We start from the raw sequence: 69,321 nt of genomic DNA, 5'->3' as shown, positions 1-69,321 counted from the left end.
CTCTCTCTCTCTCTCTCTCTCTCTCTCTCTCTCTCTCTTTCTCTCTCTATTTGTCGCTGCGCGGCGTAGAAAAAGTTAATGTCAATCGATGGAAAGTACATCGTTACGCGACGATTATTCCGCCAGCGGAATCGCCATCGTGAACAAGCGCGAAATGTTTTGCTTTTTCGAAGCGTCGTGATTTTTTGATTAGGTATGCCATTGTATTACAGTTCCTCGACGAAATGGAAGATGAGGATTTCTACATCTGGGAAACCGCCGCCTGTTTACAGTGTGCCGCGGCCGACAAAAAGCACCGTGACTCGATGCTGCGAAGAGAAATCAGGCGACAGATCGATCGACGGGTGGTAAAGCCACGCCGTCTCGGTGAAGACGCGGTCTTCTTAATCTCACTTGCGCCCCGCTGTTTCTAAGTTTGTTTATTATTTTTGTCAGCCGCGTTGTGTCGTTGCCAAAGCCGGATCTTGTTCCGTCGCGAAATTCATTTGACGCGAAAAAGCGTGCTAATTTATCTTGTTGCGCGTAAACGGATAACGTTCGTGACCGCGACGATTTTTTTCTTTCTTTCTTTTTTTTTTGGAGCAGCCGCGCCTAATTGGATCACCCACGTTTCGCGGAATCGTCCGTTGCCCTAAAAAGTCGCCTGCGTCGTAGGAGGTCCTCCCGAGAATAGATTTATTAATTTCATGGAATTGTTTTTCATGGATCCCCGCGATTGCATGTGAGAATCGCACGGTTTGATCAAGCGGAACCCCCACAGGCCGTACCGAATCTCGGTTTCCCGTTCTCTAAGTCGGCCGGTCTTTCACTAGAATCTACTCCAACTCTAGCATCTAAAATATTACAACATCTAAATCCGCAGAAATAGACAATCGTCAAAGAAGAAAAACCTGATACAATTGATGTAATTAATAAAACAATGATCGATCTTTTAATTTCCACAACGAAATAACTTTCACGAAGAAATTAAGTTGCAGAGGACCGTTGTCATTCGCGATTTCCGGGTACGGAGGCCATCTTCGCATCTACGGAGAGAGCGCGCATTGTGTGTGAGACAAAATATAAGAAAAGAACCGGCGAGAAACGCCAAATCGGTGCACCGCGAGCGGCGAGGTCAGGAGACTGCCCGTCCGGGTTGAATGGCAGCATTTAAAACGGCTTAAAGTCAGCGCGGACGTAATCGGTCCTGTCGATCTTCGGCGCCCCACGCTCGCCATAATCCCCCAAGCGCGAGATGAACACGTTGGGATCTCATTCAGCGGGGCCTGCTCGACGACGCGGCCGGTGTTTCTCGACGATCCGGAGAGGATCTCTGCGCGTCGGCACTGATCATTGTGCTCCACGCGATATGGACCCATGCCCATAATAGACCCACGTCGCTTCCATCGTTGGCGTTGTCCGGTGCCGATACGAGAATAAAGACTGTCCGTCGATCGGTCTGCTCTGGTTTTCTCTTCTCACCTCCCCTCCCCCCGATCGGTGAGACGAGTACCCTCTTCGTCGCCCTGCGATCTCGAGTCTCTCATTGTGGATCGGTGATCGTGGATCGATGATCGTGGATCGCGGTACTGGAGCGCGGTGCGGAGCGAAGCGTACCGATACATTGTACTGTTCACGATATACGTGGGACCTTGTGTTTCCTCGTCATCCCATTGCCAGTCGACGTGAATCCCATGTCCGTGCGCCAGATAAGATCGTGATCGATGGTACGTGCGATCGATATTTCGCCCTCGCGTCTCCGCTTGGACGCCTTTCTTTGTGCGTCGGAAAAATTGGGCGTTACTCGGGCGAGATCTTACGTAACTACCTCGCGATCAGAAACCGCTCGGAAAGTCAGTTTATGTGGCAATAGTAAGTGCCTTATAGTGATCCATATGGGTAATGAGAAGCAGAATGGACGAAAGTGTTGCCATTCTGCAAAAAGCGAGCGTTCGCACAAAAATTAAGGTCGCCTCTACGATCGTAATCGCTGTCGTAACGCAGCAAGGGCCGGCACCCTAGACGCAAGAGAGAAACGCATAAGAAGTCGCCGCCGTACAGGATGTCGGGATAATACACATTATAGTCCAGTCGTCATTACGTGCAAGTCCACCGTCCTGCGATACGTGCGCAACGCGAGCCGGAAGGACGACTCCCGCGTGTCTGCTTTTCTTGCATGAATGAAATGTAATTTAAGCTTACTCAAGCACCCGTATTTTCATTCATCCCGCATTAAGGTACGCTTTCTTGCGAGTCTCTATGCAAGGCAGAGAGTCTCATCCGCGGCGAACGTCGTCGATTAGAAGTCGCGTCGACCACGATTTTTTTCAGCCGACTCTCGTTTTCGCTTTGTTCGCCTTTATTCGGGAACATCTGGTGGACAATCGCGAAGCTGAACCGCTGTCGCGAATCGTTGCAGAAGATTTGAATCGTTTCTCAGGTGGAAAGCGACTCGGCAACCTTTAATTTGACGCGACGCGTCAAGGTAACGGCAGGGGTAGGGAAGAGAACGAGGCACACGGAAAGGGGCAAGAAGGGGGTAAAAATCGGTGAGGAGGAATCATGGCTGGATGCACTCCCTCCCTGTGTTCACGCACTTTTACCGTCGGCCAGTATCGGCATTGCCTCTGCATTTTTTGAAAGGGGGGAGACCGCGAACGACCGACCTGTTGAGCGCGTCGTCGTGTCGAGTCGAATTGCGTGTATCGCGATGTACATAGAGACTGCAACGAAAAATTGCAGCAGCGCTTTTACGACGATTGCTGCTCGGTTGAGAAAAACTCGCTTCGCGACCCACAATTCGCTGACAAAGAACATTTGATTTGAACCGCTTCCGGTTGAAGCCTTCTCACTACTTCCGATCGCAACATCATGACGACATATGCATAATTTCGAAGATCTTGCGTTGTGTAATAAATATAAAACGCCTACTTTTAAAAAAGCCGTGTAAGAGGTTTTATTCTTGCTTTTCCGCGATGCCGATCTCTCACTGGACTTACTTCGTGAGCATCTGTCATCGCATATTTTAATAGTTTTGTGTATCAAGGGGTTAATAGTGTAATGTAATAGTAATAGCTAACTAGCGCGCGTCTGTGATGTCTAGTAAAAGGAAAAAATATATGATAAGCTCTGTAACATAATTCAGAAATCAGGCGTTTTATTCTTCTCTTTAGAAGATCATTGCAAAATCAGCACTCTTCTGATTACGAAGGTATAAGAATACGGATTAATATTCGTTTGGTCAGTTGAAAATCGCACAGGTAATTAAAAAAAGATGCTTCGCTCAACACTTATCTTATTCGAGCTAATTTCTTCCGGTTGTCAACGGATAGAAATCAAAACAAAGCATACTTTCTTGAAACATGCCGTTTGCGACGCTCCACTTTCTCTCGCGCGTCTTCTTTTTTAATGACACCCATTAGAATCATTTATAATGGTCAACGACCGCGTACACGACGAACGGCAAATTACATTTTACATAACGTCATCCCTACCCGATGCACTCGCGGGGACATGCATTCATATAAAGAGAGAGAGCGTGGCTGGACAACCGATTGACAGTTTGCTGCTCGATGCGATTTCCGAAGATGGCAAAGTTTGCAATTGTCGCGATCGTTCTGCTGGCGAGCACTGTCTCGCAGTCCCAGAGGATAATTAGGGAAACAACCACACAATCCGCAGGTGAAAGATATATAATCGAAGCGAGTAGAGTCAATTTTTTTGTAATTAGTTATTACTAGAGTTATACATGCAACTAGATTTTAATTCTCGATTAATCCAGACCTCTTTATCTTGTTTGATTGCAAGATGCGAACGTAGCGGCTATGAGAGACATCCTGCAGAAGATCTCGAGCGGGGATTCGAACACGGAGGATGACTCAAAGCTCGTCGAAATCATTAAGGAGGCAGTCGTGAGGACCGCGGAAGAAATTAAGACGCCCACAGGCTCGATCGAAGCGGCCGCTAAAAAAGCGCAGATATTGGTGTCCGAATTGACCTCGGCGTACACGAACGCTATCTACAATGCCAAATCTCCCGAGGATGGTCGAGAGAATTTTGTGCGCTTCCAGACCACTGTCCAGGCGATCGTGGAATTCATCAAAAACGGTCAATTTTTGGCATAGTTTGAAAAATCCTATTTTTTCTTCCGCTATTTATTTTAATCTTGAATATTTATTCGTTATACGTGCCTGTCTATCGCTAATATCACAAATGTATCATAGAGAATCGATAAATATAATTGTGAGTTAATCATGGAAAGTGCACACCATCTATACTTTCGCTCTTAGCATAATTTATAATTACATTAAGATATTGGGTAATAAACGTCGATAATATCTGTAAAGACGTAAGAAAATTATTTATCCCGTGTAGACAATGGAAGAAAAATAGTTTTTATATTTGTATCGCGTGAGGCCGCACGCCCTTCGGCGATCGTTTGTGTTATTTTGCTGGCAAGACGAGCGCGAGCGGCGGTAACGCAGAATTATTCTTGCTGACGTACGACTCAGAGGCGGACGATCCATTGTAAAAGCGGCGGTGGGCTCATAATCTGGCGATGTAGGATCTCTCCAACCCGTGGGGCTGACCGGAACTGCGCCTATGCTCTTTCGCCGGAAGCGCCGCTGCCACATGTAGTAATATAAATTATAATGCCTTTACGGTTTTTCCTTTTGTGGATTTGCATTTAAAACACCGGAATGGCATTGTCGTCGAAATCGCCGAACGCAATTTTCATGGAAATAAGAAAGCTATTTCTCTATACGCACAGCTCCCCCGCCAATACGCGGCTCTCGCGGCTTTTTTCCAATTCCCCTTTTTTCTCTCTTCTTCCTGTCGCGCGAAAATAAGGAGAAGATTCGCGCATCGCGAGACGCAGAATTCGATTCGCATCTAATAGTGCCAAGGCTGATCAGAGATCGCGGCTTTCACTGTTGGCACAACGAAACTCTATCTGCAAATCTATCGCGGTGATTCCTCACCTCGTCTGCCGCTTTCGGGAGAAAGGAAACTTTCCATCCGAAGAATATGTAATAATTGTTCGCGAAATACGGGAGTCGCGTTGCTGGCGACGAAAATAAAATCGTGACGCACGCGCGGGCGCACGAGCCGGGCGGCCATCCATGAAAGTGGAAACCTGGCTCATACGAGAGGTGGATGGATGACCTCTTTCGATTCCTATGTAGAACGCAAAAGAAAATGTGCGTGAAATGTTAGTCTGCAAATCTCGATATTTCACTTTGTATTCGTACTCTGATTCGACATTTGGTGCGCGACATTTAGATCATTCCTTTCTCTTTCTCTCTCCCTCTCTCTCTCTCTTTTTTAGATATCTTTCCTCACAACACTAACAACATATTCTTTGATAATTGTCTAGCATTATAACTCTACCAACAACACGGTGCACATCTGTTTATCTGTTCTAAAACATCCGTTTCCTAAGAGTTGCACAAACTCGGAGTTGGTTATCCTCATGTTGCTTCGTGCGCCGCTTGAAAATACAACGGAGTATCGGCCTCCCGGATTTTATGTAGGAGATTGATTGCGAGCACGAACTCGCAAGAAACGCGGATAATATAATGTCGGGATATTTTGTTTTGTTACGCGAAAGAAGATAATAAACATTGGCTTGGCGTCAGTTTATGTGCTACCGAGTACCGACTAAGATGGCAACGACGAAACAATGCGGCATTGTATATCGGCAGCCTCAACCGCCAAAGCCAAGCACCGTGCTAAGTCATGAACGGCGTTACACGACGCACACGTTTCACGTTTGTAGACTCCTGAATTTCCGGATCAACCCTCGATCGTCGCACGCTATACGGAACCCCAATCTGACCCCGTTACGGTTCGTAAACGACCGAAAGAGCTCGTTCTTTGAACGAAAATCTCTTGTAATTGCGTAACGTTTGCGAGCGTTTTTATTTATTTATCCATCATCGCGGAATCTTTTATGCCGTATCGATTTCCTTGGACTTTTCGTCTATCGTCAAATAAAAATCGTACAACGTATTTCCTAGATTTTCGGCAGAAACGCGAAATATTGATGAACACGGGGTCGCGAGGAGGAACGCAATTGAAGGGGACAGGAGACAAGTGCACGCGAAACTACGTTTAACCGCGATACCGAAAGCGCTTGCTTGCAGTTCGCTCGCTTGCGCGCGCGGCAGGAGCAACATTCCGCGGGGCATAACTCGAGCTGGCCTCGAGCTCACGAACGGAGACGACGGGTCACGACGCCATGTGTGCGGCCTTACCAACCACACCCACTATCTATTTATTTATGTCTACCTCACAGGCTTTTTACTCGTGCCGTCGAGCTTTCATTGCTGCGCGTGCTGCGTCCGCGTCGTCGTGAACAATCGACGCACGGGGCCCCGGGCCTCGCGGCCCCTTCGTTCGCGAAAAGTCCCCGACGATGACGACGGCGCGCGACGACGCACAAATCGTGGCCGCGCACACGCGGGAACCGCGATCGGAAAATCTACCACCTGCGTGCCCCGCAGTTGCGTCGTACGGTACCTATAACTTTGTATCTCTACGGCATTGCGGCACGTGGAATCCCCGCGGATGATTCCAAGATGCGACCCGTATGCATGCGGTCGCGCACGGTTTAAATGCATGCAAATGCACGCGCTTTAGGGGATTCGCCTGGGCATGAATTCCTAGAGTTAAATAATAATAGTATTAACCAACAGAGATCGGCTAACAAGTGTATTCGCCGTCATATCGAACGAGCAGATATAACGATGAAAAAAGAAGAGATTAAAACGTAAATTCACAAACTGGGTGCATAATACCAACACATATGTATAAATATAATGTATAAATATAATTTTATAAGTCTACTAAAAACTAAAAAAAGCTTTATAATACTATATTCACATATGCGTACTGTTGTATAAAAAATATACATAGGCCTCATGTAAAAGTACAAGGGAGGTGGAAAAATTCCCACGTTGATAAAGCGGTCTGCGGTTTCAGATCATCAACAAATGGCTTCCGCGCAGATATATTTCGCGCACGTGGCTTCTACGTTTATATCTCAGGGTAATGCCGCTTTGTATCTCGCGGAACGTTTATCGGACCGCATCGCGTCCTCACGATCCTGCTGAATACAAATACGAGATGCCCGCGGTGCAATTTTTTATCCGCGAAGACCTGCGGGGATACTTTTGTCGTGCGAATTCTTTTCACGAGGTTAAAAATATAACTTCGAACTTATATCCGGTCTTCATGTGCGAACGAAGATCGGATTAAAGAAATTGCGTTGAATACCGAAGAGTAAATATAAGTAAAGGTTCAGTGATGTCATGGACCACTGGTTTAATATTCCAGTAGCGATAACGCGAGTTGGCCAAAAAGCAATTATTAAGCGTTGCTACAGCAATAGGAGAGAGTTTGTGGGCGATAATAACAAAAATTATGCACGTTAGAGTTGAGGATAGCCGCCGATTAGGATCTTGACAAAAACGCAGGATCTCGATGTGCAAGTTACCGTTTCTGACTGTCGGTTTCCGGCGCGTTCTATGTGGCGAGAATCTCACGTACGCGGTCGCGAATGAACATGAATTTTCCATCGTCGTTCCGATATATTAAACGCGCGTGTAAACGTAAATCTGATGCTCGATGAGCGGCAAACGTATTTAGAAAGCACAGAACCGGTGCGGATATATACACGTCGGCTTTTATCGGATACCAAAAATAATCCAATTTCTCGCGCTCGTCTGAATTCGACACCGCCATTTATCATTGGATATACGTTTCGCATCGTGATGCGTATTACCGCTTGATATAGGCGATAATTCATCGACTCTAAATCGTAAAACATAAATTACGAAAAAATACATGAATTCTGTATCATTATTATTGCGAGTTCTATAATTAATATTTCTCTCTTTCGCGTCTTTTAATTGTTATAATTTGAAATTCGGCTTTTTTCTCCTTAATTCCGTCGATTTCAAGATTAATTCGGTATTCGGGAGGAAACGGTTGGCTTAACCCGACGGTGCCTTAATTATCGCCCACCCCGACGTTTTCTCGGGTGTTTACCGTTACTTAAAACGGTATCCGCTATACAAATACAGCACGTCCGATGATTCGCCTCCGCCGCCATGCATTAAAGTCCGCGACCGCTAATAAACGCACATTCCAGCACTTTGTGTCTGAAATAGTAGCGTTCGCTGCATGTTGCAACATCATAATCCCAACCAGACCAGAAAATCAGGAGCATGCCTATCTCCTTTGGCTCTTCGTTAAAAAATAACGACGTCGCGGCGGCTTATAACGTACTTACTGCACTTGGTAATAGCACATTAGAAATAGATAGCGTTTCGCTATACAAAGCTCACCATTAGTATGTATATAAAACCTTATATTTGATACATTTTAAAGAAATAATCTTTCCTCCTTCATTTTATGTAGAATTGCAAATTCAACAAACTTGTCTAAATTAAATAAGGTGAAAATTGTATGACAAAATATGAAAATTCTTTTCTTTATCTAATCATCTTTTTCGTTGATATCTTGAAAAAATGGTAAAAATAGTAAATATAACGGACTGAGTGTTATCCTATAAAAATCAGTTTCCGTACTCTTAACTTTCGCGTGTCCTCTCGGTCCAGCTCGTTATGTAGCTAGTGCGACTCTTCTGAAGTGGAACGAGCTAATGCTGCCCCTAAGAACGGAATGACGGAAAGCATCAGCTACCTCGCGGTCGCGCGACCGTCTGTATTTCTTTGCTCTCTTTCTTTCTCTCTCTCTCTCCCTCTCCCCCTCCCCCTCCCGCCCTTCGCTAGCATCCCCTGCGATTAATTCGCGCTTGGCAGCGTCTTTATATCGGCGGCTCAATCGCGTCGGAGGCGGCGGCGGTGGCGCGCGTTCGCGCACGCGGTGCGCTTTTTAAATAACTATAATGAGGGCAATTATCTTGTGCGCCGACAAGCAGAGTGTGACGAGTCGTTGTTACATATTGCGGCACGGAAGATGATCGTCCAAAGTGGATGGAAGAGGAGTCAGGGAGGAGTTAAGGAGGCGGAAGAGGAGGTGGTTGAGGGAGGTAGATGAGCGAGAGGGGGAGGAGGGGAGAGGAGGAGCAGGAGGAAGTGAAGGCGAAGGAGAAAGAAGAGGCAGCGCGTGGCAGGCGGACCCCCTATATCTTCCTCTTCCCCCTGTCTACCTCTTTCCCCTTGCCCTCTTCTACCTTCGGTGGCACCACCGCCACCTCTACCGCCCTCGCCACCCGTGACTTTAACTACTTTCTTATTCGCTCGTTTCAGCCCGGCCTCGCAGGGGCCTCCAGGCATAATGCCTCGCAGCTCCTTACGCATGCTGAACGCTAACTTATCCCCCCTGCCGCCACCCCTTCTTCCACCGCCTCCTCCGGGGCCCTCGTCGTGTTCTTCCTCCCCTTCCTTCTCCTCGGAAGACCGTAGCCCCGAGAGGAACTGCGGGTCAGAGACTGCGAGGCATATTCGACGCAGACTCGTGGCTCGTGCCTAGATCCATTGGCGTCCGACTCTGCCGAGAATTACGCGTAGCGTGACGGCGCGGCGGCAAGACGCACACGTTCCGTGGTCTCTCGAGGAAGACGAGAAAACGGACCCGAAAGTAATCGCGAGAGGAAAACCGACGTATCACGATTATTTTTTAGTTTTCTGTCACAAACTGCGATAAAAGATGGTTTAGAATATTGTTTAAACGTTTATACTTATGTACATGACTGACGACAAAATTATAAATTATAATACGACATTTAAATACTAAAATATTTAATGATGATATTATGAAGATACGATAAATAACATGGGTTTGCGTTAAATCGTCACTGAAGCGAGATCTATTTTACATCAAAGGATTAAGAACATTTGGGATGGAAAATGCGATGATCGATTCACTATTACACGTATTTCCCGTAATATACGGGGAATCCATCAGGACTACATGACGGTAGTAAATTATAAAATTATAGGAAAAAAATATAATTTATCGGCAATCACTCAGCGCGGCGTACGCAGCCTCGAGTGGCTCGTGCCTAGATGCATTGGCGCCTGCATCCGGTGAAGGCGGCCGCGGCGCGGCGCGGCGTCAAGAAATCGGATGAACGTCGCGTTCGCAGCATTGCGCCACGTATGTATACGATAACGACATATTCGTGATTGCATGCCTAACAATAGGAAGAGCACATGATTCTTTTTCCTGCGATTGCAACATCGTCGTCCGCAATCGCTATGTACTTATGATTATTCGTATAAACCTATGCTGCAAGAATATACCATGCTTAACTCTTTGCGAAGGCTAGATTTATTCTTGTTAAAATACTGATATTACGAGAGAAACTATTTCTTCCAATCAACGAGAATTAGCAGTCTTCGAGTCGGACTGGAAAAAGTACTGGATACTTGAATTAACGAATAACGGTCCAATCGCTCTCGATAAAAAAAATCGTTCGTCTTCTCGCCGGCGAAAAAAGGCGCGCGTGCGATAAAAAAGTTGGCGCGCGCAAACTTTATTTGGCCGACGCCGATGCGTTGATATAACGAGAAACGTGGCGGCTGTTGCGCCGGAGCGAAGTAGCCTCGCTTATGGTCCGGTGGTGCCCGAGGAGCATAACAGCTCGCGGAGCATAACGCCACGAGCCATCATATCCTCCTTCCAGAGAGGCTCTTCGGAGGTGTTTCTCCCCCTCTTCCCCCCATCTCCTCCCGTTCTTCGTCTCCCTCGTCCTTCTCCACCTCTTCGTCGTCCTCTCCGATGCCGCGCCACGCTGGGGCCTCTTCGTTCCGCCGACGCACGCACACGCCGCGGGTCCCCGCCGATACGCGATACGCGTATGTACGTACGTGTACCTGACGCCAATTCATACGGGGTGTATAAATCCGTAGCGTCAAACAAGCAGGAACGCTTGTAATTTCGCTTATTTCTCCTATCTCTTTCCTCTTCTTTCCGGAGTCTTCGTGAATTAATGGCGATAACGCGTTTGAGACGCCGCGTCCGAAACCTCTGTGCGCAAATTGCGAAATACTGAAATCGCGTGATGATCGTTTCCTGGTACACCCTGTACGCGTCGTACAAACCGCGATGGTGTGTGCGACGGCACACAACACACACGCACACGCCCGTGCCACAATAACGGCGGCTTCCGCGAACTAGATCGGCCGAATAGATATTAGAAGCGCGTCTGCCCCGCCGCTCTCTGCCATTGCGGCAAGTGCTGGTCATTGTCCACCGGCGGGCACAGGAAGTCGACGACGACCGGCCCCGGCTGGCGTGTGCACGGGGTGAGGAGAAAGAGCGCGAGAGATTTTTCGGTAGGATAATCGCGGAGAAACTACGGCCAGAGAGGCCTCGACCGCGCGTGGCGCAGATTATCGCGCTCGCGATAATGATAACGCGACGTACCGGACAACGGTACTCGCCGTTGTGTCCATGGAGAGAAGGAGAATCAAATTGATTGACCTTACGTGAGTGAGGACTGTTTCGAAAAGACTTGTATCAAAAGTCTGCGTTGAGCGATAATGGCGCTTTGGAAGAAATCAAATCTAAAAATTCTAAGATTCTGCTTTCTTTTTTTTTTAAGAGATTGAAACATTTGCAACAATGCAAAATTGCATTTCGTGACACATATTGTCCATGACCAGGCTCTAGAATTAAAAACGATGACGCTTTAATAAACAGGAAACCGCAACCGCGGCACACTGCGATAAGTTATTACGGGGTCAATTAAGTCGATCGTATCGTAGACGTTGACGATTCGATGATGATGTTGTAAAATGAAAAGTTATTTGTATGCTAACGCCGACACTTGCTGGTTTTATTTAATAATGATTGCGAATTGCGACAGGTGAGTAGATAGAGGCACGAGCGCGGGAATTACTTCTTTAGAATTTGAACGAAATATCTACCGATCGTAATTATGATGCGGTACAGAGACATTCTGCCTAGTTCAAAGAGAATTTAGATGGGAAAAGATTATTACCTTGGCAATAATAATAACAACGAATCGATGTAGGAGAACAAAAACTCTCGATGCAAGAGAACAAAAACGCGAATAAAATCAACCTACGCCAGCGGAATTGATTGTCTAATTACTAAATCGTCTAACGGCTAAATTGCTAATAATTTTTCTGCCCCTTTTAATTACTCTTGTAACGTTTATTACGACGTATGCGTAAGTCATTAGCTTGTCGTAGTTCTTGACATAGGTCTCAAATATAGTGGACAATGGAAGAGATCGAGTTGTCGGTATCATTTTTACACGCGCGTCTACCATGGCGTTGCGACAAATAATCATCGTCCATCGCCGGCAGGAAGTCGATGAGGAGCTCGACCACGAAGAGATTTTCGGTACGATAATCGTAGGGAAACTCCGGACGTCCATTGTGACAATGGCCTCCCGAGGCAGCGCGATAATTACGACGCCGAGTAATAATGTGGTAAACAGAAAAGAATCCTCGAGACCGCTGTCTTCATTCTGGTATTAACAATCAGATACGATCAGATGCTGACCAGTGAAATAAGAATGTTAACGGATTGTTCGTGCAATACAGCGCGCATGATAAGCCTTATAAAACGCCGATGACGTAATCAAGGATCAAAATTGTAATCCAATTATCGCGCGCGACGTCAGGACGGACGTCTTCATCTCTCGGTTCAAGGGAGGATATACCGAATAACGTATCGTTACTAGGTGCTTGTCCGCGCTCTCCTCGAAGAAATCCTCCTGATCTACATTCGGAAACAATCCGTTTCCTGCTTTTTCCTGCCAGTTTTTCTCGGAGACGGACGACGACGGACGACGCGCGACGTTTGGGTAAAAGGATGAAGGAAGAGCAAAACAGGGAGGGCAAAAGCAAGTGAATGAGCGAGCGGATCTCGACGTGGAAATTGGAAGGAGAGGGATCGTCAGGGCGGCACCTGACCGGAAAGCGTCACAGTCGGCGTATTCAGCCTCGTTCTCTCCTTTCCCTTCTGCTATCTGCTCGCCGGCCTCTTTCTCCCCATCCGTCTCGTCCTCCTCGAAAGGGTTGCGCGTTGTTTCCGTCGACTCGCAGTACAAGCGTGTCGCAAAAAGGCCCTTCGCGCGGACGACGTTCGAGTCGAAATAAAATCTTAACGTAGAAAATTCTAACGTTCCTATTCGACGTTGCGATGTCAAACGCTAATTATAAGAATCCTTCGTTAATGGCTCCGTCGGCAAGAACCGCGAGCAGATGTTTAGCTTCGAAGAGGAGATTACGCGATTTGCAAAACCGATAGATTGCGATATCGCGCTTATTACGAAACACGGCGAGAAATCCATGAAAGTCGCGGAATTATATACATTGATACGATATAGCGTAATATCTACACGAACGATGGACACTAAAGGTATCCCGCTCTAGCGGGGACCAGAGCGAGAAGACGAAGGGAGAAAAAAGCGGGAGGAGAGAAAGAGAGAGAACGAATAGGTAGGTAAGGACACATAATAGCAGGATGTTACAACGCCCGTGTCCGGTACATAAGTATCTGGTTTCATAAATGAAAGTGTCTTCATTCATAGATACATATTTCCATACAATTGCGGCTATTGGTTCGTATCTTATGATATCACCGTTATGTGCGGGCAGTCCGGCATATATTACATATGTACATATAGCACCATTATATACAAATTCTTACTGTTGCATTAATGATAAAGTTGTTTAGATATCGCGCGATATTGGCACGCGAGCGCAAAAGGAAGAGCGCGCGTAAAAAAACACACGAGTTTGCGCGACGATCGGTTGGTGAAGAACGGAATAACGTTGCGTGTGCCCGCCCGACTTCGCTACAATAGAAAATATATTATAATGAATAAATATACGAAGACGAATTTACATTCCATTCCCATCGTAGAAATATATCGGCGTACTGATATTTCTAGAAAAGGCAAAAAGACTAAATTATGGAGATGGGATCGAGACGATACGATCTACATTTATATTTATACGGTAAAGATGGGCGGATTATTTCATGTTCCCCGGCTCATATATAAATCGAGCGGTCGACGTGAGGACGCACACCAGGACGCGCCCTTTACGTAGGAAGCCATCCTTTCCTAGCATCCACAGTCCACACAGGAAATCTCAGACGCACCCACCGAAACAAGCCCGCCCCTGTCGGCCGGAGCCGATTTAATGTTTCGTTTCCTCTACGACGATAAGGGGGCTACAATTTTATAGAAGCGCTAGAATAGCCCCGCGCGCACGAAGCACACTTGGAAAAACACAAGCGGTTACGCTCGCGAGCGACGTTGTAATTAGACCTCGGTTAAGGGCCACCACCCCACTAGCCAAAGGAAGTGTTGTGGAACAGGTGGGGTGAGAAGGCGTCGAAGGTATAAATTATATATGACGAGGATTATAAAGACGAAACTCTATAACAGATTTCTTCCACGGTCACAACACTGCGTATTTTAATTCCATATCTCATTTTAAGATGCGCGTTTCAGCGTAAAATAGATTTTAATATAAAATGTACAATTGTTTGAATTCTTCTCATATTAAAATTGCGTGTATGAGTTTTCAAATATATCAAGATTGTCTTTGTATGATTGTGAGAGAAATTTACAGCGGAGAAATCTACTTTCAAATCGGAATATACACATTTTCGGATAGAAAGCGCTTGGCCCCCTTTAAGAAATGTTTTATCTCGCAGCTATAGAAGTCTGGTTTCACGTTAGCGCGGAAAATTCGCGGCGAATCTGTCGGTGGGGTTGGCAGGAGGGTGGATAATGCGCAGGCACGAGATAGTAAATTTTATAAAATAATACCCTCCTCTATGCGGACTGCATATTCATTTTTCCGGAGGGGTCTCCCTCTGGGAGCGGGTCTCAGGGAAGGGGAAGGAAGAAGAGGAGGAGGAAGAGGAGGGTTGCTTGCCACTGCCCGGTTCGAGCCGCGTACATATGTATGAGCTTCTGGTGGACGCGCTGGTCATGCCTCGACGAATCGGGGGCTTTCTGCCCTTTATTTTTGCCAGCAGCGCGCCCTTTCCTCTCCCGAATAAATAGAGCCCGAAAGAAAAGAAGAGAAATGAGAATAAGCAAGCCGGATGATTAGCGTTCCCCGTCTTTCTTCCGAGTGCAAGCTGCATAACGATTTCTTCGCGGCTTCTGTCTATTCGATGAAGAAACCTACGCGTAACACTGTGCGCATATACCTCGGGTATATGCAGGTGTGCGAAAAAATCGCCTCTTTACGTATAACAAATGTCACTTTAAAACCGTAGGTACGTGACTCGGTAGAAACGCAGCGTTTCAAGAAAACACAATTGCACGAGGAAACTACAAGAAACTACGTTTACTTTCACCCACGGTGCCACAATTGTATCGTTTCGCCATATGAAGGAAAGCTTAATTTTCTAACATCAAGAGGCGAAGAAAGACATGAGATGAGTCCAATTTAAATCAATTTTTTAAAGTTTTTGTTTTTTTAAATAAGATTTCGCGAAATTTCCTTAAAGTCGCGTGGTTCTGCCTTGCAAAAAGCCATTTCCTAATACCAAACACGGAATTATCGTTAATATGGCATTTTCGTCGTTAACTATGTTATCGAGGCTGGCTTTTCTTCGACGTATGCCCAAGAAAAGCAACGCGCCCGCACGCTCGCTTGCATTAAAGAGCAATTAGCCGCGGCTCGCGAGCACGCTGATGCCCGGAAGCGATAGAAGCGGGCCGCGCGTGCCACCCTTACTTCTTCTTCTTCGTATGCGTGGCTTTGTATTATACATATGCTTGCACTTACCTTTCAGTAATGCGTCTTGCTTGCGAGCTCGCCTGACTCGAAGCAGTTCAGGTGGTATAAGGACTTCCATCTTTCTCGGCTCGCAAAATCCACGCCGCGCCGCTACCGTTTTTACCGTCTTCATCGGCAAGGAGCATGTTTCTCTCTTTCTTGCCCATGGAACTTTCCTAATGTACAAATAAAAATCGTCAGAGATCTAATAGTCTTGCAAGAACGAAAGGATATTTCCATAAATATAGAGGAAATCGTGACATTGTGATTTTACAATTAAATACAGCGATTTTATAAAGAAAAAATTTAAAATTACGAGAAAAGAGAATGTAAAGCGTAAAAAAACCAGAAACTATTACGTGCCTTCAGTCGTTCAGTCCGCTGTGACGACGTTTATTTCTTTTTCTCACACGCCTCGCATTTTCCCTCTTTCCTCATACGCTGCCCCTGCGGCGTTCATAGCCGCTCGCTCAATTACCGTCGCGGATAATCATTATCGCGGAAACTGTATCGCCGGGCCTCATTGCCCCAATCCTTAATTAGCTGCCGGCTAGACGGTAATTGGTACGAACCGGTGTCGAGTGGCCGATACGATGGCGAGAAGATACGAGCAAGGCAGCACATGGGCAATAACGTACGTCCTCTACGTCCTCGGTAGCCGTATCGAGTGCTGCAAAATTCATTCGACGTTAAATTAATGAATCGCAATTAATTTATACCTTAATAAATATGTCTCACGCGTTGCAGCCATTCAACAATCGTTCAAATCATATCAAGATTTAACGTATTCTCCTACACGATGTATCTCTTACGAAAGTGCTATTTTTCAAGACGAAATTGAACTGATTGTGATTGCAAAAGTGAGCTATATAAAAAATCTCCAAAAATGGAAAGCTATTTGTAATTTATAGTTATACTTAAGTAACTCGGCATTGAATTATGGCGTAAAATATAATCAATGTAAATGCACGTAACGCATATGTACATTACAGAAGTCGGACATAAATATAACCTAGAATTATTTTATAAGCGACACATGTGCAAATAAATGAGATACCTATGTATTTTTGTATTTCGCTTCGGTTCTTTCGGCTTAAAAGTAACGATGAATCGAAGATCGCAACATGCACATGAGTGCGCTCACGCACGGGTGATACTGTTAATTGCAATTTATACCTGGTCAGGTTAGAAACTTATATCACGAGGCAGGAAATCCCTCTCGTGTTTTGTTTATTAATTCTTAAAGATTAATTTTATAAGGTAACTTGTTTTAGAATATTAATTACCAGCTTATCGAGTCGAAGTTTGACATTACTCCTTGCGATACAGGTACCGTGCGAAGCCCGACCGATCCCGACCTGCCCGACATCAGACTACGGAGACGGAGTACGGAGTTACGCGGAGTACGGAAAGATTGAGCTTGGATTCAAATTTGACCAATCAGAGCAAAGTTCATTAAACTACAGTTTAATGCCGGCTGCGTCCCGGCATTCATTGTGAATAATCTATAGTTTACGTTACGTACGCTATAGATTTTACGTAAACTATAATAGATTTTCACTACTGGCGACAAATATCGGAGCGCAGCCTTAGTTTTCTTTATTCTGATTAATTAAATTTTAATAGCCAATCTCAATCCCCTAATCCGTAATGTGATAATACGTGCTTGATATAGGTAACATTTTCTTATTCTTCTTGCGTAGATATTTTTTCTTCAATACAATTGCTGTACTTTCTTCGTCTTAACATTCTTTTTTCAATGTTCTATTTCAGTTTCCGTAGAAAAATTGCCAAAAGTGGACGCTGATACCTCACATGGTCATATTACAATTTTGCGGGCAATCTGCACATTTTTCAATTTTTTTGGAGTGTACGCGCTGCAAGTACGGCAATTGTAAGGTAAGCCGCAGCAGCCTGGCTTTGTCTCGCACCGGTACCGAATCGGTACGGGGAAAAAAACAGCGGCCGATCGGACTGGGTCTGCGCGCGCGAGAGAGATATACCTGTCTACGTATAGCTACGCGCGGGGCAGTGCCGGCGATTATTGAGCGGGCAAAGATAAAAGGTCGGTTTCGTCTTCCCATAAAGCGAAAGTGAAGTAAACGTGCGGCACCACTTTATGCTGATCGATTTGTGGTGATTTTATATCTTCGCCTGTCTATACCGGCTATAGTTCTATACCGGTCGGTGGCAGAGCCTTGCGGACCGGTTCAAACAGGCCGCGATACTTTATATCTGCGGTATAAACGCGAAATTGAGCTTTACATATTCTGGACAGAAAGGGGCAAGCAAGGAGCACTCAAAGTGCTCGCACAGGAAATTTCTTTGTGCTGTCCATAGAACAGTCGATCGCGTTGGTCGGAACATTCTTCAGATCAATACCGATGTTACATGAAAGGTGGAAAAAATAAAAAAAAAAAACGATAATTTATTTCTCCTTGATATCAAAATTTGTCGAGATATGATGTATTTTTCGTTACAATCTTATTTTAATGGATATATTTCGTTTTTATTTTGGATATAGATACATAATAAAAAAATATATAGGAGCGATAATAAATTTATTAAAGTGACATATCTCACGTAAATACTATTACATTATAATTTCAGTTACATTACCCGTACCTCAAAAAATATATTTATAGATCTTTACAGATCTTGTTACACTTAGTCATAGTTTCATCCCTTTAACGAAAATAAATGTACATTATAAGCAACATAATCTCTTTCTGATGATTAAATTAAACATTTGAATATATTTTAGAAATTGCATACTTTTAAGTCTTACACTATCTGTTGCACATAACGTCGATCTTTTTATTATAAAACATCAATCTTATCGTTAATATCATTATATAACTATTAAGAGGTCCGTTTCTCATATAATTAGATTGTTAGAGCGTCTATAGAGAAATCTACTTCGTAGAAATATATAATTATAAAAGTCATTTTTCTCAAATAGGACACTTAGATTCAGAAGCAACCTCTGAATCTGTGGAAATATCTTCTGCAGTGAGAGCAAGAATTTCCTCACAGACGCGTTTGTAAACCCATGCATCACCCTTTAATCTTTTCCGACGAATGCCGACTAATCGTTTACCGTTCGGATCGATCTCTAAGAGGCAGACTTCCAATTCGAAAGAACAGGAATTCTGCGAAGAAATCGATTTCGCCGAATCTTTTTTACCTTCCGGAAAGGATTCTTCAGTTTCTCCTTGCAAAATGAATCTACGACGATATATGTTTTCGATAATAAAACAATATAGGAAATACAATGTTCAAGATAAAATTATAGTTACCCTTTTTGACGGCACATTATACCCTTTTGCCGAAGTGCTCTTCGTAATTTCGAGAGGACATGTTTTGGACAACCGCTGCATGTTGCAGATACGTTAGAAAGACCCTTTGATAACAAAATACAATTTACCGCGGTTTGCGAGATGAAAACTTCTTTCAATAATATTTTCATAATTTAAATGTGAGACATACCTTCCCCGACAATACATTTGGTTCATCCGGATCGGTGTTTTCGTTCTTCACTCGTCTTTTCGGTGTAAGAACATATCTTACTCGATTCAACCCTCGCTCTAACCCCATCATAACTTTTCTTGCACTACCGGGTGTAGATGTCTGAGGAACTCTAAAAAATATTATATTTTTGAACATCTTTATCGTATTTGTTATATTATTTTCATATTACTCATAAGCTTACTTGGAATCTGGTGTTGAGAATTGCGTTGGAGTAGCTGGTCTGTTTTCAAGCAGCCTCTTTGTTGGAATTACTGTAATATTATAAAAAGCCAAATTACATAAGCATAACTTCAATATTATTTATGTATTATTAACAAACTATACAGATAGGATTACTGAAAAGTTTAATACTCTTCTGAATGATAAGGTTTCAAATGTAGTGGTGCTTGGGAGATAGTGTATCTTCTAAGGAGTTTTGGGGAAGAATTCTTGTACACGGAAATTCTTAAGTCCAAATTGCGTTTGTTAGCAAGTCATTGCTCTTCTCGAGGTAATTATCTGCTTTTCGCGCGACTACTGTAATTTATCGCAGTCGGAAACTTTCATTAAAGTTTCTAATTAGGTGGTGCTAGCATCTCCTAATTAGAAGTAAACTTTAGAAAATATACTATGGAACTACCTACGATACCTGCGATACAACGCGTTTCCTAAACAATTGCACGCAAAATGTACGAAAACGTCAAAAACATAAAAAATCGACATATCTAGAAACATGAGATTGATATATTTATCATCGTGAAAAGTTTCTGAAGATAAAATTATGATAATTCAATAAAACTTAAAATGTTTTTGTTTGTAAAAAAACGATAAATAGGATAAAAAGGATTAGGATATTGTAATGATGATAGAGTAAAGTACCTGGTAAAGTACTTACCAGGCGGTGATACATCGTCACAGTCTCTACTTCGTAATCTTTTTCTTGTCGACGTATATGGTTCTATAAATTTATCTTCAGTTCTTTTAGGCAGTACATCATAAGTGACATCAATCGTTGGAGATGGCTCGTTGTTTGTTCTGCTTCTTGGAGAATGATCAAGTTTGGTTATAAAATTGTTGGCCATTATTTCACGTTGTGGAACATTTGTGCCATTCTATAGAGAGAACAAAATTTATACGATTAAATATATCAATCTCATATTGAAAAAAACATTTAACTTACCATTTCTTGCTTAAGATGAGACCTCATCGTAGATGTTAATTTCAATGAAAGTCCACGTAATTTTCTGTCAAGTAACAACAGATATGTAGCCGTTCTGTAATCGGTTCTATCACTCTGCACAAGTTTCTTCCATATATCTGTGCTATTCCGACCGCAAATGGCAGACATAGTACTCAATACCTCGTCATCTTTTTCAAACTAAACATTTTCATGAAAAAAAAAAGAAATTTTATAAAACATTTAAAGCTATAAAATCAATTTCTGTACACCAAATTCTTACTTCTATTCTGTGAATGAATGATATAGGCTTTCGAGAATTTCCTGTAATCCATGGATGACGACATAATTCGTGAATGGTGATTCTCTTTATCGGATTGATTTGTAACATTGACTTGATCAGTGTTTTACTATCATTGGACAACCAATACGGTTCCTCATATTTGCCAGTCTAGAACAAATTTGTAATTTATGTGTTTGTGTCATAATAGGCAGATGGCGATTGTAGAACTTACAAGTATTTTTTTATACAAGTTCTCTAAGTTATTGTCATCGAAAGGCAAAAAGCCACACAATAAGGCGTAAAGAAGAACTCCCATACTCCAGATATCAACTTCTGAGCCTGCAAAGAGATTTTGTATCTTTAATTAAATATTACATTACAGTGAAGTGTCAAAAACATTTGTGAAGCTCAGTTACCTAGATATTTCTTTCCCATTATAAGCTCTGGTGCAGCATACGTGGGAGATCCGCAAGAGGTATATAAATGTGCCTGAATTCCCATTTTGGGTTTTGCGCATAGTCCAAAGTCAATTAACTTTAAATTCTCATCTTTATCCAATAAAACATTTTCCTGTGAAAAAAAAAAGAATAAAAGAATAATTCTATTCAAATAATATAGATATATTGCAAAAGACAGAAAATATATTTACAGGCTTTAAATCTCTATGAGCATATCCCAAATTGTGCATGTATGCAACAGCAGACACTATTTGGCAAAAAAATTTGCGCGAGTCAGATTCCGACAATCGGTTTTTCTCAACTGCAATACAAACACAACAATGTCATTTTAATATTAACAGCTGTTGAAAATAACAAAAGATTCTTTACGTCGCGGTCGTATGTAACGCTTACCTATGTGATCAAACAGTTCTCCACCAGAACAATATTCCATCACCATGAAATAATGACTGTCCGTCTCTATCACTTGATACAGCCTACAGATGTGTTGATGCAGCAGTGTTTTAAGTGCCTCCACTTCGACCTTCACCCTTGGTAAATCTTCCTAGAATAAATAATTGTACAGTAAATATATATAGTTCAAGATAGAACAGAGAGAGAGAAAGCAATGTCGAAAGAAAGAAGGTGAAAGAAAATTACAAAGAAAAATCCCCTTTTCTTAAAAAAGACAAACAATTGAGATTTTACTTACACCTAACGCAGTCTTCTCCATAATCTTGATGGCAACCTTTTCGCCGGTAGCGACGTGAGTCGCGAGTTTGACTTTGGCGAAGCCACCGCTACCGATCGTCTTCTCCAGGTCGTACAGTCCTTTCAGGGCAGCGTATCGCACCATCGTCGGGCCCGGCACGAGAAATACGGGTCGTAAATGCCGGAGATGTGTCGCAGTCTCGCCTCTCGCCGCATCAACTTTCAAACCGCGGTTTCCTAACGTAAACAACTTTTGACGGCCAATCAAGACCTTGCTCGCCCAGCTCGCCCACCTTCCCCGTTCCCGTTTACAGTGGTGCCACGTCGGCCAACGTCGGCGTCTTAAGGTAGCGACACTAGCGACTGATAAAGTAGGTCTCCTACAATATTATTTACCGATTATCAAACGCGGAGTAGGAAGGAAATCACTTTGACCGCTTTGACGACGACGACGCATGTCGATGTTATTTTCGTAATTTTTTTGCATGAAAAATGACGACGGTCTGACGAGTGACGTCTGACTGGTCCGACAGACGGACCGTCGATCCACAAAATGTCTCGAGTTCCCGAAATGACTTATCGCTTTGTTGAGAAACATCGTGTTTGTTGAACCGTTGTTGTAATGGCACAATTCCTCCGAGTGTGCAAGCCGGAAATCTGTTGCTTGGCCAGAAGTTACGGGACTCAGAGGTTAGTGTCTTGTCTCATCACGTTATATTATAATATAATCGCTGTCAAACGATAATTTTTTTTTTTTTTTAGCTAGTCACTTTTTGTATTCTTTTACAATTCTTTTCTTTCCTTTGCCATCCTCTAATATATGGGATGGGAATATATATTTATTTAATTATTTTGTTCCGAGTGCAGAAAGTAATGTCATTCTACTAAAAGAAACAAATTTAATTACTGCCATGTAGCACGTTCCTTTTAAAGGTACCAGCAGAATCATTATGAAACTTTAAATGTTTCACCCGATGCGTCACAGAAAGACATCAGACAAGCTTTTATCAGGTTGTCAAAACGAGTATGTAACACTCTAGATAATTTGTTTTATATTTGGAGAATTTATTATAACTTTATTTTACTTCAGATAGTATGAAATGAATGTAAATGGCATACTTTTTGCTTTCGCTATTTTATATTTTACAATTGTATAAATTGCACATTTTGTTTTTGCTAGCTGCATCCTGATACTAGTGGAAAACAAGATCATGCTGATTTTGTCAAGTTGAACGAGGCATATACGATTCTGGGAAAGGAAAGTGCAAGGCGTCAATATGATTTTGAATTGAAATACTGTAGATACAATCCATCCTACACATATCATTCACAGAACACGTAAGTTAATATAATACATTAGAATATTGATTTGTTAAAAAAATGCTAATGATTGTGTAATGTGAAATTAAGTTGTATCTTGAGGATTTTTGCTTTTGCATTCCCGGATTTGTGCCTTCTACTGCATGTACATGTGGAAGCAAAAAATCTAATGCAATTAATGCAACTCCCATATTGTTGCAGACAATATGGGAGTCAATGGGAATATGAAGTACGTACGGCAGGAGGACCGTGGCCACCGTCTCAGCAAAAGCCAAATGCGTTTTTTGGCCTCCTAATAGCCCTGGTGTTTTGTGGGTTGGGGTTGCTACAACTTATTTTCATGTTCTATACCATTAAAGTGAGAAAGATAGTAACTTTGCGAAATGCTCGAATAGAGAACGAATACCAACAAATTCGAAACTCGGCACACACTAGAACCAATCAGTTTGTTATAGAAAATATAAATTCCGCAGAGGATCTGAACGAGTACCTGACGAAAGACGGTAATGAATGTTAGCAAAAATTTTATTAGAAATTAAAAAATAGCAGTTATTAGAGACATCAGTGTTTTTTTGCTTCTTTCTCTATCCTTTGCCTTCCTGTTATACTAAAGATAAATCCTATTATTGTATGATTTTTATACAGAGATGATTTTGGCTGCGGTCCACTTGACGCTACAAATGCTTCGAAGCATTCCTCTTCTCTTTTCTTTCAATGAAGAAAGAAGGAGAAGAAGAACGCTCCAAAGAATTTGTAGCGTCAAGTGGACCGCAGCCTTTATGGTGCGTCTCCACCTGCGAGTAATAACTCTCGAGAGCAAAAAGAAAGAGAGAGAGAGAGAAAGATACTCTCGAGAGTCTCTCTCTCTTTCTCTCTTTTTGCTCTCGAGAGTTCTTACTCGCAAGTGGACACGCACCATTATATTTATACTTTTTAGATTCTTTCTATAAGACCTTGTTTATCTAGTCATAATAAAGAAAATTTGAAAGCATGATACATTATAATCTCTTAACATCTTAAACCTATAAAACTAGGTACAGAATGTTTTTACCCAATGCCTCAATTAAGGGAAAAACTGTTACGATAAAGAAATAATTTTTATAATACAATATTTCATGTATATTTTACAATATTTTTTTTAGATATGGATATATTTTGATGCTACATACAAAAAAAATGAATTAAACATTCTCTATACTTCAACTTACATAATATACACATATCTATATATATCGGTGGTATTACATTTACACCAATAATATATTTGTTGCGCATGTAGACGTAGAAACACATCTATGCTATTATATTATATCTAATCGTTTTTCGAAATAGTTATTGTATTTACAATGATTAGCGTTACACTTATATGATGATATGCAATTTTCACATATATATTGTACAGTAAATTATAAAATATACTTTGTTTTCTACTAGCTCTCTCTTTGCAATGTAGATATCGGTATACATTTTTAATATGTGACGTGTCTTATTATTTTTTTTTCTTTCGTACTTTACATCAAACTTTTGGTCGTTCCAGACATACTCTCTCTTCAATATCACACACATCTTTAAACTTTATGTTGATAATTTCTTTATATATGCAACAACCGCCGTGTGAGGTGACGCGGGTGAAAAGATTGGCTTCCCGTCTTCATCCACGTAGTCGTTATAATTAAGATTGTATATCGCGTCGAAGCCAAGTCGCGCGCATAACTTACAGGAAAAAAAGGACGTGCAGTCTGCCCTGATATAATGAAATCCTTGCTCCTTTGCGATTTCCCTGTAATTCATAAGTAGGCCAAGAATATATCGCTCACTCTTGAATGCATCTCTCGTTCGAATTTGATCTCTAAACATTATAGATTTATAGATAATATTTACATCGACTTTTCTATGAGCGTTTTCCCGACACCTTTTCCTCTCCAATTTGTATCCACCGAAATTATTCTGACCTCTAGAACGTTGAAATCCCGATATTGTCCATTTATGTTTACACCTTTGTCTATATGGTGCAATAATCTTAGTATCTTTTTAAATTTCGCGTTTTTACACGATTGTATGTATTCTGGTTCTTCGTTCGATGGAGGATCCATTTTACCTGTAAAAGGTAAAAAAACTGTAAATCCACGTCTATCTACAGTTACATGATTAATTTATATTAAAAATTATAGTTAATAATCTGTTTAATAATAAATAAGTTAAACTATTTAATAATATTATTTATTAATAAGTTTTGGTTTATATATATATTAATACGCAATTATTAAGTTCAAAATCAATTAACAGTTTCTTCTTCTCATTATTTACAATCAATACAATCATAGATGATTTTTTTATCATTTCGAACAACAGTTTCTTCTCAATTCTTACATTTCAATATTCATTGAGAGCAAAGTCGAAAAATTATTTTAATAGATACGTTTTTGCATAATATAACACGACGTGCATACATATACATATAGTTATACGCCTTGGGATACATTTTGCATATATTATCAATTAACGACAGTTAACGACTATTAATTATTAAATTAGTAAATGATAAGCCAGGAATTAAATTAAGATATGATATGGAACTATGGTAAAAATATGTAACGTATGACAAAGGTGTTAAAAAATTCTTCAGTATACTAAGACTTCTATACAGGTTGATTTAATTTGTCCCGTCATTTGACATACAATTTAGATATCCTTTATAAAATGCTTTGATATTTTTGATGTGGAAAAATCAGTTCTATATTACTTAAATATTTGTATGTAATATGAATCGTATTATCCAACGAAAAAATTTCAAAGTATATCTGAATATAAAATCTCACTACCTAAACGTAAAATGCAGCATAGCTATATTTCCAGTTTTTAATGAAGGAATATATTGCCTGATTCTTGTAGTAGTATGTTACGTGATATCTCCTTTTTTTTATGAACTTTACAAATTAATATTCCGCACATATTAAAAGACAAAACGAGTGATAACTATGTAGATCCAGTTAATCTGTCTTTAATGTTAAACTGTGACGTATAAACCTATTATTACTGTGTATCGATAATATTTCTTTACTTGTAAATGTACTTTTTGAATCTTTTTATAGATATAATGTTTTCCTTTCTTCTCTTTGTTTCTTTTATTTAAAAATATTACTTTGAAGATTATTATAAGTTTTAAAAGATATCTTCTTTTTTTACTTTTAACAGCCTTGCTATTTTTGCTTAACGACTTAAGCTATTATCTACGTTATTATATCTATCCACATCGTTGATTTTAAATTGCATTTAAGTCTTTGATTAACATCTTCGCAGCACCGTTAGCGATTCGCACACGCGCGATGCGATAATTTATAAATGCGATTTTCGAATGTCGTGTTGTTTGTGCATTTTAATGTAGATACATATTTATCAGCAGGTGACGTGATGTAATTATCTATTTCGAGTCACAAAACCGGTGTCGGATAATAACTCACGGTATTATTCGAGATCCGTAGCATTTTACGTAACGTCAAACGGTATTATACCGTTGTATTTCTTCGGTCTTTTCTTTCCATGTGCATTTATTTGAATACGGTTGAGATACATTTCAAATTAACTGGTAATTTTTACATCTGCTCAAGCGAAACGATACAACCGTACGTATTTTAAGAGACTAAAGATAAATGTACATATTCGTATCTTTCTTTATTTTTTATATTTATATTAATGGATATGGATATATTCATCGAAAGGAGCATCGATTCAGATGTGATTAACAAATATAGCTTCTTTGGCTGCAAATATGAAAGATCAAACTAATCACGACAAGAAACAAGAACGATATTTAATAAAATATTACAAACGACAAATAGACGTTAGACAATTGTAAAATATTTTCAATCACTTTCACATTATCAACAAAATAAAAATATTTATTTAGCATTTTTGCGCAATAATTTAAAAATTCTGAGAACATGTGCTTGATAACTATAGCTCGGAAGATACAATGAGACGATTGATCTGATGACGTAAAACGGTAAAATGCACGAGAAATGAAATCCACTGGAAACGTGACGTGTGGCGTAATCGAACTATATATTTTCGAAGATTTGAGGAAAAAACATCGTCTCTATAAAAAAATTTCATCAAGTACAACTTTACCACTGAGCAGAACTCCAACAATTGCACCACTCGCGGAAACTGCCATCAGACTCAAATTATTTTCGAGCGACGAGTGGCTGCAGTAATCCTCCAATTCCATGCAAGTACTGTCTTCACCCTCTGGAATCAATTGGATGCTCTGATTGAGCGGCTCATCTCTGAAGAAGAATCTCCTTAGGAACTTCAGCACCTTCAGTTTGTCATCCTTATTAATTATCTCGATATGATAATCCATACCACCGTTCGATCCGTCAGCCGAATCGGCCAACTAAAATAAGAACATTACGAAAATGAGTGTGAGATTTTACGAAAATTATTTGACATTATTATAAGAGAAGAATGTGATATTCCGATACAATTTTTATATATTCATAGACATTAATGTTATTTCTTTAGAAATTACAAAAGGAAATTGAAAATGTTAGTCAATATTTTACAATATAGTGTCGATACGGGAGAAATTTGACGAGATATCTGATACATTTTTTTTATATCGAACGCTACTATTTGAAGATTGACGCATATTTTGATCAGAGCTAACCGTACCTTGAGATGGTCATAGTTAATCGGAACACGAGACGTGCATCACGCAATTCCAACAATAGGAAATGTAAATTCAGCGTAATTTGCGCGGAACGCTGCGACATGATCCTCGAATCGAGGGTTCAGAGGAGACTTTCATACACAGGGAAATGATGCGCCAGCTTTATTACACGCATCGCACGTCACGTTGACGCGCGTGAAACATTCTCGTTTATCAAACGCATTTTATCGCGATCGGTCATTGCGCGGTCAACGTCGCCCAACGCTAATTTGTCATTGATCTACTTCTAGACAGTGATTTGTAAGAATTGATAAGACTCCGCCTGCGTGCGGATGCGATATGCGTTTTGACACGACAGCTTCGCAAATGGCATAGAGATACAAAATAACGTGAGACTAAAAATTCTCTTTAAAAAAAAGAAAAAAAACAAAGTAGGACGTTTAGATATTTTCCATCAAAAATATTGAATCAGTTTTTGCATTTTGAACGGACATCTTCTGAGACGGTAACTTTGATGTTATGTCGCGATGTCATGACGCGTAATTTAGAACGCGAGGAAACCTTGTTGAATGCAAAACTCTTTTGCCTTGAATGTTACACCGTTATTGTTCGCGCGTGCAATTTGAAATGTCCTTCCTCTGATAAGTTATTTAATAATAATTTGCTAAATTATAAAATAATCGTTTGCTTCATATGCTAATAATATTTGTCGCAATTAAGGGAGCCAGCATCTGAACATTATGTCATTACGTTTGCAGAAGGATGCGATGTGAAGACGCGCGCTGTCATCATTCGAGTTACGTCATGTCAAAGGGAGCGCGTCGTTACTTACATTAAAAGATCTTACACACAGTTTCTTTCAACGTAATTAATAATCTGCATAATAATGTCTGTCCTACAATTACCGTGAGAAAATGATTAGATCATCGCACGTTTACGCGTACATCATCACCGTGCAAGACAAAGAGTGACTCTATCCCTTGGAGAAGTATCATTTACTTCGACGAAAGTGTCATATTCGATGACAAATTAACGGGTCAAAAGAAACGATATAATTTTGATACGATCAAACATTTCAACGCGATCAGTAATACGTGCGAAAACAATCTTCATGTTTGTTACGTGAAATAAAATAGTGATATATTCCAGAGAGAAAACGTCGCGAATACGTAATATGTAACATAAATAATAATAATAATAATAATAATAATAATAATAATAATAATAATAATAATTAAAAAAAAAAAAAAACCTAAAAAGTAAGAACCACAAAAGCACAGAAATAATGCTGTTGGGCTATCGCGTTCTTACAAAATATAATAATAATTGTTTATCTATCTGTCCAATTGGACTCGAGAGATGCAATCTTCCGTGTTTGCGGTTTTAAAAGCAGAGCCCTCAGAAATTCGACATATTACGCCAAATTCACCAAACATATTGATTCGGTTTTTAAAGTGTAACAATACACGCGGATTATTATTTTAATTTTCGTCTCGTTCAATTTAACTTCTTACCGAGTATTTCGTAATCCTCGGTGCATCTTTCGCAAAATTGGTAGTCTTGTCGCTGTCGATGCAAATCGCATCAAGCTGATTGGTTGCGCGTATGTTCTCCATGACGAACGATAAGATCCGTGAGCTAAATACCGCACTTGTGTCTTGAGAGTTTCAATACACGAATTGCAGAGAACAACTGTGGAAGCAAGTTCTCCAAGCGCTAACAACGCGATGCTCAGTTGTTGTCGACGAGGTGGTAATCTAACACTGTGCATTGCAATAGAACGCTGACAGTCTTATATACGCTCTGTAGGAGCAACAGGCATTCTTGCAGGTTCAGGGACAGATGGATATAGTTTAGGATACTTAGGCGACGCCCCGTTTTTTAATATCAAAGGATATCTAATCAGCCTTGGATCGACCTGCAATCATCGCGTAATTATGCCGTAGCTTTGTATAATATTGCAGTGATTTATTATGATAAACTGGATCTTATTTTTTACTCCAGTGAGGAGCGTTGCATTGCCAGAGGAGAAGCAAGAATATAAGCTTACAATTAGACGAAAAGTCGAGGAATCGAGGCAAACGCGTGGTTTGATCTTTTTCTATAATAATATAAAAATTGCAAATCTGTGCAATATGCCCTATAACAATTTGTATTTGTATCTCCAGTGAGAAAAATACGCATAAAGTTTAATGTCAAGATCACTTTATAACTTGGAATAATAACAGAATTTCATGTTTTCACCAGTCCAGCGTATAATTCTATATTGTATACATAAATAAAATTCTGACGATTTGCTATTAAATACTTGCAAAGTGTACAACATAAAAATGTGCACACGTGTTGCATATAAAATTAGAAAATAATTTCTATTTGACGCTGCCGTTTGTCGTGACACATTGGTACATAATGCAAGAGATAATATGCGTGCTTATCGATACAGCTGTCTAATTTTAACACGTACTTAATTGTCGATTCGCGTAAGATATTAGCAAAAACATCGAAAAGCAATTAAATTAGAATTAATATTTATTTTGCATTTGTATGGATGGTAAATAGATTCAACTGATGCTCGACTTGCCAATTTTTGTTGGAAAATAGTACGTCCTCATGTTTAACGAACAAATAGAAAATATTTAATTAGAGTCTAAATTAGACTTTATTACGCAATTTAAAACTTTAAATTCTAATAATCGAATGTTATTATTGTTATGTTGTATATCGTAATGTGTTTATTGTAATTTACACCGTATACCGCGGATATTGAAATTGTTTCCCCTAAATATATGCCTTGTCTGCACATTTTTATCTTATATCATATCGTATGCTGAGATTGTTTACGCCCTTATACGAGCAATTGTGCTATTGTGTAGAGAATGGAACATGCCAAAGACAACGACTCCTATCGATCTATCAGCTCGAAGGTCACTGATAGTCGTAACCATGCATATCTAGAATCGGACATGGTACCTTTGAAGACCGTCATAGTAAAGACCGTATAGTTCGAGGCTATCCTTGTCTTAAACATATATAACTGAGAGACTTCGCCTTATTATTACCTGTTGAGCCCAACGAGTATACGAGTATAAAAACACAATCTAAATATCCGGTTACTCGCCATCATAGATTTTTTCAAGTCTACGAAATCGATTTTTCTACAATGACAAAAACCGATAGAACGCTGTTTATTGGCTTCTATTACGATTGCTGACGGATTAAACATACTGTTCGTTTTCGTTGCAAACGATAAACTTTTAGCAAGCTGATACCGCTCAGCGACTCAGTGATTTAAATCGCGTGGAGCTGCAGCGAGAATTACAAAGCATCTTCATGGCCGTATGTTCGCGTATCGTGCGTCCTTTGATCGCGACACTCGATAAGCTACACAATCGATAAACGATCGACAATGAAATAATGGCCTCAATAAAATGGTCTCCCAACCATTCCTTGCAGCCTTTCAAATCGGATGCGGTAGCGAATCCTGAACGAACATGTTATGCTAGTTTCCGCATTCGATAGAAAGAGGGGACAGAACGGTGAATGGTAAAGTTTTGTTGTACGAAGAATTGCTCAACGGAAGCCTTTAGAAGACTTGATAGAAAGATTTAATAGAAAGAAACTGTCCTTGAAACACAGGGTGAATTGTATGATTCAACCGCCTTACGTCTGTTGTTAGTGAACCGATTCAAATTTTTATTGTCTCGAACAGTCATTAGCGAGCGGACTAATAAACCATTGCATTTTTATTTCTATGTATTTGCGAATAGCATTCATTTTTGAACATCGTATATCTTTTAGCGTGCCTGGTGTTAGACTGGCACGGAGCTCAATCGCCAGGTATCGATATCAGATGTTTGTCCATGTATCAAATATCCTACTGTTTTGTTTTATCATGTATAGGGGACATCTGTACACTCGTAATAGATTATTGGATTAATTATAAAATTAAGAAAAAAGAAGCTAAATGGGTAATATATACAAAAATTGACAATATTTGCTAAAAGATGTTTGTTGCAATTGAGAAAAAATATTAAATGATAAAAATATTATTAGAGCCAATAAATAAAGACGAAAAATAATGTAATAAAGAATCAGTCATGGAAATCATCACGCTTCATTTTCGAGTTATCGATTAAATCAAATCGATAAAAATAACCGTAAGTTTCTGGAATAGGAATAATCTATTTTGACTTTAATTGAACAGCAACTAATAATTGGTAATGTCGACTTTACGATGTCGAGGTCGACTCGATGTGCATTTATAAAGGCGATTTATTGGAGTATTTCAGCACTTAATGAGAAACAATTCCGTCATGTCGCAGCCCGTCTCACTACGATCGTAACCATATATGTTTCATTGGAACAGTTTTAGCAACCTGTCGGAGACCTTGAGTGAATGGTTAGGCTGGATTCGGGGAGTGTGCTATTAGCGCTATTTGTTTATTCTATCCTTATTTTACACCTGATGAGCGATAAAGATAGAATGATGCAATAGCGCTAACAGTGCGTTCCCCGATAGTGCGTATCGAATACGAGTATCGATTTAACATGCCTTTTTTTAGATAGGAAGGAAAGAAATGCATATATACATTGTTCATTATGCACAACTCTTCGGCGGGTGCACTTTCTGACGCACTTTTAATAGTCCAATTCCTTTTACTCATAATAAAAATAAAAGTGTGTATATCCTCGTATAGTAGGGGAAAATTGAATCATATACCAATGTAGAATCTTGTCCTATCTGTCCTGTTATTGCGGGAAATCAATTCCTCTTTACGAGGAATTGATCACCCGACTATTGGTTCTTATTAATTCATGCAATTCGAAGAAAGATGATAAATCCAAATTATTACCAAAAAATTCAGGTATTTAGAGAATGTAATATTATTCCTAATATACTGGATTTTTCTTTTTTCGATAAACCGAAACTCAAGTTGTGTATGTTAAAATTAAAGTCGTATTATATTAAATGTGTCGAGACAGACAAGTTGTCCTCGCGACGCGCGACGTGGCTATGTAATATGATCGTTTGTGAAGCTTGATGCACGATCACTTTAAAACTGGAAGATCGTATAACGAATAAATTACTCTAATAATTTAATTTACTCGCGAGATCGTTTAAACCGTCATTTGTTATCGAATTATTAAATAAAATTTCATGGAGACTATCGATATATTAATTTCGTGATATCATTTTAGTTATAAGATTGTTAAATCAAACTTAATCTGGCTTAATACAATTGTCGATATAGTAACTCAAGTATAATCTACAGTATAACAGTCTGTTTTCCAAGGCATTTAAGTCTATGGAACCTCGTTAGTATTATTTCGCGAGCTGATATTGACATGGAATCGCATGCGTGCTGCAGAAATTAAACTGTTTACTAGATAGACCGACGCGACAATGTAAACGTGCGTAAATGAGGAAGAAACAAATATATGTCGCGATAAGTCTGTGTACATGTTTTCAAAATGAATCAATTGCTCCTGTTTAGTCGGTCGTGGGAAACCAATGAAAAAAATCGATTTTTATTATTTTATCGATCGCGTTCTTGATTTCTATCTCAATAATTCTATCAAAATAAATCTACGTTTGACGCCGCATAAGAAGGCATTGACAAAAAACATTCGATTTACTTTACTATGTTAATTCATTTATTGAGTAAGTTCACGTTAAGTATTTAATGCGAAAGACAACGCACATTTTCATTATATGTAACATTTTTTAAATTTTATTATATATTATCTTACGTCTATTTTTTTAAATACCAACCAATATGAAAAATACGCATATAAAATCGAAAGTACTTGACACGGTTTTATTGCACCGAAAGTTCAAGATTACTTTTAGCGTATCGTATATGTAATAAACACATTTATTGAAGATAATCGAAATGAGACTCGCGCGACAGCAATTTATTTGAAACTTTTATAAAAGCCACTAGAGTTAATACGTGCTCGATAGCTAATTTCGAGCCGACTGACAATGAGTAGTCGCGTGACGCGGACGAAAATTTGTCCGAATGAAGCGCGATTAGCGCATTATCTGCATTTATCACGTATCTGCACACGCGATCTGCACCAGAACGAGATATGCGGTACCCACTTGACTGCACCTGCGATAACACCGTTCCGCTTCTGTTGCTCTAGAATTCTAGACTCTCTAGAGCAACGCTCTATCCTATTACACGCGCGCATACGCAGATGCGGATGCTGAGATCCTGGTCAGTGATGGGATCTCTTATCGCGCGATAGTTTTGTGCACCAGCTAACAACTTGCCGAAAACGACTTATCGAACTATAATAGAAATACACAAGCGAAGCCGGCGAAGTGGCAGTCGCGCACGATTCTAATGATGCATCGCAACCTAATGTTATTACTAGGAACTATTATGGTCGTCATCTTTATCGATGCAATTGCTACAGTTTGCTTGACAGCTCGTGTTTAAATGTGTGATAAAGCGCTATCGTTCCATGAGGCATTAACATTTTACATGACGCAAATGTCCCGTTGCATACTCGTCGATCGGTGACCAATACGACAATATCTGGTGTCTCAGATTTACCGAGCTGCCTTTCGTTTAACAACTCTCTGAATTTAGTTCTGTGAATACGTTCTTCTCTATTAAAAATTTTATAGCGCACTATCTTTGCAACCACTGTTCATACTCGGAGAAACAGATTACTATAGGATTAATCTCTCCTTAGTTTTTAAGAAAAAATAACTCGGATATATTATTACACTGTTATATTACTTACAGAGTTGTAGATGACAAGAAATAATAAGTATAGACCACCCCTTATATTATATTGATAGTATCACGATCGCGTGGCACATGCTGCTCAAATTGATCGTTAATGCGTAGGAATTGAATCTGATTGAGTCTGACGTACAATCAAATCAAATATACTTCAGCAACAATATTCTGATCATTGTCGAGATTTATTTGATAACAATGTTTAATCTTATCGCACACGTTGATATTCTTTCTTTAAAAATTAAGAAAAGTTCATGAGAAGTTAAATCAGAAACTTACAATAATTTTTTTTAACTTTTCTGCTTTAGCTTTTAGAATACAATTATCTTTATAATAATTCAAAATAACTATTTTCGTAATATACATTCAGGTCGTGATTTCGTTTCGACTTGACGCTTCGTGCAGCATATAGGTATTCGGTAGAGGTTATTATTGGCATGGACGTATATAAGCAACGCATTTCTTGCCACCTAAATTTAGAATATGCGGTGTAAGCGGTGTTGCTATACAGAGATAAATATTTATAATATTAAAGCTATAATAATATTTGATCTGTAAAAGGAATAAACCGACGCGCATATAGTAGTCATTATATTAATTTCTATATTACTATTATATTTGGTGAAAAAATATTACATTTATAATTGTATTAATGACTATTGGAGTTTCTCAGCTAATTCATCTATAATAACTTCTATCTTATTATCACTCAAATTGTCACATAAATGTCGCTTACATTCAAGTAAGAAAATGTTTATTATTAGACAACTAAACCTAAGACTAATACCTAAAGACTACTAATTGTAAGTATTTAGGTATTACAAATCCTTATTTATTTATTTATTGTTAGATAGAATTGTACCCATTTGTTTTGAAGGTAACAACCACAATAAAATACCGACAAGGTCATCAACTTATTTGCTCAAGTAATAGGCACAAATTTTTGACGAATTTTATATAAGGAACACTTGTCTGTTAAACGTATGTGTATTCACGTTTCAATACATAAAGTTTTACGATCGAATTATTTCAATAATTCGCTTAAGAATCGACGAAGCGGAAGTTTTAATTATGCATCGAAACGCGGTATGAAGAAGAAGGTAAGGAACTGCGAGCGAGCGATCGAGCGGACGAGCACCCGACAAGACACTCGAAATAAATCGGAACGTCGCGACGCATATACTCTCGATGAAAACTTCTATCCTTACTCTATTTTTTTTACTGCTTACTTGTTTCCCAAAAAGACCGGATGTCCGTCGGTTTCTCGTGAATTCACCGGAAGATACGTACGACGTGCTTTGTCCCCTTAACGCGTTGTATCCAACTATAGACTGACGATGTGAGAAGGATGATCGTGGATTAGGGGTCGTTACTATCCGACGACATACACAATATGTTCGAGCGAGACTCCCCCGGTCTATTTTTCCATTAAATTTGATTAGGGAGCGAGATCCGTGGCTATCAGTAATGGGGTTCTATTGATACACTTGGGACGAACTGTTAGACTATACACGAGGATACGTGCATTAACGAGCTCATTGTGTATCATTTGATGCAATAACCGTTCGCGAGTATTCCATAAAATCTTATAAACATTCTATTCTTTTGTTTATCGAAATGTACGATTTTACATCGAATTTTTATCAATGTAAAATATTCTTTGCGCGAATATTCAGAAACAAATTTCTCAACTGAAAAATTCACGGCAGAAATAAATGCGTTTAATCGACGCACGTTATCTTGCATCAATCAATAAAACTGTCGTTTAACTAATAGTTACTTGTTTTGCATAATTACAATTTACAACAGCACAATTCTGATAGACATGTGCGATTAGTTGCGCAATCTACTTTCGAGCGCACGACTTAAACAGAATCATTAAATAAAATTATTGCCGAGAGATCTCGCGATTAGTAATGCTTTCGTCGCGAGCAAAGAGCCATTTAATCGTAATGCAATTAAAAGAACATTGCTCGTGTTTGTTGTGCAAATTGACCTTATTACATGCACGATTTACTTTCCATCACGGATGTCACCGACGATTGCTGCGCGGCGCAAATCCACGTATTTGCGTATATAAATAACGATTCCATCGAGATTTATCCCTGAATTGTGAAAGAAAAAAATCTGAAAAATGTCTGAGTCCTTGCTACACGTTACTGAATATTATCGGATATTCTATTTGTGGTTTTCCCGCGACGATCTTATCTCGTGCATTTTCATCGATATGCGATAATGACAAAGTAATCTATTCAGGAACGCCTTCCTGCTGCTAATTTTTCTCTTTCGTTTTTTTTTTTTTTTATGTAAATAATTATACATTGAATGTTTCCAACTACATTAATTAATTATTTATTTATTTTATTGGCATTATATATATTTTTGTGTGTGCATGTCTCGCCAAAGAAGACAGTAGAACAATTCTTGCGATTGAAAATACACGTTACGAGCGCAAAGAAACGCGCGTCCATCGATACGTTGCATTTATTATTGTTTTGCATAACAGATAACGGGCGATTAGGTACACAAGATTTGCGATGTGACTCACTCGGTTGCTTTATTACGTTAGCCATATTACTTGAACCGCTGTAACATACGATTTCTTTTGTTTTAGCGATATAAAAGCGCAGAGTCTGTTCATGATTGTTGAAAATTATACTTCCTTTTAATGCTACATTACACGTGTATGCATTTTCAAACTATAATTTAGAAAATCATCCGTAGTTACATCATTCGATTAAATTTTTTAAACTAACACAATTATAGTCACAATTATAATGGTAATTATCATGGTTAATGGTAATAATGGTAATGGTAATGATAAAATTATAGTAATGAACATATTACAAATATACAAATATGCATAATACAAACGTTAAAATAATTTATACACAAATCCATCATGTATCAATTGCAAACTAAATTAACGTTTATATGAAATGTACATGACAAATATTCCTCTATTAATTTAAAAAGATATTGATATTTATGCAAGAGGCAATGCAATGTAGATACGCAAAAATATTATATATGTGAATGCAATAGCGTAGAATAATTATAGAGTGTGATTAAGTATCTTGTAGGCCGCCAATATTATTGCCGCCTAGCTTGTAATGTCAATAAATTACTTAGGAAATTTATACGATCTAAGATATGTCATTTTGCGTTTACGTCTTTCAATTTTTCACGTATAAAGATACCATGCATATTTACCGCTCAATTTTTCAGCTCTCTGTTCATAATTAGTACGACAGACAAACGGTAATAATCACCTGCATAACGTCATATATGTGACAGGCGATTATTACATTTGATGTTAAATCAGCATTTTTTTTCCAACCTCGGGCACTCGCAACAAGTTTCTAGTTTCTTTTCGTTCGAGGGTAAAATCATTCATACATTTATGATGATTAAGAATTATTGAGCCTATTTAATTAGAATTAATTAATTATCATCTTATTTGTAGATGGTTATGTCGCCTCCGGAAATCAATTGAAAAATATTGCTGTATGTCGGTATATTGGATCTTAAAATATTATCAACGTTATGTGTAACGCATATGTTTCTTTTATTTTTATTCACTCCATTTTCAACTCGCTTTTGATCATTCACTTCTCGGTGATTATAATTGTTAAAAAAGGCGTCTGCCGTTAGATTATAAATTATAATTTACAAGATTGTGTTTTAAACACAAAGTAATGTTTGTAGCACGTATTATGAATTATAGATTTTCTAACATTTCTGCATATCTTAATGTTACAACTTCTATGCATATCTTAACCCTTAAATGCCACACCTCTCAAGAATCTCGTAAATGACACATGGGGTCTAAAAGACCCCAGCATGAAAAATGTCTCCTTACTCATTGATTTTTTGATATTTAGTTATGAAAATTATTTTTAATGTTGTTCAAGGCTTAGAAAAGAGAATAAAATGCTTATATTGTTAAAATTTCAATTTCAACATAGTATAAAAAATTAAGTAAACTGAGTACTGCTAAGTGTACAACCGGGTAGATCACGCACTCAACTATCATCAATGGGAGCATGAGCTCCATTTTTGGGGGGAACATTTGAAAATATATCATTGTAAAGGGTGTGGGGTCCGCTGGCTCCCGGGTGGCATTTTAGAGTTAAGCTCAAACACTTTTTAATACGAACTTTATTTCCGATATGAGATTACGTGTTGGAAGTTGCATTAACGACTGATTAACACACCAGGGAGACAAATAAATCACGAATATATCTTATATTCTTTATGAAATTAAATTTCACTCAATTTTGCACATTGCATCCTGTCCAATTTTTTTTCACTCGATTGAATGCGACAAAAATCAGTTCCACTCTACTAACATATAATCTAGTCAAAGCCATATATTGATTTTGATACGAAGAATGAATGGGAAAAAGCCACATGGATATGGAGAATGGGATTAATTAGTTTTTATGGAGAGCACATTCTTATACGTCATTTTTATTAAAATGTCCAGTAGTGACAAAGAGATTTACGTTACGAGAGGTGCGATGCCAAGGTTGACTACAATCCCTCCATTTGTTCTTTCTATCCGCACGCAGTCCGCCCACACGCACACTAGCTTACCACAAGCATGACGTCAAAGTCGACGTTTTACACGTGGTGGTGTTCGATTTTCCTTCGACACGTGTTACAATAAAGATGGATGACAGATCACTCGCGAAGGTCGCGACGTGGGCTAATTTATAAAAGAATGCAGGATTCGCGGCATCTAATCCGACATTTGAGACGGGATTAGGGTGAGACGGAATCATTTCAACAGATAATTGCGTGTGCTATTCGAAATTTTACGGAATAAAACGTGTTCTACACGAGAACACATTGACGTGAACATATTGTATATGACGTCAGAAAGTTGTATTAAAAAATCGCGAACTCCACGTGTGCTCCAGATAAATATACATATAATAATGTTGTTTTCCATCCCCCTCTCATCCCACTTCGGACCCTGAAACATGCGTTTATCTATAACCATCGCTTCTCGCCAAGGATGGAAATCAGATCGCGCGTTTTCTTTCGAACTTCGTTAGATGCAACGTGCCTTAATTGTTTCTTTATGCAACTCGTAATGACGGGACACTTTTTTTGCAGCATATAAAAGCTGCACGATTGGTTCACTTTAATGGGCGGAGATTTATTAAAAGCTCATTGGAATATTTTTTTCCATCGTACAGAGCGAACTTGGATCGAGATTCGAGATTTAATTATATCTTTCGTGATACATAACTACGGCTGTTCTATTCCTTTGATAAACTTGCGCCCTGATCTTCCCGAAATTATCTACCTGCATCTTTGAAACGCACGTAGACTTTTCTTAATCCGCGATTTCAACCGGTTCTTTCAACCCGCAGTAGCTCGAAATCTATTTTCGATCACGTTCCTCTGATTATATCGAGTTATGACATTTAAAATCATTTGAAGAAGGATGGTATTTTGTGAGTCAACCTTCAATTGGAACGTACTTCATATATCGGTATACAAATAAGGGAGAAGGGAGCGGTGTGTGTGTGTATGTGTGTGAGCTAGAGAGAGAGAGAGAGCGGAAAACAACATCATTTATTTGGAGCATAGAAGAGAAAAGAGTTCGCGACTTTTTATACAACTTTCTTACTTCGTACAACGTGACATTCATGTCGCTCGTGTAGAAGACGGCGTTTTATTCGAAGGACTCACCAATTAATTCTTCTGTATTTTAGTATTCAACCGAAAAAATATACTGAACAATACATATATTACCGGTATATGAAAATATAGGAAAGATGGCAGTACATGACTGATGTTGCTTATATAATTGTTCTTTCTGTAATCTAAATGTTATCCACGGATGCTGATTGCACTGTCGAGTTTTTACCCGCTGAGCAAATGTCCACAGCGTGTTTACAATCAATACAGCGTAGACAAGGGATAGTTAAAAAAAATATTGTAAGAGAAACGAACAATAAATAATTTTTCCAAAAATTAATTTCGTAACGCCATCACCGACTATTTTACGCAGCATCAATAAATGGCATTTTTTAACATTCAACAGCGACATCTCGCCGCTTGTTATTTCTATCGTTCTATCTCACAAGCCTGCGCTTTATCCAGCAAGCGGGTCGGAGCAATACCGTATAATTAAAGTCCAGTTGCATCAAGCGATATGCCAACGATGCAACATCGAATCTCTGATCTTTCCATAAGAATTAACTTTTAATTTAATTAATTAAGCTTCTCATCAAAAAGTTATATAGACTGTTTCTCCTTTTTCGTTCTCATTGCTCTCATTTTGCTCTTGAATAAAAACGTTAACTCAACTGTTCTCCGTTCTTTTAACGAAGAGAAATCTAGACAAAATTAAAGCAAAGTTAGCTATATTATCTGGCGCAATCAAAACTTAATTGAAGATAACAAGCTAAGTAGCTTATTAATTTTCTCAGGTAAAAGTAGTCGCAAGATTGGGTTGTAGATATGAACGTGCAGCAGAATCCGCATATCTACAATCGATCTGTTCTATTTTCGATAAATGGCCAAAATTATAACAAACGTGACACGGCACTGAAGAGAGATCAGGGCCGGTCGGGAGTTCTAGGAAGCCTGCGGTAAAGAACAAGTATCCTCGCTAACAAACCGGAGCACGTAGATTCATTTGTTTTACTTCTACCACGTAGCATTTTTTGTATTTGAAACGAAACGGTATACTATATATTTGGACGTTGGAAAGAGAAAGAGTAAAATTACCTATAAAATGCGAATAGAGCAAATAGACCCGTAGATGCGTACACAGATTCAGCGAATTGAGTTGGGCCTGAACGTGGCCGCTTCTCACGATAAAGCCGGTCCTGGCGGAGAGAGATGATTCGTGACATCGGCGCGTTCAACGGGCTCAGCCAGCGGTTACCATGACGACCGGCGATCATCTTCCCACCACCACCTACTATTCAACTCCAACGTAACCCGCAAACCCGCCAGCACCACCACCACCACCATCCGTGCCACGGTGCCCATCGTCGAAGAGCAGCGAAGTGAGCGAAGAGGAGCAGGTCCCCTCCACTCCACGTCACGTCAGTCGACTCAGTCGCTCGCAGTCGGTTGGCTCGTGTCCGTCGCGTCGACAGGGGGTTGTCGCGCGCACGTTTCGAGAGTTTCGCGTGTCGTGAACGCGCGCACGCGGGTGTGTGCGTGCGTGCGGGTGTGTGTGTGTTTGTGTGTGTGTGACGTGTGTGTGGGTCCACGCGCGCGCGCGCGCGCGCGTCGTCGCACCTCCTATATGTTTCGGTCGCGTCGTCGACGTCGTCTCGGCCTCGGTTCTCGAGATCTCGTCGGATAAACGAAACACGATCCGGCGAGCCACGGTCCGTTCCCGCGCGGTCTGCGAAAAAAAAAAAACGAGACGCGCACACGTTCGGCCGCGACGCCGAATTCTCCCGTCGCGCCCGCGTTCGTCCTCCCTCACGTTCAATAATGAGGGACATGGCAGGTAAGATCGCCGAGTTGAAGTTCGAGGCACCCCTCGCGCGCTTCGAGGAGGAGGACACCGCCAGCCTGAAGAACATGAACCTCCTGACAGGTGCGAAACACGCGCCTTATTTACTCCGTCTCCGATGCGCGCCTTGGGCGATACAATCTCTCTTTCTCGATCCCGACTCCCGACTCCCTCCCTCGCGGGGTGTTCTGCGACGCTCGTTCGGCCCGTCCGCCTCTCACGTCCGTCGCCCGGGGCACGTGAGGCTACCGAAACTTTTCGAAATTAGCGACAAACGCTGATGCGCTGAAATGGAAACAACGCGGCCCCGCGAGCTCTCCTTCCCGCAGTTCCCAGTTCCCACGTCAATTGACGTAAACGGGTATCCTATTTTGCACGCCTGTACCCTGTACCAGACAGACGGCTGAAACTTTCATGGAAATGTTAAATCACTGAAGAATATCGCTCGCGGCGGTTACGGCGATGATGTAATTCTACACAAGGCGCCACGCGATTCGCGACCTGAATTTTCATTCTCCGAACAGTTCTCTGGGGGTAAATCGATCCCTCGCGCCACCAGTGAATTAAAAGAGCGAAGGAATATACGCGGCGCGTTCTTTAGGAATCGACAGGTGTTAACGTGCCTCGTTCCGCAACGGGGCCCCGGGACTGACGAATGTTGGGCCCGATTGGGGCACTCTTGACGCTCGGTACGGTTAAAAGAATTTCTATACCTGCCTCGGCAGCCAAAACGGGTAGGAAAATGGAAAAGCTAGGTTTACTTGACTCAGACCGACCACGGACCTTCCTCCGAATTTATTTTTGTCGTTCGGTCGCGTCACCGTGAAATCCGTCTCCGGTTAACTTCGTATAGTAGGATTCCTTCGACGTCACCCGAAATGTCCGTGTGTTTTCTCGCGAATATAGCATAACAGCGACCAGCGACGTTCGAGCACGAGCTACTCCTCCGTCGACACCTACGATTCTTTGCCGCGACGAGCGGCAATTCTCCCATCAAGGCCATTAATTTTCGCCGCGATAATAACCGACTCTTTCCGCACCTTTCTAGATCACAGGGGATCACGGACGATCCCCCTAGATTCCATCTCTGAGAAAATAAAATAATCCGTCGAGTCTTTGATCAATGTTCGCAGGGTACTGCTTTATGTTTAGCTTTTCCGTGCAATTCAATTTCTGTGCGATAAGACGCTTTCAAATATGCGGATTAAAAGTCACCTCGCATTGCAGACCTCTTGAAATTCTACCTCCTCGTCTCGCGTAATCTGCGTCGCAGAATCGGGCTTGGCACGAGAAGAAATATATATATATATATATATGTATATATATATATATATATCGCGAGAGAGGGATGAGTATACTCTTATTGGAGCGACGACGAGCGGTGTCGCATCCGATAACGCTCGATATCGCGACCTGCGACCTCAGTTCATCTTTGCGTTTCATCAATATCAAAGTGCGGCACGTCGAGGGTTAAATCTAGATCAGAATTTACTTCGACGAAGGGGAAAAAGACATCTGCGATGTCGCTGGCTGAAAAGTGTAATTTAACAAAAAAAATGTCGATATCCCGCGCGTAATTAAGAGACACATTCCTTGTCTCGCGCTGATATAATGATCGTTCTCTTGATTTCGCAGAACAATTATTGGACGCCAGCCTGGACGCGAGTTTCGGGGAAAATTGTAACGCGAATGAGCCGCCCACGACACACGAGAACGGCACCGACATCCTCCAGGAAGGAACGTTCAGCCCGTTCAGCGGTAGCCTCGAGGATCTCGTCAACACCTTCGACGAGAAGATTACATCTTGCTTCCGCGATTATGGCACTGATGTAGAATCGTTGGCTCCGGTGCAGGTGCGAACGCAGGAAGAGATCATGAACGAGTGCCAGTAAGTCCGTTCGCCACGTAATTCATTATTATCCTAATGATCTCAAAGCACCTATTGAACGAGGCGAGAGTATTATCGCACGTTACATAAAAGATAATATAATCTAGTGGTATTAATAATACCAGGACTTATTTCGTCATCGTTGAAAACCATCTCGGCATCTCGCGCGCGCGTTTGACCTCATTGACACGCAATTACTTTGATTAATTTTTTAATTAACCGTATTCGCGAACCTTCGTGCGTGCAACCGTGCGGTTTTTCGGTTCACGAGAACTCGGTTACGGACAAGTATACCGGTTTCACCGCGTATCAACGGAAAATAAATCACGACATCGACGACGCGCAGAGTACCCGCTCGCCTGAAAATTACCAGGTATAACGCGCGGCGCGTATTAAAATCGACGTTTACGTTTTGCGGACCTCGGCTCTCCGCTCTCTCGCAGCTCCGTTTCTTAGCTCGAAAGTGACGATTGCTCCAGCGGAAATAATCACTTATCGCATTACCGTTAACCCTTTTGCTCGTCATAACACGCGTGATACGTAATGCGCAATAACGGGGAGTATTCCCGTCCACTCGGAGAGTAGAACGCGGTCCAATAATCTATTTCATCTTGATTACTCCTCGCCGACGACTCTCTCTCTTTCTCTCTCTCTATTTCTTGCTCTTCTCTTTCTATTAAGCGCGTCAGCAATTTCACTTAATGCTCCGTTTAATGCGATCCTGCGGCATGGTGTAACCCAATTACACGTACCTACGGTTTCACTGCTCATCTATATCAGCAATCGAAACTTCTAGGTCACTCTAGGTGTAAAATCTTTTCAAATCAATGCTTGCGCGACATAGATTTAAATGACACTGAAAGATTTACTGTACGTCTACTGGCATGTTAATTAAATAACGATGCAACATATTTTGACCTTATTATTCCAGGCGAACGTGTATTTAAAAAAAAAGACAAAAAATGGGAGTAAATAGAATTTCTTCTTATACTTGCGACGATATTCGATAGCAATTGATTTTCCAATGGAAGAAGTGTGTCGACAGTCAACACTGCTAGTACTCTCTACGCGATGTTTACGGTACACGTTGCAGCTTTCTCTCCGAAGCCACAGTGTCGCCGCTCCACTCCAAAAAAGTGCATCTTGATTGTATAATTCGTATATACACATATAATACATATGTGAACATTTCTTTTTAGTCTAATTATCGATTGGCGACAGAATTGTCGTTTTTGCTATTTTCTCGTTCCGCGAGATTTATTAATGTTGAGTAAAGCATTAAAGATGTTAAATCAAATATATTATCTGGCGTTTGTAAATTCAGGACACGAATTTGTTATCTTTGGCACTTTCGGTTTTATATTATAAAATCGAAGAAATATTTGGCACATTTAATAAATAATTTAATAAATAATTAAATGTTTACTTTTCTGATAATAATGCACAATACTTATTGTGAAATCTCATATTGGACATAAATCTTCTAAATCTGTTTTCTTATCCGCCACTCTATACACAACGAATGTATACATTTAACGACGTACAACGAGATCTTTCAAGGCAACCTTGACGGACATCTCCGGCGAGACATGTTGACGTAGGCACGATTCGAGCTGCGTCATAGACGTAATTTCAAATATCTGTAGATATACTCAAGATATGACATAATTCCTGATCGAACCAAAAAAGTAAGCGGTTTCTTTCCAAATTCTCTCAGTTCCATAAACACAATTTTGGGATGTTAACAAAATTTTACAAGTAGGTCGAAAAATTAAGTACGGACTATAGTATAAGCTGTACGAGATAGGAGAGACGTATGTGGACGTTTAGGTATCTAGCGCACACCATAATACCACATAACGTTTCGGAGCTTATGGTCAGCTTTACGGATTTTTGACCAGTTTGAGGGGTCGAGGTTTCACGCTACGATAGACGATCCCGGCAAATATTTTAGTCGTAGAGTGCAAATTACAGTCGCAACACGCTCACGGACAAGGCAAGGCTGCACGTCCTAACGAGCATAACCGAGCGACAGCAGGTGAAACTCAACGAAGCGCGAAATTGTCTCTTCTTCCGCGCGCAACCACGCACAAAGCTGTTAAATTTACATTGGATCATTCGCCTCATCATTCGCCCTCATACGGAGGTGCTGCGCGATTTTCGATCGGTTCGTTAATTTCTTACACATCCTTTGCAAGTGCGAGATAATTCACAGACGCGCACAGGCTAGATTTTTTTTTTAAGTATCTCTATCGGTCTTTGTGCAATTCTCTTTGTCTATGTACCGATGGAAAAGAATATTGCATACATTTTTCGTGGAAATGTGAGAAGATTTTCAGAATTTAGCCGTTCAGAAATTTATGATCACGAGTCGTGAAGAAGAATCGCTTCGGAAAGAAAAACATTGCTGATATTAAAGATTTTTCTGAGGAGATTGTGATAAATGAAAGAAGAATCGCGCGCTCTAATAACGAACAACCGCCAGGTTTCTCTTTCTTCTTCCCCTATTCTTTCCTCCTCCCAAGAGGTCTACCTTCTACTCGTAGTTTCTCTGCTAGAACGACTCAAATGCCATTGATCGGCTTCGATTTACGTGCGGCGTTATGAAAGGGCGTTCGGCGAGGGTGGCATTATTCAAATGGCGCGTTCCCTCCATTCCGGTGACTAATAAGGTCATCGACCCGATTGCGATTGCGACAAAGCCGCGGTAGCGATGCGAGTGCACGCGTTCGCGAAGCGCTCGCGTTCTCCGTCGCGTATTACGCTGTTCGTCGCGATCCAACGCGTTTAAACGTAGTAGTTTCCACGTAATTTTCCAACCGCACTTTCTAGCACGAGGTTGACCGCGCTAGACGCCCAAGTACTGGAAACGCGTGCAGTCGGATATAGAGATTAATACGTCTATCCCCTTCATGATTTGCACGTGATACAAATCATCATCGCGTGAGGACCGATATATGAGCTTCTCAGAAGCCAAACCGATCGTCTCTACGAAATAGAAAGTAGAAAAACTTCGTAGATAAAGCGCTATAAGCTAATCGCTCCGATACTAAAATTACAAACTTTGTTAAAAGTTGATCAATTTAACATCTGAGTTTTTTTTACATGGACTCTATATAGCGATTATTTTTTCTCAGAAATACATGATTGAAAATTTACGTATTTTTTTTATTTTTAAAATGACTCGCGTTAGGTATCTGTGGTCCGATAGAGGAACACTCGAAAGTAAATCGTTTCCTTTACTGATATTATGTTTCCTGAGTGTTTTGATACTGACGAAAACGCGTGACATGAAAATTTAATCTCTGTTTTGCTCCTTCGTTCGTATCGAGCTACACCACCCTCTAAACAGAGGGCGAACGTCAATATCGGCGCGCACGCGCCTCAGATGGCGTCGTCCACATCCACGGGGTGCTACGGGGGTGAATTTATACGTGGAAGCTATAAGAGAATTTGTCCGATTTTAATTAAGAAAGATAATTTTTTTAATGTTCTCTCTCTCTCTCTCTCTCTCTCTCGCTTTCTCCCTCTCTCTTTTATATGAATTTTGTGGGAAGCAAGCGAATTTAGAAGAATCGATAGGGGCTGTTTGTGCAATATTGCGAAATCCCCATTTTTTCGAGATTACGCTAATTTTACAATAGCTGAGCTTCCTTTTATCCTCGCCTAGCCGCTTGTGATTTTTGCAAGCGCTCGGAAAGAAAGTAGATAAATTAGCTTGGTAGAGGCTTCGTACATACCGTGTGTGGTATAAAATGTCTGGCCGTTTCGATGCGAACAACGTGTGCGCTGGAGATAAAGCCACTTTACATTAATCAGAGACTCAAGTGGACTGAGTTGACCTCGATTTATTAACCCACGGCATCAGATGGCCGATCAATGCGTTGACTCTCTCTCCCTCTGATATCCATTGCAGTCATTTTTCTATTTCCACAAATAAGTACATACAGACACATGCTAATTTTGAACAAAATAAATATTTAGATCGAAATATCTAATATTCTCTACATAATACAGATTTTAATCACTTTAAAATTCTAACATTTTTTTACACGATTTTTTCCACAAGAATTAGAAATTCCCAATTTATGTATTTAAGGAATTTTCGTGTAAAAATTGATTTGAACTTTCTGAGAAATGTTGATTGATAGAAAAATAAGGAATTGCGATCTTTTTATCGAATTCGTGAAACGTGAATATTTCAAGTTAGCGAAACTGAGACATTTTAAGAAAAACAGAGCTCCCTCTTGGAACGACTTTTAAAACACGTGGCTTCCGTCACCCATCGACCACAAGAGGGTTGCAGGACATTCGAGAAGAAGTAAAAGGAATTAATAGCTGATTGATAATTCAGTTCTCTTAAGGATATTACAAGCTTGAATGCCGTTTTTGCTGCTCGGCTCCCACGAGATACATTGTTCGCAAATTTGCGCCGCGGGGAGCCTTCGTTCCGGCGCGGCGCGGCGCGGCGACGCCGACGGTCTGGCCGTTCTTCGCATGAAAAATCACTTCCTCTAGAAAACGGCACGTTACCACCATAAACGTTGACTTACGTTTTGTTTGTGCACGATTAAACGTCTTATCTATGCAGTGCGTACACGTACAATGTACAATGCGTAACGCAGGAAACGCCCACAGCCCGCAGTGATTCACGCGGCGTCCTAGAAAGTCTATATCGCTCTCATCACCATAGAGGGTGTCCTAAGTCCTAAATGTGTCCCAATGGCAATGTTCACACGGGTATTATATAAATGGTATAAGCACACGCGGTATTAAAAGACGAAGATTCCCAAGTGAGAAACCTGTCACTCTCATCAGCTATATATAGGATGTTCCAAATGCGTGTTTCTACATTGTGGTATACAACACACGTTGGCACGACTCAATAATATCGCGGCATTATATCATCCTCGTATAGGAACATCTGCATTTATTGATCGCGCATTACACATCATGCTATCGTAAATCGTGTCCTTCGCGCTAAAATTACTCGACCATCTCTGTCATACATTCTCATTAACCTTTAGATGGACGCCGGAAACTGTTGTGACATTTCGATGAACAAATGTTTTCTTTACCCACATGTAAAGAGAGACATATATAGAGAAAGAAAGAGAGAGAGAGAGAGAGATTAGAAATTTAATTTTAGATATTAGAACAAAAAAGATATTTCAAGCATTATGGAAGAATTGAAATAAAATGAAAATTAGAGGATCGTTCTGAAATAATCTCATTACTTCGATGTTAGTAAAATGATTAACAGCATTATGCAATCCGATTAAAGTTTTGAAGCAAAAACGGAAGACAGTTCTCTCGCACGCGTTTAAGAAAAAATGGATTTATTTCTGTTGTAAGAAATCCCGCTTCAAATATTTTCAAATAATTAAAATAAAAAAAGAGAGGATGCGATAATTTTATGAATGAGTATCGAATCATTCAGCAGACGAGCGAAAAAACCGATGACACATAAATTTAAGGCACATTTGTATTCTCGACCAGAGAATGGTGTGAATTAGAGGATATGAGTCATCTATTAAGATTCTGCATCTGTTTACATGTACATAAGCGATATAAGCGATTGCTAAGAGCAAGCGATTGACCCTTAGCAGACGCCAGAGATCCTTTGCGCCTCAATAAACGTATATGTCTGACATTGAATTTTCTTTCAGGATGTGGTGGACGATCACCGGAACTTTCGGGAATATATTACCCATCGATTGGAGCAAATCCTACGCGCGAAAAATGCATATGCCCGCTTTAAATCTGAACGAAGCACCCGCTTCGACGGAGAGGTAGATACGTTTCCGTTTCTTGCGCGTTTAATTATTTGTCACAAGTACAATTATTCGTCGAAAGTTTACTTTGCAGCGACTATGCATTTTGAAAATCAAATTTTCTCGAAACTACTGCTTATCATAGATCGACTTCGCTTTTTCACGACAGCGCTAGCGCTTGTAAATTCAACGCTTTTGTTTTTTTGTTCGCTGTAGACCCGAACTAGAGGATTTGAGTAGCGAAGACGAGGCAGTTGCCACAGATTTGGACATGCATGCTTTGATCTTATCCAGCAGTACTGATACTCACAGTCCTGAAGAGCCGCTGAAGACCGCCGAGGAAGTTCTTCGCGAGATAGATGACATAATGCAGGTATAATCTCGGCGCAATAGAGTATCTTTGTCGGTGCAGTAATGACTAAACGAACGATTAATAATTCTGCAACTTGTCGCCGTAGGAAAGTCCGTCAATGGAAAGATCGCCGGATTCAGAAGGTTCGTTATTGGACAGCGATGAAGCTTTGGAAAGAAGTAGAGAAGTACTTGGATCACCACTTCACGAAAAGAGTATGTTTTAAAACACTAATTACATAATATAAAAATATTCATATTTAACATAATTAGAAATAAATTATAATTTCTAAAATAAAAATACATGTCATAAAGCGTTAGATGTATTTTTAGAATTAAAGCAACTTTCCTCCAGCCAACTAACTGAACTTTTTGGAGAAATGGAATCTTTGGTTGCGGCTTTGAGCGAAACACTGATCGCCGAGCTTGCGCTTCGAGACGAATTAGAATACGAAAAAGAACTAAAAAACCAGTTTATCTCTTTACTGTTGGCTGTGCAAAATCGACGTAGGCAGCATCACGTTACAAAGAAGAGAGGTCAAATGCAGAATGGCACTAGTCCGTTGCCGCAACATAGGTCTTTGCAAGAGCCGAAGGTAACGTATATCATTGTATATACAGTTACGCATTTACGTAGTAAACATAATATCGACCGTTGAATTATGAATACTTTTACAGAAAATTAAATTTTCAATAAAAAAACAATTTTCAATTTAATTGTACAATTCAGAGAAAAATAAAAACGATATAATTATCATTCTCATTACAGTACCTGACGACCGTTATTCCATATCATACAGACAGTGGTCCGCCAGACAATCAAGCTTTGCAAGTACTCATCAAAAGTAAGTATTTAATTACGAACTATAGTTTTATGTACCTAATTACATGTATCAATAACATGTTTATTTGCAGTATTAAAGGCCATTAGCGAGGATAGCCCGACAGTACCCACTTTGCTGACGGATTATATACTCAAAGGTAATTGAATTTTTAATTCAATTTTGATAAATCTTATCCACTGTAAATACTAATTTTTTAATTTGAACATATCATAAGCAATAATATATAAGTATTGCTAATGTTGAATAATAGTTTTTTTAAAAAGCACTTACAAAATTGCTATTCTGATTTCAGTGTTATGTCCGACTTAAACCAGAATATGTGGAAAAGGAAAACGAAATGTCAACAAAATATCATGTGCTCTCTTCTTCTTGCCAGTACGCTTTCAGCCCGTCATTGTGCCGCATGTTATTGCGTAACTAGCTTATAAGTTGTACTTCAGTCACTCTCGATTACTGTATTGGCTGTAGAAGTAGATAAGGTCTCCGATATTCTATCTAGTCTTAATTTATACATTTCGATATGTATATTACTTGCTTAAAGTATCATAAGTATATTTTTAATAACTCGCGTAACATATATTATTGATTCGCGTAAATCGTACGTCATTTTCTTACGGTTTTCATATTTATATTGTATCATGACTCACATCAATTCAGTTTTGTATTTTTTCTTGTACATAAAAATCCCGGGGGAAAGCTTTCATGCAGAGTCATCGCAAAGACAGCACAGAGCTCCTTATCTAGGATCTTACAAATTGCTACTTGCGTAGATTTCTATGTAAGGAATTTGAATTAGTGTACATTGTTGTAACACTAGTATCTAGAGATACTTCATTCACCGATATATCAGCTCAAGAGTAAAAATCTTGCAGTAAAACGGTCAGTTAATTCACTTGTCCCACCATATAATAATGTAATTGTTCTCACGCAACGCGCAAAAGTTCAGGACACTGTGTTTGTTAAAGTAAAAAAAAATAAATTAAACGACCTCATTGCTCTCGGATATAATTTTTTGTTAACTTAATTGCATCGTTACTTGTGTCCTTGTACCTTGAATCCTCCACCGTGATTTCTCTTTTAATTTACAAAACATATTTCAGAATATAATAAATATATATGTACTACGCAGATATTACACTTTATCATTAGAAAAAATCAAAACTATATTTAGTTTAACATTACCATTTAAGTACGATTACAATTATATAAAAATTTTGAAGATTAGCCTTCACAATATCGTACAGGACATTGCGGGGCTAAACAGCTAGGTTGATAACAACAATTTGAACCTCGACGATACCATTTGGCCGTCTAAAAGTAAATTATATAATTGTACGGAGTATCTACTTTAGGATACAATGTATATCCAAAATTTATGTGGTAATTATACGTAATAAAAGCCTTGCTAACTCGCTTCAAATGATTAAACTCATTGAAAGAATATATACATACACCCTGTTGAACATAGCTACGACCAGGAATAACGTGCGTTAATTCCGATCCGACATCATGTAGATTGGAAACTTTCATAACTGTTGCAGTTGAGCAGTAAGTAATCAGAGGCCTCTTTACAGGAAATGTCCACGCCGGTTTACATTCATCAGGGCTAGGCTTAACGTACCACGCATCAGGATCGTATCTGCGATCGTATTTAACGCACATCACCGGTTTGTTGTTGCTACGTCTGTAATATTAAGGCGTTTCCTTCATTCCTATTCAATCCTAGCCGAATTTTTCCTTAAGGAAGAATAATTCAATTTGAGCCTCTTTTTGAACGAAACGCATGTTTTCCTCACAAAGAATCCATCTCTGCAAAGAGACACTTTAAACGTCGTAATTCTTGGCCAGCGTTGCACGTTTGATTAGAGAAGCCCCAATTTCCAAGCGCTTCTGCCACACCAGTACCATAGCCTCTCGAAAACTCATACGTGCATGGCATTGTCGGCTCTGCCATTTTTTTCCAACTAAATACTTGTTAATTTTGCGAAAATGTCATATATAAATATCGTTCTACAGGGAGGAAAACAGATCCATTGGCTGTTTGAACTTTGAAGTTTGCTGATGTGCAACTTACGAACTTCTTTTTAAACAGTCGCACAAGTCTTCACAGATACACACAACGTAAAGTTCACACGAGCCAATGAATTTGGTAATTTAATGTGTATCAGAAATATAATTTGATCCTTACAATGAATGTATCTTTATTTTAATCTAACAATAATAACATAATGCAGAAGGATATATGTATGTATATATATATATGTATATGTATATATAGAAATATATATATATGTATACATATATATTTATGTATAATAAATGATCTAATAGTAAAATAGCCCATCTTTTTGAGTGATTCTCAATATTTTTGTCTTATACTTAAATTATATCTTATGCGTTGACGTAGAATGTCACATCAAAAATTGTTTATATGACATTATTGATTTCAGTTGTCATACGACTTTCATCATCTGCATCCATATTCACAAACCATTACTTCTGATTTTTAATACAGAGAGAGATAGGACCACGATTAAACAGTAGTATATGCACTGCAATTAACATTTTTACACAATAAATAATTATAATAAACTGCAAAATGTAATATATTCGTCGTAATATTTTATCATGTAAGAACTTACCGTTGTTTATTGAATTTTTCCATCAATGTAAGCTTTTATAGCAGTCTGGCATTCTGCGGAGCACCAATGCTGAATCAATAAGTATGTTTCTGATTCAAGTGCGGCGTCCAATTTTTTTCGCAAACTGTGACGTAGTAAAGCCTTTGTTGCTTCCATGGACTAAAAATAATATATTTAAAAAAATATATGATTAGTGATTTAAAAAATCATAATTGTACACACATACAGATATAATCCTCTCTCCTTATAATATCTTGTACAAATACTCTTCTTGTTGAAATCTACGTTCATATTTATTAAAATATGCTCAATATTGCAGAAAAAAAATGGATTTTATTACCAACACTTTGATTTACCGTACGTTATATCACATCTCTGTATTTTACAAATGAAACGAAGACAATGTCATGAATATTAAAAAGTTTCGTAATTACGAGTCATGTGGTAGCAACCGTAGAATCGAGAATGTATTAGCATTATTGCCACTTGCGTTAATATAATCTCGCTTATGACAATCGAATCTAACGTAGTCAAGTACGCACACGATTGTAAATATGTTTATCAAAATTTGTTTTTTCGTTTCTCTGATAAGCGCGAGTGTCAGTGTGTATACGACAATCAGCAGTAAGGCTAACAATATTACGTTCAAGTACACAAAAGGAGTTCGTAATACCAACTTATACCATATAAATACTTTTCGTAAGTGTGACGGCATGATAAAACTCTGTTGAATCAAAATAGGTTGAAGGGGAAAGCGATTTACATAACTGTGAGCCGTACGAGGTATGTAATGTAATTCATGACCGATTTTGGATGCCCGGTTTAACGGAAAGACTTTGCCACTGTCCTAATGGAAGAGAATGTCCGTGGCAATGGACGAAAACCTTTGATAATTCAACTATATTCCTTAATAATAGATCCATTCTGAAGGTATCGAAAATATTGAGGTAACTACTCTAAAAAAAATATCTCTTTTTGACGCTTCTAACAGTCACATTTCCTGGCACAGTTTTGCACACAATTAATGGAACTGGAGACATGTGCGTATAAACAAGAGGCAGTGGTAGTACACGGGGAAGGTGATACGAATAATAGCTACATAATACCGTACAATGTGACAATAAGTTGCATATGTCCGCAAACACATTACTGGAAGTTGCAAAAATACACGTACGAAGAGCACGGTCTCGTTCAAATATTCAGATGTGTTAAGGTACACCTTGTATGTGTGTTATAATGCACAAAAGAAAATTCCTTTGGCATTTTGCGAAACTTTTTTCTAATAATTTAAAAGTATTTTCTATTGTACATCCGCATGATTTAAACATTTATTGTTATATAATTATATGTATATAAAACTACTAATTCTCTCCTGCAGTCTCTTATTTGAAGATAAAAAAGTTTAAACCATGCAGGAATGGATAAAAATTTATAACTTTATTTATTTTATAATATTTAATATTTTTTAATTTACTAATATGTTATTTACTGAATGCAAACTTTTTAATGCAGAAAAGAATGTGCGAATCTCTGGAATTTTGCGGCTACATACGATCTGATCTATATTCGACCTATTACAGATGTACCTGCCCAGAAAAGCATTTATGCGTTTTTAAGAATAAGACACAGGTAAATGTACAAGAACTACTCTATTCTGGGCCTGCTTATATGGCTTATTGTTACCGTTACTAAATATACAAAGATATTATAATTTAATAAATATAAAAAAAAACTACGAAAAATACTTTTAACGATGCCACGTGTATGTAAAATATATTATATATATTAAAATATATCTCGAAAGCTTATTAATAAAATTAAAATCAAGAGATATTGTTGTACATAAATTACCTGTGACGACTGATCACTCATAGCCCGCAATGATGGTAATAATTCTACTTGAAACCGATCAGGCCATAAAACTCGAGTAACGAGACCGGCTCTTAACGCTTCACTTGCTGTCAGAGTCCTTCCACCCAAAAGAAGCTCGCTCGTCTATCGAAATATATAGATGTGTTATTTTTATGTATTATTTTCACTTTACGTGTTACGGAATTGTTTATAACTTACAATTGCACTGCCTAGTATGTGTGACAAGGTGAAGACTGCAGCACCTTCGGCAATTTGTCCTAATTTCCCGTAAGGTGTACAGAACGTCGCCTTATCACTAGCAATAACAAGGTCGAAAAGAGGTAACATTGTCACTCCGAGTCCAACCGCAGCACCCTGTACGCCAGCCACTATGGGTTTATTGAAAGTAGCCAAACTTTTTATGAAATCCCTAAAAAAAGAAATAAAAATTTTAATATATGAATAAAATATATGAAGTATCGCGTATCACCTATCATGCTTGTACAAACTTAAGTACATACTTGACGGCATGTGCCAACTCCTGAGCAGTAGATCGTCGTTCCTCCTTATTTGTGTGCAATAATGTTGAAAGATCAAGACCTTCACAAAAACTTGTCCCCGTAGATGTTAACAGTACTACCCTGCATTCGTCATCTCTTTTCAATATCGACAGAGCCTCTCTGAATTCTTGCATCACCTAATACCATTAAAAGTAATACACACATTTAGCAGTTTATAATTATATACGATTTGGAGATTGTTCGAGCGCGAAAGTACTTACTTGCAATGTGAGAGCATTTCTTATTTTCGTCGAAGAGGATGGCGTAAGTATTAATTGTACGAGATTACCGTGTCGGCGCACATTTATTTCCTTATTGCTGAACTGACCTTGCATTTCAGTTTTTGTTTTGTTATTATCTGCGTCCAACGTTTTCATGGTACTTGTATTTACTGGAATATCGTATGATATTTAGCACATGATTTATATCAAATTACTTTTAAACAACAATAATAAGTAAAACACGACCGTTATGATATACAATCAATTAGAGAGAAAAAAAACGCCATTTACGATCTAGATTAAACCTTGATAACCTAATAATAATATCGTGTGATTTTTTGCGTACTTTTTTAAAATTCAAATTATTTTTAACTTATTTTTCTTCTTTTTAACTTACTTTTTTTAACTTACATAACCTTTTATCATTTTCTCGTGTAAAAAAGTGAACAAAAAAAATAACTGTTATATTTTACAAAGAAAAGATATTAGAAGTGTTTACCTTTACCTTTGCTCTTTCGTGTGGTCGCAACGTTTCTGGCATTGACGATTGAAAGAGCGGTAGCTGCTTCAGCAAGACAAGCAGATAATTCATCTTTCAAAGAGTCATCAGTATTATTAAGATCATTTGCCTTGGCAAAAGTCACTTTGCTTTTCATACCTTGCTTTTCCTTTTTGCTCTTTGCTGTTACTTTCCCTGTTACTGCACCGTTCGATGATCTAGTTGTAACTTTACTCGAAACGTTGTCTTCAATCGCGGGAATGTTTTCCTGTTGTTTCCCGATCTTGTCGACTTTCTTGATTTCCGATTTCTTACCGGGACGCGCAACGACAGTAATTTTTTCTTCCGCATTATTAGCAATAGCATTGTTAGCAGCTGTGGTAGTTGTAGCAGCGGTGCTACTGGTGCTGGTAGAGGTAACATCAATATCATACTTTTGTACTGTTTTCTTCTTCTTCTTCGCAATATTAATCTTCTCTTCTTGCGAATCTCGTCTCTTTTTAGCAGATCTCAAGGAATGAATTGTTCCGTCATCCGACTTGACGGCTTCTACAAATTTCTCAGATGAGTCAATGCTAACTCTGGGACTTCCAGACGCACTGGAAAATGAACTAGACGAGTGTCTCCTGATGATGATGGACGCGTCGGCCGCGTTCCGAATCTTTGCCGGGAGAATAAATTCCGTGGGTGAAGTAGGAGTTTTTGGCGACGTGACTTCTACCATCTTTTTATCTTGAACATCACTCGAATGAATTGCCGTTCTCTTTGATCTCGGTGACACTTTCTTGTCACTTGCGACTGTTGGCGTGCGCAATCGCAGCACGGCATTGCGAACCAATTTTTTCCTGATTTTAAGTTCACGTTGCACCTTTTGCAAGTCCATCACCTTCGCTCGTGACTTCGTAATGGGAACCAAACGTTTTCTATCCGGTTGCTCTACATCATACAGTAAATTGACGACACCCTCGTCCTGCAACAATCTATCTATCTCATTTATATTCTTCTTCTTGGGTTTCACGTCACCGGATGGACCTTCGACTATCCGTTTTGGCGGTTTCGAGACAGCTTTCGGAGGAGTCTTCTTTGACGGCGAATTCAACTTAGTTTTCAGCTGAACAGACTTCTTATCAATTGGCATTTTTTCGCGCAGCAATCTCTTGACTACCATTTTCCTCTTGGTCATCGGTCCCTTTCTAGCAAGACTAGGCTTCGATCGTTTCAAGGGAGAATCTTCGACTTTATTCAAAACTGGATCTACCTTATCCTCGGATTGCTTACTCGCTACTTCTTTCGCGACGGTTTTCTCGTTATTTACAGCATCAACGTTCGTCGCATCGCTCGCCGCAATGTGATTCTCAATCGAGCTATCACTGGAAACAGGCTTGTCTTCCATTTGTTTCTTACTTATCGGAACCTTACCCCTGTATACCTTCTGCCGTTTTATCGTTTGTTCATGCTCCCTCGCTTTTTCAGTAGGTTTGCGCTTTCTGCCTGATCTCGATTCTTCTATTCGTATGCCTTCCTGATTCTTCTGACCACTCTTTTCGCGAGATGAAGAATATAGATTAGTTCCAACTGACTTTGTATTTGGTTGCGCGTTTTCACTCGCTAAATCTATGTTAACTTCTTTTGGCTGCGTAGCAAGCGGAGTCTTCGCGTCAATAGTCGCGTCTTTAGATGCTCTACTGGGCGCTGCTCGGAACGTTTTCTTTTTCCGCGATGGAATCTTCTTGGACGGTGTTATGGGTAATTCAAGGAGCTGCTTTAACGCCAATTCTCGTTCCACCAACGGGTCGAGTTTTGGTGGATTGCTTTGCTCGGAGTGTTCCACGGTTAACGGTGTTTTGCTTTCTTCTGTGAGAACTGGTGGCTTCAAGATAGACCAATCAGGATCAATGTCACCCTCTAAAATAGCCAATAGTTCCTTGTTGTCAGAATTACCATCCTTACTTGCTTCCGTTGTTGTGTTTTCCGCTGTTGTTTTCTTATCACAGTTAGCCGGCGCCGATTGTGCAGTTACGGAAGAAGGAGCTGGATTTGAAGAAGCAGTTTGCTGTGGCAGTGGTATAAGTTTTGGTGCCGGATTCACTGGTCCACCTGCCAATTTACTAGACAATCTTTGCGTTAATTTCTTCACAAAGAATATATCCGGTCCACGCGGTGCGTCTACGTTCTTCTGCTTTTCGCGGAAACGCTCCTTCAACACCTCCGTCACTTCCGCCGGCGACGCTATCTGACTGGTTAAATGCCGAGAACGACTTTTAGGAACTGCGGTGTCGTGCGACGTCGCGTTAACCGCACGCGTATCCATACTTCGTGAAGATCTGCTTGCAGATGATACAGGAGAATTCTTTTCATTTTTATTCAATGACATTGCGTCCTTACTACGTGCTTTATTTTTCTTTTGATTTTCCATCGACTGCTTCGTTTTATTCTTCTCGGTTGTACTTACGATGTCATGTGTCTCGTCATATTCTTCATTTGCAGAAGGGACTTTTTCTTGAGAAGTTACAACTGATTCACTCGAAACAGTCTGGTCCGTCTTGGTCTCATCTAATAAACTTTTTAATTCGATCTCGACAGAATCATGCACTTTTGAAGTTGACTGCACATCTTCGTCCGTATTTTCAACACCCCAGTCGTCAAATATATCTTGAATAACGCTTCTTTTCTTCATCGACGAGTCCACTGCCGGTATTTTACAAGCAGGTGTGTCATCTTGTTTACGCTCGGTCATCTCCTTAATGGTATCTTTATGGATATTTTCAATTTGTGGCAGATCTGTTGACTCAATTTCTGTAATTATGATTTTCTCATCTATGATTATAGTGATATCTTCTTTATCCTTTTTCCCAGAACTAATTAAAGTTTTACTATCAGTCGCTTTTGCTTCAGTATTTTCATCATTTATACTTTCGTCAATTGCAATCTTCCCGTCAATTAGTTGTACAGATTTTGGATCACATTTAGTACTGTCCACATAGTCCGTATTATTTTGCTCTTTATGTTGTTCGGCAAATGGAGCATCTATAACTTCCGTCACTTCTATTATAGTATCGTCACTTTCTTGGCTGTAGTCAATGAGATCAATTTCATTGTTGCTGTGGTCAGATTCCACAATTTGTTTTTCCCGCAAAGTAACATTTTCCTGGCTGCATTCTTTATTAGCGTCTTTCTCTTCTAGAGTAACAATAAAATTATCTGTAGAATCAGTCGCAACTGGCAGAGTCTCTACTACTACGACTACTTCTGTGTCCTCTTGTACTAACTTAGTCAATTCAGAATTGGTTACTATTGAGTTATTCTGATTACCTTCATTATGTATTTCCTTGATTGTTTCTTCAACTGACTCATACGAGTCATGAGTCTGGCCCTGATGTTCGCAAAGTCTAGACTCGTCTAGCGCTACATCCTGCTTATCTATGATATCGGATTGATTCACGTCCCTTATTATATTACAGTCATTTTCTAGACTACCCGTTGTTTCTTTGTCTTCTTTTATTAGTTTAGATTCAGTTATCACATTTAGGCTTTGGTCTTCCTCGTTGGACAAGTGTTGCGATTCGTGATTCGAATTTACTTCATCTTTTGTATCGTAGATCTCGATCTCTTCCTGTTCTGATTTGCAAATCTCTGCGTCCGCCTCCCTCGACTCAGAGGGAGGTTTCACTTGATTATTCGCGCCGTCGTCAACTTCTTTAGCAGATACCTCGCTGTGGCTTGCATCCATGCAATCTTCTGATGCAGCTACTACATGGATATCAGTACTGTCTACCGTTAATTCAGATTCCGACTGTAGCTTGCACGCCTTGGACAAGTTTTGGCCACCTTCTGTTACGGAAGCAATGGCTTTTACATCTCGGTCGGCGATCTGAGCTGCTTCCGCGTCGACATCCGTTTTGATCTCCTCTTTGACTACCAGAACTTGCGACTGTGACGAGTTTGTTTGTTCCATGATAAAGTATCCAAGAGATGTTCCAAACTTTTGTCATTAAAGCATACAGTTTCCTGTTTCGCAAGAAAATAATATCGTGATATAAATCTGATGATATCCGCGTTATCGTGTAATTATGATGAGAACCATAACCTAGCAAGCGGGATCCTACGTAAACGCTCGCGAAAAATATCGGAGAATCTTTACAAGAACGATTGATCTTATAAACAAAACGCAAATTGCAAGCAAACGCGAAAATATAAGTAGGCACGAGGTTTCTGTAATTACCGATGAATAACTCGCGTAAGAACGGCGGCTAACGATGGAGTACTCGAGGAAACTATCTCGGCTATCGCGGGAAGGGCAAATAACGTAGCGGAGTTATCGATATCGGACTGTCCCAATAGTTAAGTTAGCGAGATTCCGAAGACGCGTAGACTCGTAGAGCGGGCTAAATAGTAGAATGCAGCAAACTCACCGTGTAACGGAGTTGTGTCCATACTTGTTGTATCCCGGTGAGAATCACATGATACACGCCGGTCCTCTCGGGGCCTCGGGGGGCGGCTGCGCGATCGCGCGCGTTACTCGGAAAACCCGCGCCCGCGCCGGAGCCTAGTCGGTCTTGCGGAAAAAAACAATTATCCCGACGAGTCCAAACACCATGTTTACAAAGACCGAGCCAGGAGCCGGAGAGTCAGGAGCCACGCGCCACGGCCACGGACGTCAGCTTCAGCACTTGAATAGCGTTCCCAAGCGACTCGCGATTCGCGGATCGCCGATGCACCCTCGATATCGATTATCGCGCGCGGGATGGACGACACGCGATCCTTCCACAGCATCCGCGAGACAGTCACGGTTTTATCGTTGATTAACGTACGCTAGTTATCTCGGGCTTGCTGCGCTTCAATCGCGACGACGTGACGATGTATGCGCGTGCAACTCTGTGCATCTACACGAAATACACGAATACCGAACCGAATTCGGTTGCCCGCACTGCTCCGCGCGTGCTAGCGCACTCTATAAAGGCCGTTCCGCATGAAATTGTCCGAATGCACACTGCACAGGCATGTGCCGAACTGCTCCGAATGACAAAACACTTGTATAAATTCCGCTAAATAATGTGACAAAGCGGGTACGAGATATCTCGTTAGTAGAGATGCTCGTGTTGCGTTTTAGCTCACGCGAAAAGAATCTCATGAGCAGCAGCCTTTAAACAGCCTGCAAGCCTGCAACACGCAGCGCGAGCGACCGAATTCGTTGAAATTCGTTGCGCGTTTCGATTGATAAAGGATCCCGCGCGTGTTTATTGGCGGCCGACTCCGTTGAACAAATTTCGTTCGACAAATAAAACGAATTGCCATGGGTTCAACAATCTGAAGTCAGTGACTGACACCAACTGACACTGATGAAAATTTGGATAAACGCGTGCGCAGTGAGAAGAAAAACAATTAACAAATAACTCCGAGTCGAGTGGAGTCGAGTTCGATGTTCGATGCCGTCGCGCGGGATTTGATGTCCGACTTGCGTACCAAGGATTCTGGCTGATAATTTTCTGCAAAAAACATGTTGGATGTCTAACGACCAATCTCTAAAGCTACCTCTGATAAGCGATAGGTATCTTGTAAGTATTGCGATTTCCTGTGAAACATCGTATTTTTAGGTTACAATACACGCTCATTTGTCAACATGTAAATTGTCTGCCATCGTCGAACTAATATTTATCCCGTTTCTCCGTTTGTTTTTATAGTACTTTCTGAATATACACGTAACATGTTTATAAAAAAATGTACAACAACGCCTGGCAGTCGATGTGACTTCAACAAGCTCCAAAATGAGCAAGATGCGTGAGGCTGCGATTGTTAAGACTAAAAATTTAGGAAATTATCAACAAACTTTGAAAGCCCATAGCATAGAACATAAGGTACTACAATATTTTATAATGCAATTTTATAATACATTTTATATTTAAATGAATTTTTATTATTTTCACAAGCAGCGTGTCACGATGCCTTCCAAGGAAATCATACTACTCGGCCAAGGCGATAGTATAGAAGTCACGGTTAAAAAAACTAAAGGTCAAAAACGTACTTCGCCCGTAGCAAATTTTAACTCTGAGCAGAAAGCTGAGAAGAAAAGATCTACGATTAATGATAATAAGTCCCCACAAAAATGGGGTAATATTTTTAGAGAGCAGAACTTAATACATATGACAAAAGAACAGTCTACCAAACATGATGAAAATAGAGAAGCAAAAAAGAATACAAGTGCCAAAACACAACAGAGTACTGGAAAACATCCCGTGAGTATTATATTACATATACTTCAAATTCACACATCCACATACACACATACATCCTTCTATTCTTGGTCAAACATCTTTCATATTTAATATGTTGTTAAATATGTAATTTCATATTAAAATCTATCTATTCTAGATGAAATCAGACGAAAAACATTTAAAAACATCACCGTGCTGTTCAATAACTCTTGTTCGGGATTGCGCTGTACAATGTACAATATACAATCCCGAAATTCATAATTCCAATAAACCTATTGAATTTAATTCAGCACATGTTGTATTTAATAAATTACATATGTTGGGTTTAATAAAACAGTTACAAGATTCGGTTAATAAAAAGGATAAAAGAACCTGTGAAATCTTTGCCGAAATGGAACAAACATTGCAGAAAATACCGGTAACCTTAATAAAATCACTATCTGAAGTATTATGTCATTATAATTCATATTTTTAAGCATACACATTTTATTTTACATTTTACAAGTCTTATTAAATTTTTATATTACTTTTATATTTTTGAGTGAGTTAGTTACATTGTTATTTATTTTTGCAGGATCTAAAATCTAGTGCGGTTCCAAAAGAGTCTAGTAAAGAGATGAAGACCATGTATGATCTGTTCATGATAGAACGAGAAAAATTGCAAAGGTGTGATGTGATATATTAAGAAATAAAAAAAAACAAAAAATATACTAATTTTTTAATTTTTCGTTTTTAAATCAGTGAACTTCAAAACCGAGAAGAAAAATTAAAAAAAGCTAATAAAACATGTTCAGAGTTAGCATTTAATGCAGATGTGCAAAGACAACAATTGGATACAGCAACTCGTGAAAAAAACGATATGACATCAGTAATAACTGAATTAAGGCAACATATTAAAGACAAGGAAAGAATAATTACAGATCTGAATAACAAGCAAACAGAACTTGCACAAAATTACGTTGATAGTAAATTAGAGATAGATAAACTTACAGCGTTATCTTCTTGTAAAGATACACTAATTACTGAATACCGAAGTACAATAACGTTAGTATATATATATATATATATATTCTATTATTATTAATACATATATATTTTTAAAAATTTACTGATTAGTGGATACACAATTGTAAATGGTACAACGTGCGCAACAATCGATTAATCTATTGATAAAATTAAAAGCACGCACACGCTCTACTTACCTATTTAATTCATAATATTCATATATATGTCACCAATTTATGTTACAGAGAGCTACAAAATCAGATTGCAAATCAATTAAAAATCCTAAATGAAATCTGTATGAAAGAAGGAAGCACAAGTCCTCAAATGTCATTTATCCATACAGGGCATGCATGTTCGTCTCCTACTTCAACTGATGATTCTAGTCAATCTTTGGATGATATATCAGTTTCTTCAGTAAATTCCGTTTGCGAAGAGCACGCTCGAAGAAAAGATGCACCTGTTGAAGATCCTGAACTTGTTAGCTTACTTGATGGAGAATCATCACATACTATAATGCCGGATCAAAATGAAGGTAAGAAGAAGTAAGTTGAATTTTTACTAAACACAATTGCTATTAATTAAATTACCTTTATATAATTTTTAATTTGTATTCATATTTATTATTAATAGTTACGAATGCTAAAAGATCAGCAATGCAAAATAATACTGTTCGTTATCAAAATATGGACACGAACAATATGATCGGGAAAAAATCCTTGCGTCATTCCTCAAAGAAGGGTCGCAATAAAGAAAATGATACATACAAGACGAGAAAATTTGCAAAACCTAAGGAAAAACAAAATGATAACATCAGAAAATTGTATCTTAATACATCGAAAGCTCTTGAAAGCATTACGTCTACCAAATCAACAATTTCTGGCATAAGAAAGCAAGGTGATGTGCAAAATAGGAAACCTGTTAATATACCTAGTCCATTACGGAACTGTCCACATCCTGATTGGAGCGACAGCAGTTTACCCAGTATTAGTACGGTCTCCAACTTGGACATGATGATCCCAAACGATGTTTAATTATACACTTTGAATGATGGTGGATTCTCCATTGGATTCTCAAACATCCCATGTAGGAATCTAGGAATTATTGACATAATTCCACTAATTGACTGAATATATATATTATATCTTGTTGCTAAACTGTGATAAATGTCATAATGCACATTTTACTTGATCGACATCTACGAAAGCTAACGCGATACACATTAAATAAAATTGCTTGGTAATCGCGATATTTTAAAGATATGTTAACATGTTATAAACACATAATTTACACATACATTCCTATCAAAACAAAATATATATCTTGCACAAATATTGCAAGTTTTCACGTTGTTTTATATTGTTTAACGCTAAGACATAAATTCAATAAGATTGTAAAACCCAAATTGTAAAAATAGAAAGTCAAAAATATATTTTTCTGTAAATATATAAAACTTTTATTTGCAAATTCGCTTGTAGTTCTCACGGTATCAAGATTTTGACATATAACCTGTATCATTACGAATTAACTATGCATATAATATGTTTCAACATATACATTTGCTTTACGGAGAACAGGTCACGAATATAAATTTTACGCACACAAGAGAACAAGATGTGTATATATATAGATATATATATATATTTTTTATCACATATGTATATATACAAGTAAAGTATAATACTTATAATATTTTGTAAGTCTTAATAGGATTAAAAGGGAACATTTTGATACACGTAAAACATTCATCAGCTTTGCATGAAGACGTCTTGAAATACATTTTATATTCGTGTTTTCCAGTAAGCGTGTGGTATGTAAATTTTTCTTCTGCAATGTAAACATTTGTTTTTTTCTCCCTTTTGACGGCTACTAATGATAAAGAATTTTCTAACGACTAATAACATTACGAACACAGTCCCAACGATTCGACGCGCGTAAAATGAGTAACGATAAACATCGAAACGAAAAAGACTGTCTTCGCGGTTTTTTTATCTTTTTCTTCTTTTTTTTATCATTCAGATGAGAGTGTAGTGATAATGTTCAAAAAGTCTTTTTATTTTATATTCGTGCTCTCTCACAAGGGAATTTTCCTCGATTTATTTATCTTTTTTTTTTCTTTCTACATTTTGTTACATAATATACCTAAGGACGTACCGTAGGTTGGTTTTACAAAATAGTTAATCACAAGTGTTTCGCAAACAGTCGTTCAATTTTGATTATTAATTTCAGGCTCGACTCGACGCATCGCGTCATTAGCCTCGTTCTCATTCTCGTTCTCCCGCATCTTGTAGATTCGACATCGAATCCTTCCTTTCCTATCGTTTCACCAAAAGCAGTCCCAATTTGGCGACGTCCCGTTCCGCGCTTGAAGAAAATTCCGTCGCGATTTGGCGAATCGAGAATATCCAAGTTCCCTCCTTTCGGATACGTATACTTTCACGTATATACAACTAAGTACTGCTGTCTTTTATTATTAGAGACGTTCTCTTTAAGAAAAAAAAAAGAAAAAAATATGTGAATTTGATTCGTCGTGTCTGCCTTACAATGTCAAACCTGGCATGTGTAGGCCGCGTCAAAAGTCTCACGCGCATTTCTCCTCCCAGAAGATTTTCCATCAATACTCTCAATTGATCGAAACCATTTGCGTCATCGATATAAAATCTGTAGGCGTGCCTCGAATTGCACCTGAGATTACATCGATAAAACAAAATTCGTTAATCGATCAAAGGATGAGATTTTATAATTTATTTTTATATCAAACATCGTCGGCTCGAAGGTAACCCGAAACTCCTTATAACTCGCAACGTCAATAATTTTTCATATAATTTCATAAAACTTCATATTCAGATTTGGGGAGTTTGTAACCGTAAAGAGATCGCGGGACTTCAACACAGCCTGTACAGAAGAATAATGTTAAAATTAAATTTGATGGCGACTATAATAAAAAACCGTACAGTGTTCCGTCGATGAGAAACCGACAGGACGCTCGATCAGCTGATAACAATGATGACGTTGCTGATGGAATGACATGTTGTGTACGCAAATGTTTACCACATAACGACCTGATACTGGCTAACTTTTGTCTCTCGGCGCGTTTGCCGGGAGTTGGTTTCGTCGACAGAAATTGGACAGGATGCGACTTTTGATTTTGCACGCTTGATTGAATTCCGCGAAAATTCGATCAAAGAAAAGAACGGCATTGCGCCTAAAGTTATGCAACTATCACATCTTCGACCACGTGGCTTTCGTTTGTCCACGTCGAAACTCGCGTATTCAGGGATTACTCGGAGAAACGCAATTCGCGGCTTTATCCGACATTCATTACACGAAATAGTAATATCGAAGGTTGTCGCGGAATCACGTCGATATAGACTTTCTTTTTCTCGTATACGTACATACAATCCAGAAGATAATGGCGGAGAGAAAAATATTTCATACACAGTATTCGGTATGGTGGAAACCTTTGCGTAGATGTATACATATGTTTGTGTGTGTGTGTGTGTGTGTTTGTGTGAGAGTTCGTATATCTACCATTTTTAATAAATACATATGTACAATATGTGTGTCGGTCGTGAAGGTAAACGCCGCGGCGGCGGCGTTCGCAATTCGCTTTTGGTACTATCTGCTTCTTCTCCCTTCCTTTTGATTTCTTCGCTTCGAAACAGCATAAATCTGGATAGCCGGAGTTAATTGGCGTCAATGTACAATCGGACGCTGCGACAACGGACGAATGGAACGCTAACTATTTGTTTGGACAGGCCAGCTCGTTTTCATAATTTCGGAGAAGAAATTAACACTTTCGAGATCTTCTTTTCCTGCGGGATTATTAACGATCGTAAAACGCGTCGTCGCGCACGGTATAATATCACTAACATATGTATACGTATCGTATAATGCGTATATTACAGTAGACGATCATTCGTGTAGAAATCGTAAAATTGTGAGTCGATTAAAATGAATCTAGCCGACTTTAATATCCTAATTAATAGTCTCAACTATAATTATACGCCCAAATATAGCTCAGATATCGGAAGTGATAGTGGGCTGTTGTAAAAATAAAAATTTAACATTTGTCATCTTGAGGTTGCATGTATGGAAGGACATGTTTTATTGTTTTATTGTACGTTATATACTGCTTTGTTCGGTGTAAAAATATAAAGCATTTCGATTACAGACTTCATACGTATGGGCATTGCCATTGTTACGGAGTAATCGGCGACTATTACGATAACTTGTCTCACACTTTCTTGTAACTCTTTTCTTCCTCGATGTAGGATTGCATGCGCCGTTAAAAAACAAACAACGGACAGACAAACAATGATATTATAGAACAAGATCGTGGGGAAGCGTAACTGTTCGAAAATCAATTCATCTAAAAAATTATTTCTCAAGAAAATTAATACGTGACACGTTATGCTGGGAGAATAATATTAAAGTCTGATTATTAAAATCCGGTTCCCAAGGTCTCCGAATCCTGGATCTTTTTAATTGCCCTCCAAACAATAGTTATTACATTTTATAGAGGGTGCAATAATCATAAACGCGAACTTTACGGTGATATTAAAAAAGTAATCCCAGCTGCAATCCTACTTCAAGAAACAGTCCCGAGTTCTCGTTCATCTAACAATGGCCCAGGCTATGGAGTTAATAATTGCTTTCATGTGGCAATGGTAACAATATGTGTGTATAACAAATATACTTAGAACGGTTTCACTTGTGGTATTACGGCTCTCTGCAATAAATCATATTCATCTGTTCAACTGCTGCTGAATAACAAGGTATGCGGAGTATATCTGAGTACAACGCGACCGATCTTCGCATCGCTTTTCTGTCAAACAAAAGACAATTACTCATATAATTATCGAGGAGCGAAAGGTGGGATGGCTTCTCCCGGCTATTCGGTTTCAGTTCTACCGTCGATTTTTAAAGCTTTCCCCGCAAGAAAAAGACATTCAAAGAAACTGATTCATTCTATATAAAATTGTCAGAGAGATAAGTTTAAAAATTTATCAACTCTCTCCGTTCATTTTAATCCTTCAGATGGAATTAAGTGACTTAATTCTTTTATTAGAGTAAATTCCTCTCCATTCCACATCGGGCACTTGATTATATCGTTATACTTCATTCCACACAGAAGGAATTAAAAAGATTATTATTTTACCGCGGAACGTCTTGTAAGCTATGCTCACGAGTTTACGCTATATACGCGCTTATCGTCCGACACTATCAGTTTCTTTTAACTCAATGTTTCTTTGCCGGGCTGTGTTAATCTCTTAAATCTTCGGGTACCGGGTGCACCTACCTTAGATGCTCCTTCGATTACGAATAAATCACAAAAGTAATTGTCCGGAAAGCGACGCAGAAGCTTCCGTCGATGCA

General features: G+C 39.3%; 9 protein-coding genes across 20 annotated transcripts in view; 5 read left to right on the top strand and 4 right to left on the bottom strand.

Moving 5' to 3' along the window:
• LOC112463921 overlaps positions 1 to 4,239 on the top strand; it is a 157,150-nt gene extending 152,911 nt beyond the window's left edge. Inside the window, exon 3 of the mRNA XM_025030619.1 lies at positions 3,787 to 4,239. Coding sequence (XP_024886387.1) covers positions 3,787 to 4,103 — 317 coding nt within the window. The 3' untranslated portion in view covers positions 4,104 to 4,239. The remainder of the gene's footprint in view (positions 1 to 3,786) is intronic.
• A 14,079-nt stretch (positions 4,240 to 18,318) lies between these two features.
• Positions 18,319 to 22,130, bottom strand: LOC112463922 (maternal embryonic leucine zipper kinase-like). The gene is made up of 12 exons (XM_025030620.1): positions 21,854 to 22,130; positions 21,556 to 21,706; positions 21,354 to 21,463; positions 21,121 to 21,274; positions 20,937 to 21,043; positions 20,705 to 20,872; positions 20,425 to 20,622; positions 20,140 to 20,356; positions 19,447 to 19,516; positions 19,224 to 19,374; positions 19,034 to 19,137; positions 18,319 to 18,962 (listed from the first exon to the last, which is right to left on the bottom strand). The coding sequence occupies exons 1-12, from the start codon at positions 21,995 to 21,997 to the stop codon at positions 18,689 to 18,691; spliced, it is 1,848 nt and encodes a 615-aa protein (XP_024886388.1). The 5' UTR covers positions 21,998 to 22,130; the 3' UTR covers positions 18,319 to 18,688.
• Positions 22,131 to 22,319: 189 nt separating this feature from the next.
• On the top strand, positions 22,320 to 23,731 carry LOC112463914 (dnaJ homolog subfamily C member 4-like). Its single transcript, XM_025030606.1, has 4 exons — positions 22,320 to 22,542; positions 22,786 to 22,876; positions 23,033 to 23,190; positions 23,374 to 23,731. The coding sequence occupies exons 1-4, from the start codon at positions 22,475 to 22,477 to the stop codon at positions 23,687 to 23,689; spliced, it is 633 nt and encodes a 210-aa protein (XP_024886374.1). The 5' UTR covers positions 22,320 to 22,474; the 3' UTR covers positions 23,690 to 23,731.
• Positions 23,732 to 24,349: 618 nt separating this feature from the next.
• Positions 24,350 to 35,938, bottom strand: LOC112463913 (dopamine N-acetyltransferase-like). 3 transcript variants are annotated; one of them, XM_025030604.1, is made up of 4 exons: positions 35,832 to 35,938; positions 27,301 to 27,568; positions 25,054 to 25,270; positions 24,350 to 24,952 (listed from the first exon to the last, which is right to left on the bottom strand). In XM_025030604.1, exons 2-4 carry the CDS (start codon positions 27,533 to 27,535, stop codon positions 24,748 to 24,750), a joined length of 657 nt encoding a protein of 218 aa, XP_024886372.1. In that variant the 5' UTR covers positions 27,536 to 27,568; positions 35,832 to 35,938; the 3' UTR covers positions 24,350 to 24,747. The 3 variants fall into 3 exon arrangements, with proteins under 3 accessions (XP_024886372.1, XP_024886373.1, XP_024886371.1); XM_025030605.1 differs by lacking the exon at positions 35,832 to 35,938 and adding an exon at positions 33,951 to 34,163; XM_025030603.1 differs by lacking the exon at positions 35,832 to 35,938 and adding an exon at positions 29,359 to 29,735.
• Positions 35,939 to 41,624: 5,686 nt separating this feature from the next.
• Positions 41,625 to 51,958, top strand: LOC112463926 (fasciculation and elongation protein zeta-2). The gene is made up of 9 exons (XM_025030634.1): positions 41,625 to 42,181; positions 43,733 to 43,985; positions 49,655 to 49,777; positions 49,976 to 50,132; positions 50,218 to 50,326; positions 50,444 to 50,706; positions 50,880 to 50,955; positions 51,026 to 51,091; positions 51,248 to 51,958. Exons 1-9 carry the CDS (start codon positions 42,076 to 42,078, stop codon positions 51,262 to 51,264), a joined length of 1,170 nt encoding a protein of 389 aa, XP_024886402.1. The 5' UTR covers positions 41,625 to 42,075; the 3' UTR covers positions 51,265 to 51,958.
• A 107-nt stretch (positions 51,959 to 52,065) lies between these two features.
• Positions 52,066 to 53,186, bottom strand: LOC112463927. Its single transcript, XM_025030635.1, has 2 exons — positions 52,752 to 53,186; positions 52,066 to 52,639 (listed from the first exon to the last, which is right to left on the bottom strand). The coding sequence occupies exons 1-2, from the start codon at positions 52,907 to 52,909 to the stop codon at positions 52,267 to 52,269; spliced, it is 531 nt and encodes a 176-aa protein (XP_024886403.1). The 5' UTR covers positions 52,910 to 53,186; the 3' UTR covers positions 52,066 to 52,266.
• Positions 53,187 to 53,212: 26 nt separating this feature from the next.
• Positions 53,213 to 61,566, bottom strand: LOC112463923 (proteoglycan 4-like). Of its 5 annotated transcripts, none has more exons than XM_025030623.1 (9): positions 61,141 to 61,566; positions 56,888 to 60,736; positions 56,729 to 56,791; positions 56,230 to 56,399; positions 55,970 to 56,145; positions 55,668 to 55,878; positions 55,449 to 55,592; positions 53,598 to 53,756; positions 53,213 to 53,507 (listed from the first exon to the last, which is right to left on the bottom strand). In XM_025030623.1, exons 2-8 carry the CDS (start codon positions 60,681 to 60,683, stop codon positions 53,604 to 53,606), a joined length of 4,713 nt encoding a protein of 1,570 aa, XP_024886391.1. In that variant the 5' UTR covers positions 60,684 to 60,736; positions 61,141 to 61,566; the 3' UTR covers positions 53,213 to 53,507; positions 53,598 to 53,603. The 5 variants fall into 5 exon arrangements, with proteins under 5 accessions (XP_024886391.1, XP_024886393.1, XP_024886389.1 ...); XM_025030625.1 differs by having other exon boundaries at positions 56,729 to 59,908; positions 60,041 to 60,736; positions 61,141 to 61,565; XM_025030624.1 differs by having other exon boundaries at positions 53,214 to 53,507; positions 56,735 to 56,791; positions 61,141 to 61,565.
• On the top strand, positions 53,763 to 55,364 carry LOC112463925. Of its 2 annotated transcripts, XM_025030632.1 has the most exons (4): positions 53,763 to 54,259; positions 54,339 to 54,527; positions 54,607 to 54,810; positions 55,110 to 55,364. In XM_025030632.1, the coding sequence occupies exons 1-4, from the start codon at positions 54,152 to 54,154 to the stop codon at positions 55,287 to 55,289; spliced, it is 681 nt and encodes a 226-aa protein (XP_024886400.1). In that variant the 5' UTR covers positions 53,763 to 54,151; the 3' UTR covers positions 55,290 to 55,364. The 2 variants fall into 2 exon arrangements, with proteins under 2 accessions (XP_024886400.1, XP_024886401.1); XM_025030633.1 differs by having other exon boundaries at positions 54,177 to 54,527.
• A 153-nt stretch (positions 61,567 to 61,719) lies between the features above and the next one.
• LOC112463924 lies at positions 61,720 to 68,220 on the top strand. Of its 5 annotated transcripts, none has more exons than XM_025030628.1 (8): positions 61,720 to 62,283; positions 62,410 to 62,583; positions 62,659 to 62,961; positions 63,098 to 63,358; positions 63,515 to 63,606; positions 63,682 to 63,984; positions 64,191 to 64,477; positions 64,576 to 68,220. In XM_025030628.1, exons 2-8 carry the CDS (start codon positions 62,494 to 62,496, stop codon positions 64,974 to 64,976), a joined length of 1,737 nt encoding a protein of 578 aa, XP_024886396.1. In that variant the 5' UTR covers positions 61,720 to 62,283; positions 62,410 to 62,493; the 3' UTR covers positions 64,977 to 68,220. The 5 variants fall into 5 exon arrangements, with proteins under 5 accessions (XP_024886396.1, XP_024886394.1, XP_024886399.1 ...); XM_025030626.1 differs by having other exon boundaries at positions 62,656 to 62,961; XM_025030631.1 differs by having other exon boundaries at positions 62,656 to 62,961; positions 64,191 to 64,487; positions 64,576 to 64,680.
• Positions 68,221 to 69,321: the final 1,101 nt, after the last annotated feature.

This window comes from Temnothorax curvispinosus, unplaced genomic scaffold (assembly GCF_003070985.1).
Source record: "Temnothorax curvispinosus isolate PA1 unplaced genomic scaffold, ASM307098v1 QBEX01013735.1, whole genome shotgun sequence".
NCBI lineage: Eukaryota > Metazoa > Arthropoda > Insecta > Hymenoptera > Formicidae > Temnothorax > Temnothorax curvispinosus.
This window is presented reverse-complemented; position numbering and strand designations above follow the sequence as displayed.

Bases quoted from the DNA above. Each gene is read 5' to 3' on its own strand.
- LOC112463927 (XM_025030635.1), bottom strand. From the start codon at position 52,909: ATGGCAGAGCCGACAATGCCATGCACGTATGAGTTTTCGAGAGGCTAT. The intron at 52,640-52,751 runs GTGAGGAAAACA...TTAATATTACAG, and splicing joins TTTGCAGAGATGGATTCTTT to ACGTAGCAACAACAAACCGG.
- LOC112463924 (XM_025030626.1), top strand. From the start codon at position 62,494: ATGAGCAAGATGCGTGAGGCTGCGATTGTTAAGACTAAAAATTTAGGA. The intron at 62,584-62,655 runs GTACTACAATAT...TATTTTCACAAG, and splicing joins CCCATAGCATAGAACATAAG to CAGCGTGTCACGATGCCTTC. The intron at 63,985-64,190 runs GTTAGTATATAT...TTTATGTTACAG, and splicing joins GAATACCGAAGTACAATAAC to AGAGCTACAAAATCAGATTG.
- LOC112463914 (XM_025030606.1), top strand. From the start codon at position 22,475: ATGGCACAATTCCTCCGAGTGTGCAAGCCGGAAATCTGTTGCTTGGCC. The intron at 22,543-22,785 runs GTTAGTGTCTTG...TTCCTTTTAAAG, and splicing joins AGAAGTTACGGGACTCAGAG to GTACCAGCAGAATCATTATG. The intron at 22,877-23,032 runs GTATGTAACACT...TGTTTTTGCTAG, and splicing joins TTATCAGGTTGTCAAAACGA to CTGCATCCTGATACTAGTGG.
- LOC112463923 (XM_025030621.1), bottom strand. From the start codon at position 60,683: ATGGAACAAACAAACTCGTCACAGTCGCAAGTTCTGGTAGTCAAAGAG. The intron at 56,400-56,728 runs GTAAACACTTCT...ACGATATTCCAG, and splicing joins ACGAAAGAGCAAAGGTAAAG to TAAATACAAGTACCATGAAA. The intron at 56,146-56,229 runs GTAAGTACTTTC...TAATGGTATTAG, and splicing joins GAAATGCTCTCACATTGCAA to GTGATGCAAGAATTCAGAGA.
- LOC112463925 (XM_025030632.1), top strand. From the start codon at position 54,152: ATGTTTATCAAAATTTGTTTTTTCGTTTCTCTGATAAGCGCGAGTGTC. The intron at 54,260-54,338 runs GTTCGTAATACC...GAATCAAAATAG, and splicing joins CGTTCAAGTACACAAAAGGA to GTTGAAGGGGAAAGCGATTT. The intron at 54,528-54,606 runs GTATCGAAAATA...TTCCTGGCACAG, and splicing joins ATAATAGATCCATTCTGAAG to TTTTGCACACAATTAATGGA.
- LOC112463913 (XM_025030603.1), bottom strand. From the start codon at position 29,460: ATGGAGAACATACGCGCAACCAATCAGCTTGATGCGATTTGCATCGAC. The intron at 27,569-29,358 runs GTAAGAAGTTAA...TTCTTATTTTAG, and splicing joins CGAGGATTACGAAATACTCG to TTGGCCGATTCGGCTGACGG. The intron at 25,271-27,300 runs GTAAAGTTGTAC...TACCTTTTACAG, and splicing joins TGTTGGAGTTCTGCTCAGTG to GTAAAATGGATCCTCCATCG.
- LOC112463926 (XM_025030634.1), top strand. From the start codon at position 42,076: ATGAGGGACATGGCAGGTAAGATCGCCGAGTTGAAGTTCGAGGCACCC. The intron at 42,182-43,732 runs GTGCGAAACACG...TTGATTTCGCAG, and splicing joins GAACATGAACCTCCTGACAG to AACAATTATTGGACGCCAGC. The intron at 50,707-50,879 runs GTAACGTATATC...TTCTCATTACAG, and splicing joins GGTCTTTGCAAGAGCCGAAG to TACCTGACGACCGTTATTCC.
- LOC112463922 (XM_025030620.1), bottom strand. From the start codon at position 21,997: ATGGTGCGATACGCTGCCCTGAAAGGACTGTACGACCTGGAGAAGACG. The intron at 20,873-20,936 runs GTAAGTTCTACA...AATTTGTTCTAG, and splicing joins ACTTGTATAAAAAAATACTT to ACTGGCAAATATGAGGAACC. The intron at 20,357-20,424 runs GTAAGTTAAATG...TTCTCTCTATAG, and splicing joins CTCATCTTAAGCAAGAAATG to AATGGCACAAATGTTCCACA.